This window comes from Lepidothrix coronata, unplaced genomic scaffold (assembly GCF_001604755.1).
Source record: "Lepidothrix coronata isolate B3197 unplaced genomic scaffold, Lepidothrix_coronata-1.0 Scaffold212, whole genome shotgun sequence".
Taxonomy (NCBI): Eukaryota; Metazoa; Chordata; class Aves; order Passeriformes; family Pipridae; genus Lepidothrix; species Lepidothrix coronata.
The window spans coordinates 627,206-696,088 of record NW_016690392.1 but is presented as its reverse complement, the minus strand read 5'-3'; the positions used below and the strand labels follow the sequence as shown (position 1 = coordinate 696,088).

The following is a 68,883-nucleotide window of genomic DNA, read 5'->3' as shown; positions in this document are numbered from 1 at the left end:
GGGCAGGATGAGTCCCTGGGCCTGGTGCCTGGGTGCAGGTGCTGTACCCTCCTGTGGTGCCCAGCGCTGCCTTGACTCGCTCACATGGACCAGCCTCACCTGTAGATGTGTTCATGCTGCTGGTTAATTAATCACCATAAAATTACCACTAGTGTGTGGCTGGTGCTGTGGTGTGTCTGACTGGATGAATGAGATGTTTCACAGGAAGAGATCTGTTATTAATTATAGCTAATAATTATTGTTAGGCCACACTGCACAGGTACCCTGAGCAGTGCAGCCAGGTGGGATGGACGTGACCTACACCCGCACCTGCTTCCTCATCCCAAAAGAGATGAGGATCCTTGGGGGGGCTGAGGGAAGTAGGGAATTTGGGGGGCTGTAGGGCTGTAGGGCTGCCCAAGCTGGTGGCTGCCCCAGTGCCCCAAGAGGTGCCCCCGTGCCAGTAGGTTCTGTGGGCTCCCCTGGGGCTGGGGCTGCTCCAGCCTTGCTGGAACAAAGGCTTCCCAAAGAAAGGCACTTCCTGGAGAGCAAAGGACTCCAGGCTGGGGCTGTGTGTGAGCCCTGCAGGGAGGCTGAAGTCATCCGCTGGGAAATGCTGTGTTCACTGGAGCCTCCCTTTCTCCAGGGCCCAGCTCAGCGCCTGGTTTCCTCGGGCACAAATAGTTCAGTGGGTCAGGCAGAGCTGGAAAGCACCGAGCGAGGCAGCCGGGGGCTGCTGGGCGCCAGCAGACACGGTTCAGCATCCGTGTGAGGAGCATCCTGGCTGCAGCCATGTTCCTGTGCAAGGGTGACATGTCCTCCCTGTCCCCAGACAGGGACCAGACTGTCACCAAGTGGGGTAGAGCGGGCGGTTGTGCCAGTCCCAGTCCAGGGAATATCTGGCTCAGCTGTTTTCTGCTCACTTGCTCTTTGTCTTGGCTTCCAGCTCCCTCTGACAAGTGAAGGGCACTGGGGACAGAGGGAAGGTGTCCTGGGCCACAGTGGCTTTCTGCTCAGGTGCTCACTGCTGCTCTGCCCTGCTGCCAACCATGCTGGCAGGTCCCCAACAGCCACGGGAGCTGAGCTGGGAGCGCGGTGAGGATTGTGCCGGCCAAGCCTGGCAATCAGACACCGCATCCGAGGAAGCGGAGAAAGTTGTCTTTATTTTCAGCTCTTTTCAATAACCAGAGGTCAGCCTTGTTTATACAGGATTATAACTGGAACGACAACAGCGATACCCATTGTGCAAGCAGCGAAACCCACAGCTAACCTGAAAAAGCTGTTTGCTCCACACAGGCACAGCCGCCACAGCCTCCTGGGCGATGGCCAGAGTCCTTGGTCCTCACCAGGGCTGTCCTGCCTCCCCTTCTCCTGCCTTTGCCCTGCCACAGCCCCTCCTGGCACAGCCCTGACTCTCTGGTGATGGTCCCACCAGCTCAGGGTGCCACACTTCCAGCCACATCACCCTGTGTTTGCTCTCCAACCTGCTCTCTGTGAAACCTGGGGTGAAGCACCCACACCCCAAGCACGAGCCAAGCTGTTGCAAATCCCACCCACGGTGCTTATGGCCTGACTAAATCCAGGGAAAGGCTTCAGCACAAGGGGATCTGAGCGTGCTGGAGCATGCAGTGCACACACGCTGCCTGGAGTCGCTTCCCTGGCAGCTGATTGCAGCAGCACTCGATGCTTTAATACCCGGTTCCCATCACAGAGAGAGCCCAGGCTTTTAGGAAGGAAAGTCTTACACTTCTACCAACTATTTCAAGACTCCCATAAACACATTTTTGGTTGAGCATTAATGAATTACCTCAATGCAGAGCTACTCATGCCAAATACATGAATACAGAGTGTAGAAAAGCCGCCGAGAAGCAGATTTGGCTGCCATTCAGCTGCTCCGATCGGCACAATTTCTTTTCTTGATTACAGTAAGAAAATGCTCTCTGCCTATGGCACTGCATCCTCCCAGGAACAGGCAGCTGGCTGACAGTTGGGCTGTGCAGAGCCTGGGCATGCCAGGGTTATTCGCTGCTTCCATCGCTTGAGTTGGAAGAAAATCCTGCTCGCTGGTGTCTGTGCAGGAGATGCAGCCAAGAACCGGGATCCTGCTCCCTCTGCATGCTCAGGCTGGCTGCTCCGGTCTGCCTGACCTCCTTTTGGGTGCTGGGGAAAGGAAAACTGCAATTAGGAGGGTTTCTGAGCCTGGATTTTTGAGGAGGTGGGTCAGGGCTGCCCATCTGTGGCCCTGCAGCCACATGTGCCCACAAGCACCACGGCCGGTTGCTGCTCCACCGTGGCCTCTCTCCGTGGAGTGGTGAACCCTCACCTGCAGCCTCGGGGACTGGCAGGAGACAATGTGACCCCCAGGAAAAGTGCAGCCTCCACTTTGCAGATGCTTTTCTCACCAGGGATGTGCTCTGTGGGTTCCCAACCTCCAGGCCTCACTGGGTGTCTGCTTAACCCTTGCTCCCTGAGCATCATTCAGCTGGAAGCACCATGGATAACCACTGTGGATGAGGATGCCACTTTCAAGCAGGGGAGAGGAGTGGAATGAAGGAAGGCAACAGAGCAATTACACCTCAGCTGTGTGTCTCAGACCTCAGGAGCTCACAGCAAGGGTTGAGTTGGTTATTGCCTTTCTGTTCCCTAAAATGAAGTTCCAGCAGCAGGGAAGCAGGAGTGAGGGAGTGGCTGGTTGCACCCCTGTGGGCATCAGGCCCCCCAGCTGGCAGTAGGAAGGTCAGTCATCTACTTTCTTGCTGGGAAGGCTGATGCAGCAGCACAGGACATCTCCATCTGGGAAAGGTTTGCTGTTCTCAGGAGCTGCTGTGGCTCCTGACATGGTTTAACTTAGCACGAGGCATTACCTCACCGGGCAGCTGCAGATGGCAGATGACTGCTGGCTGCACTGTGCTTCCCTCTCCCTTCTCCTCTCTCCTCTCTCTTCTCTCCCCTCTCCTTTCTTTGTCTGCAAGCCCCAACCCAGTGCTTTCTGCTCAGGTTTTCCACACATGGGCTGACTTGCTCACAGGATCCTGGGAAGGTGGTTCCCTGGTTTCTGAGCATCACCGGAGCAAGGCCTGGAGGAAGGGGTGTCCTTTGCAGCATCCCTAGAAGTGACAACCTTCACCAAAACTTGCAGCCCACCCCACTGCACACAGGATCTTGTGGCCACCTCTGTGCTTCACCAAGGCTTTTACCATCCAGCAGAAAGGATGAGGATGTTGCTGAGAGAAACTCACCTTCACGTAGACAAGGAAACACCAGTGGAAGAGAGTAGTTTTGGCTCAGAGAAGGGTAGATGCTGTGATGGCTTTGTGCCTCAGTTTCCTCATGTGTTGTGCAGGGCATGGGGCTTCTCCTCAGGCCCAGCCTCTCCTTGGGCCCTTTAGAGACAATAATCTCCCCATCAAAGGCAGGATGTATCCCGGTAATTTTGATAGAGTGCTTCTATCCTGTGAGAGAATGATAATAACAATTACAATAATAATACTAAGAATAGATCATAATTACAATAATAATGCTAAGAATAAAAAGAAGGACCTGAGAGTTTTCCCTCCCTGCCAGCAGAGGAACAACTTTTGCTTTTTCAATGCTGCATTAACAGAAGGGAAATGGAACATGTAGCATTTGCAGTTCAAAACTCCAAGAACTGTGACATCCCTCCCATAAATTGGACTAAAAATGAGATTTAAAACATTGCCAGAGGCAGCACTGTTTTCTTTACTTTCTGATTTCAGAGCATCCTTTGTGCTGCAGCTCAGAAAGCAGCAGTGAAATCTCCCAGCAGCAGAGCTCAGGGATGCTGAGAGCAGCCAGGGAGGGGTTCGGCACAGGGATGCAGGGTGGGATGAGGAGGATGGTGTGGACCCCCAAGGCTGTGCCGGTGCCGGGGATCCCGCGGTTGGCGGAGCGCAGGGGGCCGGGGTAGGAGGGAGGCTGCAGGGAAGGGCTCCAAGGGAAAGGCTTTGTTCGCGGGCCAGCCGGGAGCGTGCGAGGGCCTCCGGGCTCCAGCGTTTCTCCTCCACTTTGCTCCTGCTGTGCGCGGGAGCCGGGCCAAGGTGGAGCACGGCGGGGTGGAGCGGGTCCCTGAGGAAGGCAGGGGACAGGGGACGGCCGTGCATTTGGCCCTTAAATTGCCTGGGAAAGCAGCTCTGTCTTTCCATCTCCCCCCAGGGCTCTTCTCTCACCCAGGCTGAAGCCGTTTCCCAGGCTGCTTGCCCTGAACACCTCCACCTCTGCCCTTTGCCAGCGACCCCTCTTCTTGGCCCGTGGAGTCTCACTCTGATCTGCAAGTGCTCGGGGAGGATAAGGAAAAGCTCACGACAGAATGGCCCTTCGTGGAGCGCTCAAGCTGGAGAAATAAGGTTAAAGGCTCTTATCTGATGGAGCTGCAGCCTTGCCAAAGCCTGTTGCTATCAGCTCGGGACACATGTGCTATTGGCAAAGCTTCGGGGACACAATAATACAAACAGTTTTCATTGTCGAGTCAACAATGATGGGAGAAGGAGCCTGGTGCTATTACTGGTATAAAAGGCACTGTAGGAAAGCTCAGGACAGGAGGATGCAGTCAGGATCAACAGCAGGGTTTAGCAGATTACAGTTATATTTGTATTCGGGAAGGAGAAACCTTCCATCCCCAGTGGGCTGGAGCCAGAAGGATGGAGCCAGCGGTGGGGGTTTAGGCTGCAAGGAAAAACTCTTAGAGCAGCACTGGAAGCAGCTGCAGCAAAATGCTGATGGCAGCAGGTTTGGACAAGGGCAGGTTTGCAGTGCATCAGCCCAAGGTTATGCTCTGCTCATGAGGAGTCACCCAGGGAAAAAAACTCATGGCTGCAAGGCAAGGGAGGCTGTGCAGCAACAGCCTGAGATTTGCTGGATCCTCCACATTTTCACAACAAAGTCTATGTATTTGGAAAAACGCACACCAGGGGTGCAGGATGGATGGGTGAGGCAGCACATGCTGCACCCAGACCCTGTTATCACTTGGGCACATACAAGGATGGTGGGAAGGTCAGTGCCTCCACAGGACCGGTGCATGGTGCATTCCTGTGCTTCACAGGAGGAATCATCCTTCCAACATCTGTGTTGTTTCCCCCCACATTCCACCTCCTCAGCCTTCCTGGACCCTGTCATTATAAACAGGGGATTTCTGGAGAACACATACTCCTGGTCTGGACTGAATCTGTAGGTGGATGAGTGGGATGGGAGGATGAGAGGGATGGAGCTCGTGGGGCTGTCACATGCCAGCAGCTCAGCCTGCCCCAGCCCCAGTGTTGTGCTGTGTCCCTGGGATCAAGGCAAGGTCCTGATCCTTGATGCCACACACTGGTGAGGGCACAGGGAGGGTGTTTAAGGAATATAGGACCCAAAGTGCAAGATGGAGGGTCTCCAGCCACCCCACAGAGGGGTGGAAAGCAGACGGAGCATGGGGATCAAGGCGCAGTGCCATCCTGTACCCTTGGATGTGGATGGTGAGGTGACAGGGAGCATCACCTCCCTTGTGCCCATGGTAGTGAGGAAGAAAATGCAGGTTTGCCAGCAGTCGTGCCATGGTGGCAGGAGTCAAGCATACATCTATATCTATATCTATATCTCTATATATTTATATACCTCAGATTCATTTTTCATCATTTTTCATGGCTAAGCTTTGCGAATGAAGATTTGGGAAGGGCTCTACCCACATTTGTTACAAGCGCGCTGGTGGCTAAAAAGGCCAACGCGAGATAGACAGGTCCGGTTGCAAAAGGCACAGCGATCTATGTACCTCAGATACATCAGGCATAAAAGCCTCCACACCATGGGGGGCTGTAGGAGGCTGAAAAGCCGGACAAGAGGTCAGGAAATTATTGGCTAATGTCAGGGACCGAGCGGGGCCAGGGTGGCCATTCCCACCAGGAGCAATGATGTCAGGCGGCGGCCGGGGCCAGGAGGCAGGAAGCCCGATGCAGCCAGCGAGTCTGTCCTCCTTGGACTTCCCCGTGTGTTTTCATGAACAATGCATCCCGTGCAAGGGACACCACGAGGCTGGTCCTCCTGCACTGGGGACACCATTGTGCCCTGACAGGTGCTGCTCCCCATCCATGAGTGCTGGTGTTGCACCTTCTGTGTGGAGATTTGGCATATCTGCTGTATCCCTGTGAGGTCTGAGGCTGCAGGTCTGTTGCTGTGCCCCTGCCTGTGCAGGCAGGGCCGCTATTGCCCCTCCCTGGATGGCACATCTGGCCTTGTGTATGGGTAGACTGGTTGATGAGTTCCAGAGGAAGCCCTTGGAGAAAGAATGGCTGTGCCAGCTTAAGGGGCCCTCTCCCACTCCCAGCTCAGCTGTGGCAAGGTAAATACCTGCCTTGAGCATCCAGCCATGCCTTCCTGAGTGTCCAGATATTTAATCTGGAAGAGGCAATAGCAATTACTCAGCTGTGACGAGGAAAGGCTCTGGCAGACTGAGTCACTTAGGGATACTGGGAGATGCAGAAAAGCCTCTCCAGGATGGAGTTCCCCGCTGGGGTGAGGAGTACCCAGAGACCTGTCTCTACCCTCCCAGCTCAGGCAATCGGGCTTGGTTTTTCCCCCTGGCCCCTTTGTGAACCCAGCAGGCATCAGGAGTGAGCAGGGTGACAGCACTCAAGCCAGGGGCTGCAAACAGGGTGGTTGGGAAGGGGCAACACACCTGGCCATGAACACCCAGAGGGAGAGGTACTTCCTGAGGACGGCCAGCTCCTGGGTGGCCCCAAGGACTCCAATTTGGCCTCTCCCTCCACCACACCCAGCACACCCTTGTTTTTGCAGAGGTACCTCCTTGCCGGGGACGCAGCAGGCTGCGTTTGCCAGCGGCTGGCAGTGATGTCCGTGCTGGTGCCGACAGGCCGGCTGGCATGCTTTCCCCCAGGGAGGCTTTAGCAGGAGGCTGTGCATTTCTGGGAATTGTGTCGGGTAGGGAAGGAGGTTATTGTTCGAGCTGCAAGTGTGCGGTGCGCTGATGAGATCAGGGCTCGGTGCTCGGCGGTGGGGCAGCGGAGCCGCTGCAGCGCCGCTGATGGGGCGATAAGCGGGAGAGCGGCTCTTATCTGTGCTCCCATCGCTGCCGGGAGCAGCGGGCGCAACCCCGGAGACCTGGCTCTGCTGGGCCTTGCTGTCCTGATGGCACAGGGCAAAGGGGTGTCCAGGGGGCTTCAAAGGGAGTGATGGAGGCAGTGAGGCAGGGAGCACGCTGCCTTCGCCCTCTGGCACACCACCAGACCACAGCTGATGCACCAAGGGCCTCTCGTCCCTTGGCAAAGAAGCTCGAGGGGAGTATTACAGAGAAAAGGTCTCAGCCCTCTTTGCTGATCCTCTCCTTCCTCCTCTCTGCCAGTCAAACCCAGTTTCCAGCCCCTCTTAGGTCTTGACCCCAGTCCCGTCTGCTGCCACGTGCTTGCTTCTTTGCAGATAGGACACAGATCCCTTTGATCCCAAACTCTGTGGGAGAGTGTTTCAGAGCTCTGCTTGCAAAAGTGCCAAGAGGAAGGGGCCGGGGGGTTCAAGCCCTTTGCAATCCTTTGCTGCAGGTGAGTTGAGAGGTGCTGTGTCAGCCCATGAGAAGCCAATCAAACATCCTCCTCCTCAGGAGAAGGCCTCCTTCCACATGCCATGGCTTTTGACACAGAGCAAGTCACGGGATCCTGAAGGGGACAGACCTGCTGGCAGGGAGGGGCACCGCCATCCGGAGAGACTGCCCGGGTCTGGAGATGGCGCGGGGGAGCAGGGACAGCATAGGAAACGCTACATGGGAAAGCCCTGTGTGGGAGCCCAGGAGCCCCTGCCTTCCCACAGCAGACTTATCAAGGCACCAGTTCAGAGTGGCGCTTTCCATGGGCCAAAAGGGAAGTGCATACACACCAGACTTCTCGGGGTCAAGGATGCTGGGCAAGCAGCGAGCTGAGAGGCTGCAGGGGGCAAGGGAGGGAACCGGGGCGTGGGGAGGGAGACACAAATAGAAAAATGAATGGCTTGAACTTCCTATGTTTTATGGAGGCAAATAAAAGACAGAGAGGGGGAGAGAAAGGAGACCCGAGTGCCTGCACACGCTCTCACGCTCACACAGAGGCCAGCCCAGACCCCAAAGCCCACTGGTGGCTGGTTCCGTGTGGCAGCCGGCACCCACTTTGCTGGCACAACTCTGGGCTGGCTGCTTGTCTGGCCCAGTGTCCCCTGAGGGCACCTCATGAAGCGTGACAGGCTGCTGCTTAGCATTGACTCCTCTCCCTGTCATTATTATTTTGAACAGCAGCCAGTATAATTAAAATTGTTAGGAGGAAGAGGTTTAGGGAATATCCAAAGTGTCTCAGAAGAGCATCTGCAAAGCTGGAGGTCCAAACTCCACCCTGGCACTCATGATGAGCAGGGCCCAGGGGAACCATCATCTCCTCTATGTCCTCCCTTCTATGCTCCCTGTTTTGCAGGGTGGCAGAGGCTGGGCTACCACACAGGGTGGTCCTGGCCACGTTCCCCTCCGCAGCTGCTGCCCACTGTAGCCAAATCCTGCAGCCTTTCCTGGTGCAGGACTTGTCCCAGGAGGTCCAGATGGCAGTGTCCCCAGGCACAGGCTGCTCACCAGCAGATCCCAGACAGATGCAGTGGGAGGTTGTGGGGAGTGGAGGACACAGAGCCTCTGTGGGCTGCTCTTTCAGAGTGGCATGGATGAATCCTGCAATATCTTCTGGGAACCAGGATGCTTTCCGTTGTCTTAGGAGGGCTGGTGCCACAAGGCAAGGTATGGAGAGGTCCCTTGGCTCCTCAAAGGAGAAAGCAGGATGGTCTGCAAATCAGAAATGCAAGACATCACTCGTGCCAAATTAGCCAGGTTTCCTAAGTGTTTGTGTGGAGGATTTTGGCCTCCAGGGTCAAATGTCCCCAGTGCCAGGGCTAGGAGACTAAGGACATCAGACAGCTGCAAGGAGGAGGGAAAAAGGCAGATCCCTTCCTCCACAAGCTCATGGTTAGAGGATTAGAGCTAGGAGTGCTCCGCTGCTGCCAAGGCAGGCTCACAAGGGTGAAAAGGAGGGAAGATGCATCAAAACCCCTTCCCAAAATACGTGCTGCTCCGGCAAAGCCTACAGCAGCTGCTCCCATCTCCTAGCTTGGGTTCTACCAGCTACTGGCTGTCATTGTTCCCTGGATGGGGTCACTCACTACCAGCTCAGAGCCCAGTGTGTCACCCAGGGACAGCCAGTCCTTTAAGTGGTGACCCCAAGGCTGAGGACCTGGAGATATGGGCATCCCTGAAGTTAGGGGGTGTCTCAGGGCAGAGCTTCCCTGGGGGTTTCTTGGTTGGTGGGTGGGTGGACAAGGCTGAGTCCAGGAGGGCCTCTCATCTCTGCCTTACCAAAAGTGGACCAGATCAAGCCTCCAGTGGTTGGAAGCAGGGAAAGGGTGGAGTTTGGGTGGCTGATTTCAAAATGAATAATGGTGACTTGAACTTACTGGGGATATTGGAAGCAAGAAAAGCTCATCTGACTTGATCCAGCCCCTCTACTGCAAACAAATCTTCTGAGAGTCACTTGGGAAATACTGTAGCCCAGTGGGAAAACCAGGTGAGACTTTGTGGGGTTTTATTTTGCAGGAAACTTTTCCTGGCTCCCCAGCTCTGCCTGCTGAGGGCAGCTGCCAGCAAGGCACTACATACAGAGACCTTCAGGGTGCCTCTTGGTGCGCAGGGGTCAGCTAAAGCCCCCTCCCAGCCTCTCCCCAGAGCTCCACTCCAGCCATGGGCTCACCCCTGCTGTTTTTAGCACATTCAAGTAGCTGCTTTCACAAGAGGTAAAAGAAAGTTCATGGATCCGTTGACAGATCAGCCCATGCGGGAATTTCTTTGGGAATTCCTGCAATAGCAGGTTGGCTCCCGCGGAGGTGGAGTTTCCTCTGGATCTACCTCCACCCAGGCTCGAGGAGCTGGAGCCACCAGCTCCACGCTCGGGGGGCCGGGCTGAGCGACGCCACCGCTGAGTCCCAGCCAAGGTCAGCCAGAAACCCTCCCCGCTCTGCAGAACGCCTGTCCTGTTAACCCTTGGGAAGAGCAGAGCTGGCAGGGTTGGGCTGCAGAGCCGGCCTGTGCCCGTGGGCGGGCAGGGACAGGGGATGTGCCTGGCAGGCAGATGGGGCTGCAGGCGTGAGGGTTTCATGCCATCCTGCTCCTTGGGGACCCACTGTCAGCCAGGTAGTGGTGAGGCCTGGGCGAGGCCGGTGGCCGTGGTGGGGGGCCAGTGCTGGCGGGGTGACGGGTTCCCGCTCGCAGGCCGGGAGCGATGGGGTGACGGCGCTCGGCATCGGTGACTGTGCGCTCTGGAATCTGAGACACGTCCCCGGCCATACTTGTGGTCAGGAACCATCTTCGCGTTGCAGTGTTACAAACCACAGGCACAGTGGCAGCAGTGCCGCTCGAGCGTGTCTCTGACGCCAAGGACCGGCGTGACCCGACCCCACACACGGGACAGGCAGCTGCCCGCTTCCAAGGACCTCCAGAAGGTCCCCTTGTTGGGACTTGTTTCCTCCTCCCTCACAGAGGTGGGCCTCTCCAAAATGGCACCCCCTCGCTCCACAGCCAGACCCTGCCAAGGGTTGGAGGTTTTCCAGATGCTGCAGAGGCTCCAGACAGTGGGTTGGAGGGAACTTGCATTCACAAACATGGGGACAAGCCAAGAAGTTTCAAGGTAGCTCAAAGTGTCATGTCAGGGAGAGGGTCTGGAGCTCAGATTTGGTCTGGAGACACTCTGCTGTTCTGGGGATGGACCGAACTGTCTCACATATTCAGGGAGCAGTTCTTGCTCAAGGGGATCCCAGAGGTCTGTCCAGCTCCATGTGAGCTACCATAAAGAACAGCAAGCTGGCAGCTACCTAATGGGCAGATTTGGGGGACAGCCACCTAGCAGAGCTTTAGCACCGATCTGTTCAATCCTTCCCTCTCTGGAGATATTCAAAACCCACCTGGATATGTTCCTGTGTCACTTGCCCTAGGTGACACTGCCTTTGGCAGGTTGGACTGGATGATCTCCAGAGGTCCCTTCCAATGCTAATGATTCTGTGATTCTATGATTCTGCCTCAGTGACTCCGCTGCCCCAGGACAGAGCATGGGTTGAAGCGGAGAACTGTGAATTCTGGTTCCCAAGACCTAATTGTGCAGCCCGAGGCCACAGGTAGCACATCCCCGTGCTTTCATATGATCTGCAGCCCCGCCGGGGCAGGACACGGCTGCTCTTTACCAGCACAGTCAGGGCTCTCTCCGAAACATCGGTGCTTGGTGAGGGCTGTGAAGGCGCCTGTGCAGGAGGAGGCATGGGAGTTTTCCCTCTGCCAGGCGCCAGCTGGAGGGAGCGAGAGCGCTCAACAGCAGCTCCCGGGGGATGCGCTGCCCTCGCACAGTGTACGAGTGCCATCTACAGGGGGGTCCAGCCTGGGCCCCCCCAAACCATCCGGCCCCTTGTCACCCCGCCAGCCCCGCTGGTAACTGGTGGTCAGTCCCCGAGGTCGTGCGGGGGGCACAGCCCAGCGCCTCGGTTTACCCGGAAAGCGGGGCCAGCGCTGCTCCAGGGGCTCAGTGCAGCCAGGGATGACAGTCACAGCATGACCATCTCAGCATGGATTGAGTTGGAAGGGATCTTAAAGCTCACCCATTTCCACCCCCCTGACACGGGCAGGGACACCTTCCACTAGCCCAGGTTGCTCCAAGCCCTGTCCAACCTGGCCTTGAACACTTCCAGGGACGGGGCAGCCACAGCTTGTCTGGGCAACCTGTGCCAGGGCCTCAGCACCCTCACAGGGAAGAATAATTTCTCCCCAATATCCCATCTAACCCTGCTCTCCGTCAGTGTGAAGCCGTTCCCCTGTCACTCCCTGCCCTTGTCCAAAGTCCCTCTCCTGCTCTCCTGGAGCCCCTTTAGGCACTGGAAGCGGCTCTAACGTCTCCCTGGAGCCTCCTCTTCCCCAAGCTGAACAGCCCCAGCTCCCAGCCTGTCCCCAGAGCAGAAGTGCTCCAGCCCTCGGAGCATCTCTGTGGCCTCCTCTGGACTCGCCCCAGCAGTTTGGGACAGGCTGTTCCTGCTGTTTCCCGGGACAGGCTGTTCCTGCTGTTTCCCGGGACAGCCCCGCGGGCGGTGACCGAGGGTCGCTCAAGCCCGGCCCGGCTCGGAGCCCCCTCCGCGGGGCGAACCGCACCCCCACAGCGCCCCGCGGCGGCCGGGCGGGGCAGCGCGGCGCGGGCGCGGAGCGCGCTGGGAGCTGTAGTCCCGCCGCCAGGAGGCGCTCCGGCAGACAGAGGGCGGGGCGGGCGCCCCAGGACTACAACTCCCGTCGTGCCCCGCGCGCGCCCGCCCCGACTGCGGCACCGGGAGCTCGGGTGGGCACCGGGCAGCGGCCGCAGCTCCCCCCGCCCGGACCCCCGTCCGGCCCCGGCCCCGGCCCCGGGCAGCGGCGCGATGGGCGGGGAGGACGAGATCGTGCGCATCGCCAGGCGCCTGGACAAGATGGTGGCCAAGAAGAACGCGGTGAGTGGCGGCGGCCGGGCCCCCGCAGCCCGGTTGGGTTGAGGAGCCGCCCCCTGCACCGGGCTCTGTCTGGCGGTCGCGGCTCCCTCTTCTCCGCAGGGCTCCCTCCTCGCTGCCATGCTGTAGGGACCCCCAGCCTGTAAGGGTCCTCCCCTTCCCTAGCCCCCATTTGGGTGCCTCTCTCTCAGTGCCGCCCGCGTCGTTGTCGTGCTGGAGCAGAGGCTCACCCCCATCAGGGTGGGCATCCCTCCCCCAGACCTGCTCTCCTTCTCCCTTCCCCTTCCATTGCCGAGGCCTGGGGTCCACCCACTGTCCGTAACTGAGGGGGCAGCTCCTTGTTCCCCTTATGGTGCTCTGGGAACCCCCTGTCCCCACACTATGCCCCCCATCCCAGGCCTCACTCACTCCCTGCCCCACATCTCAGCACGCCGGGGCTCACCCTGTGCTGCCTGCAGGGTGTTCTCCTCCAGGGGAGCATCCTCAGCCCTCCTCTCCTGTTCCTTTGGGAGCCCTTGGGAAGGGGGATCCGCCCTGGGGGATCCTGAGGCTCCAGTGTGTCCTCAGGGAAAACCCCAGTGCTGACGGATTTGCCTCCTGCATCCCCATCCCATGCCAGCACTGCTTCTGCTCACTCGTGTGGCCGCTGGAGTGTGGGAGGGTGGCCAAGCTGCTCTCTGCACCCGGGGGTCTCACAGGGTGAGCTGTGACCGGTGTCACCGCCTGGGGGGACAGTAGCCAGTATTTCCCTGCTTAATGGGCTATGTCAGTGCTCGTGGGAGCACAAGCAGAATCGTGCAAGTGCTAAGGCAAGAAGATGACAAGGGTTTGTGACTGAGGTAGTCTGTACATCTGTGTTTGTGGGGTGGGGGAGAGGGATTCTGGGGCCAGGGAGGGCTGTGGTGGGTGGGAGGTGATGGGCGAGGAGCAGAAGGGATTAGAGGAATGTGGTATTCGTGTGGTGGGATACTCGGTGCTGATATCACATGAAGTTTTGGATGCTGGACTGGCCCCGCCAGCCGTGGGTCGAGTGAGCGCTGTCACTTGTGTCACTGCTGTAACAACTCAGGGAAGTGTGTTTGGGCTAAAGCACAGCCTGGGATGTCTGTTCTTGTTGGTGGCAGGCTTTCAGCGCCAGTGTTGAAATAGGAAAGGAGCAGCTTTACAGAATTTGCTTCCAGCTTCATTGGGGAAGAGGCAGCTTCTTACACGAGGGCTATGCAGCGTTTCCTCCTGGCTGGCGTTTGAGATGGTGCTGAACCCTCAGCGTGTTCGTTGTGTGTGGGCTAATCTGAGAACTCTTCCTGCAGGACGGTTTCCTGGAGTACCCGTTTGTTGCCCTAGTTTTTGCGTGGATCCTCATTTGCTGCCGTTGTGCCAAGCGGCCCCATTTCTGATAACGGAGACAGCAATCACTCGGTTGCTTTGTGTGTTCAGGGCTGGATGTAATGGAGTCTGTTGGAGGAACGGAAAGGTGTGAGACTGCCTGAGGGGGAAGTCGGTCGTTCTGGGTACAGTAACGTGTGGTTTGTGCTGGTGTGAGTTGCTTGTGTGCACGCTGAAAGCTTTGACTCCGCTTTGGTTTTGGCATCTGTTCTGTAGGGTGGATTGCAGCTGGATTACTTCCTGGGGTGAGTGGGAAATGGCCCTTCTGCATAGGGAGGATGGGATCTGAGGACAGGGCTGTCAGTGCAGGCGGCTTCGCTTCCCTTCAGTCGTGGGCTGTGCAGGCCTTGTGCTGCAACTGAGCTTGGAGTGGTCTGTGTTGTAAATGAGCTCCTAAATGTGAACACTGGAAGCCTTGTTTGAGGGAAGGGGGTTGGGAGGAAAGAGCCAGCTGAATGGAGACAGGCTGGGATCTGCTGGAGAGAGACTAGTGACTACCACTAGTGACTCTGAGTGACTGCCAATTTTAGGTATCTACAGATTCCTAGTGAGATTTTTTTTTTCTGGACTTGGGTTCTGGGGTGCAGAGATGATATAAGGAAACTTCATAGAACAATTTTCAAGTGGCCAGCTCTTCAGCATCACAGCTTGATGGCTTTGCTCCTGGTATCAGCTCCTGTCCTGAGCAGAGTGGGGTATTAAGATGAAAACTGGGAAACGGCTACATGGAATTTCATGCTGTAGAAAGAGCTTGGGCTCTGAGCTTTATTTAGGTGGGTGACTGAAGTTCTTGCAACTATGCTAAATTGTTATTGTGAGTTATTATCTTTTCTCAGGGCCTCAAAAATAGTGAGTTTGAGAGTAGGATTACTCCTGCCAGCCAAGTGGTTGTGCTGAGGGGACAGTGTTGCTTCAGAGTGTATTTCCCAGGTGTTAAAAATGTTCAGCTTGCCAGGTACAGGTAATAAACTAATGCTGCAGTTGTACCATGCACCAGCAAAGACCAGTAGCAGTCCAGTCCTCTTCTCTTTTGCCCATTCCAATAATTCAGGTGCTTTCAGGCTGTAGGATGTACTGTCTGTCCAGAACAGCAATCCCAGCAGGAAGCTTTCTGATGTTCCAGGGAACGCTTGTTGGTGTTTTTCCCTTTGAATCCAGCTTTCTGGGTCTGTTCCCAAGCTATTGCATTTGTTTACTAAAAGCTGAGACACTCATTCTGTTTCTGTTTTTCTCTCCAGGAAGGTGCAATGGATTTACTGAAAGAACTGAAGAGTATGCCCATGACTTTGGATTTGCTGCAGGTGAGTCGCACAGGTAGGGTGAAAAGCTGAAGTCTGCATCTGGATGAGTTCAACATGTTGTCTGAATAATAGATTTCCTCACACTTCTTGCCTCATGCAAAGCATCAAAATAAACATCAAATCCAATAAAATAGTGCTGAACTTGGGTTTTGGACTGGTGGTTAAATGGCTCTGGGTCACCATGTGCTGCCTGAAACTTGTGCAAAGGTAATGAGACAAATGTGGGTAACTGCTCAAATCTTGGTTTTAGGCTGCAAAAAGAGGAGATACTGGATAAAAGTAGCAAACAAAGGGCAGTCCTGGGAGAAGTTCAGATCTTTGTAATGGTAATATTCAGGAGACACTGGGGAGGTATGAAAAGAATTACAATTTGGAGGTTAAGATGCATCTTGGAGTTTTTCACTCTAAGCTTGAATGTCACTTATAGGTGTGTAGGGGAGCGATTTGCAGGTGATTGGATGTTTCTTCTGATAGGTTTGGAGAGTGTCATCCTGCTCTTCCAAAGTTGTAAGGATTGTAGAATCATTCTGCAAGTCCTTGCATACTCGTATCTTGGTCATCACTTTGACTTTGGTCGTGGGTATTTCAGATTTCAGTTAGAAACAAACAACGAATCTGTTCTGGAGTGATTGATTCGAGTGTTCTCTTGCAGTCCACCCGCATTGGGATGTCTGTAAATGCCCTGAGGAAGCAGAGCACAGATGAAGAAGTGATATCGCTTGCCAAATCCCTCATCAAATCTTGGAAGAAACTTCTAGGTAAGGAAATTAGGGTGTTTCTATCAGATTGAGCTTGTGAAGGAGCTTGCTTCAGTGGGAGGCTGGGTTTCTTGGAAGAACTTATCTACTGATCTGAATAAAACATTCTAGCAAATCAGCCTTTTTTAAATTCCACCCTCGTGTCTTTCAAGTTTTGTGTCCTACCATGCATCCCTCTGGATTTATCTCCTGTTTAGCCAGCTCATCCTTGGAAGACAATTGAAAGCTTCAGGACTATTAACATGCACCTGTCCATATAATAATTAGCAGCATTATTTGTAGAAACAATATCTGTGCTCCGAACCCTCCGACCCCACTTAACGCAGTGTGCACTGTCAGCCTTGTGCAACAGTTTGGAAAGGGGAATGCTGGAATGCATTTTGGCTGACAAGTTGGAGAAGGACCTTAGTTTACCACCTTGCAGATAAATTCACATGGACTGTTTCCAGCTGTGGAGGCTTTCCCAGTGATGGGCTCCCTGTTTCGTGCTAGGCTGGATGAGCTTCACAGGCACTGCTTTCCTGTCCTGGCTGGACTGTCACCTCCACATTAGGCTGGGTGTTTATTAGGCTCAGACAGTTTACCTTTGGGTCAAACTTGTTCTACAGTGCCATGACAGTCCTCTGCAGGGTTGTGCTGTTGGCTTTCAGCAGCACTTGGGAATCAGGAGAAACTGTACTCCCAGAAGGACCAGCCTGAACTGGCCCTTCAGGAGGTGCTGGCTGGAAATGCTGCTTTTAATGATGCTTGAGAGAACTTGATCTGATCCCTGCTCAGCAGCCTGTGTGTCTCTGAAAGAAACTTTTGTGATGAGGCATGTCTTGTGAGGAGGCTTATCTCCCAGGCAGGGAAGGTGATGGCTCTCTAGTTTGGTGAGGAAAGTTTTTGTTTGAATTAGGTTCTACTTAGAGGCAAGAAAAGGATCTGTTGTAAAGCGGGGAAGGCCATAAAGGCATTCTTTCTCCTGATTCTTTTTGGAGAACAATAACTTGCCTTAGGCCAACATGAGGCAGTGTGAGAACACTGATGAGTGTATGCTATGCAGGGCTGTAGCACAAAAGCCAGTTCTGAACCCATTACTCTTCTTTTGAATGTAGATGCTTCTGAGGAAAAAGGTGAGGAGAAAAAGAAAAACCTGTCCTTGCCAACATCTTCCTCCAAGGAGACTGGTAACTCAAGAGACCAGAGGTAATGCTTCCCCTTAACCAAAGATGACACTGTTACAGAATTTAAATTTTCTCAAGGCACCTTACTTTAATTTTTATTTTTAAGTGTCTGAGTTGGGAGTTTTGGGTAGTGAAATTCCTGATGAGAGACACCGGAAGTGTTTCTTTTTCAGGGTTGATCTGTGTGATGTTATCAATAAACTGTAATGCAGAAATATATATCTACAAAATACAGTGGCTTTAGTGAGTTTTTAAATTTTATTCACATCTTATTTTTTTTTTTTACTCTTGATTATGTGTTGTTTTTCTCTATTAGTAAAGCATTCCTCTGTTCTTTTTTCATGTTGCATTTTTATATATTTTTGCTTATTTCTAACTTTGAACTCCTTAGAATGAAGATTATTTTTGACCTTTGCAGTCTCAAGTGATGGATGGGATTGACTGATATGTTACTATAGTAAAACTGCCATTTCTTTGTCCTTGACAAATCCCAGCAGAAATCTCCTTTTCCCTGTAGGCTGATGTCCCCCCAGCTGGCAGTTCTGCTGCAGGCTTTTGCTCCTTGCCATGCCTTGAATGCTGCATCCTATTTCCACTGCCTGTGACTGCAGTCACTGAGTGGAGACAGTGATCAAAGGGGAGGGGGAAAATGGGATTTAAAACTTTATTCCAGAGACTTCTCTCAGCCTCAGATCCTAGAAGGGTGTGTGCTTCGTAGGTTTGGCCCCTAAGTGATTTAGCCAATTTCCCAAGTTTGACAGAAGATTTAGAATATTCAGGCTATAGTCCTGCTGTTTTGTTTTGCAGGATGTTCTGTGTTTGCAGCCCTTGTTGTCACTTTCTTGTGACTTTTTTCTCTTTTGCTGAGCTCTCTCAGGGCTTGGCACTTTGGATGAGCCTTTGCAGCTCAACACAGAGCTGTTGATGGAGGAGGCTGCTGATGCTGAGCTCCATGACTTTAATTGACTGGTATCTTTTGTTATCTCGCTTCCGTAAAATGGGAAAAAGGAGTTGCTGAGTATTGCAGTGAAAGCACTGAGGAGACTCCGTGGCCAGAATGGAGTTTAGTGATGCAGTGCAGCATGGGAGTGAGGGCTGTCCAGATCTGTGTGGATCTGTGTGTGATTTCACTCAGAAATCCTGGCTATAGCAGAGAGGCAAAACCCCAGTGCCTCCTTGCTTTGTCATGTATCATGGGGTGTGTGGAGTGGAGTTTTCTGGCTTGTGCTGCTGATATTCCCCTGTGCCTTGATGTGCTGCAGATACTGCAGTTTTCTGGTTTTTTTTTTTTTAATCCTTGATGCTTTTTACATGTATTCAGCCTCCATCTTCTGAATGGCAAAGCCCCCCCTTGGCTGTGAAGGATGAACAGAAGCCAATGGATTAGCGTAGCACAGACCAGGAGCAGCGGCCAACTCCTGGTGTCAGTCTGTTGAGCCAGGCTCAATTTCCAGAGGCAGGAATGCTTATTCTCCAGTCCTACAAAATAAACTACTAGTCTGCCTTAAAAAAATAGTAATTTATTAGCAGCAAAGAGTCTTTGTTCTTTGAAGCACAGGCTGTGATGGAGTCTGACTGGTTGCTCAGTGTGTGATGGCTGGTTCAGATGAGGCTGCAGTCAAGACACCAAAGAGATCAGCTTGTATTCAGATATTTCAGCCATTTATTCTGATAGATTTTGGCCAGGCCTTTCTCTTCTGTCAGGGAGAAATACTTGAGCAGCTCTTGGCCTGAAACTTGCTTTCTGGAGCACAGATGTAGAAATCCCTCTGTAGTGACTGGAGCTATCACTACAAGACCTGAAGGCTCTAAGCCAGCCAGCGTGGAGCTGGCACCTGTGAATTTAGATGCTGCCTTGCTCTAATCCAAAGCATATTCTGTTGTGCTGTAGAATTTCAGACCCTTGGAGTAGTCCATGCTAATGGGCTGTGTCTAGTGTTTCTGTCTCTGGCAGCAGGAGCTTTTTCTTTTCCAGGATTCTGTAAACTGCCTTTATTGGGAGGTTTTGGAACTGTGGCCTGAATTTAGCTTTTCTGTGGGATTTTCTTCCAGTGCAGCCCTGAGTTCCACTTGCAGTCCCTGGCTGCTGCTTTGCCACCATTTTGTTCCAGCATAGCCTTTTTTTTTATGCATAAACTTTTGTTGCCTGGATAGATTTACAAGCTCTTTCTCCTGTTCAACAGGAACAGTGTGAACCACAAGGATTTCCTGAAATAAGTCTTCTAGGTGTGTTTGAGCTCTACTTCCCAACTATTCTATTTATAAACTAACCTCTAAACCTTAATAAATAATTTTATGTCTTTGGAATGGCTGAGAAATCTGTTTCATCTAATTTGTGAGGGCTCAGCTCTTCTCTCAGGGCATGTATGACATGTCTGTATGTAGGCAAATGTGTCTCTCCTCGTCAACTAACAGGAGTGGGATTGCCATGCATCTTTACTAGCTTTTTTCTACCTCCAGGAAATAAAAATCTAAATATTTAAGTCAATGGCATTTGCAGATAGAACCTTCCTGAAAATCAAGTATTACCTCTGCAAGTATTAGTTTGGAGACCTGGCTTTAAGGACTGAATGTGGTGAAGGTCAGTGTTCCGAGTTCACACTGAGTTCACTCACAGTGTTTTGCTCTGGGAGTTCTTAGTCTGTTGACAAACAGACAAAATTTAAATCTGGAAGAGCTCTCAGGGAAGCTTCTCCTGCTGCCCCTCCCCAGCACAGCACAGCCTCTGTCCAAGCTTTTTTCTAAGCTCTTCTTTGACAACCCTAAAAAACCTCAGAGCATTTCCACAGCTGCCCTTGGCAGTATTTCCAATTCATAACTCACCTTTACAGATTGAAACTCAGTCTCAATCCAAACCTGTCTGCTAAGACCATTTTTATGTTCTTTTGTCTTTAGCTAGTATGGAGGCTTTTTTTCCTACCATCTTATTTTGTAAGGAATTTCAGGACTTGTCTCCTTTAAATTTTCCCTGCCAAAAACCACCTCAATTCCTTCAGTCCTTCCTTTTATTGTAGGTAGGTTTTCTAGGCTTTTTTCCCTTTGTCCTTTGGGAAGTCTCAGTTTTCCAAACTATTTTATGCAACATGAGCAGCTGTGATTTTCAGATGGGTTATTCCTGAGTTGTGTATGCTAAGTGTATACACCCCCATGGGTGCTGCCTGTGATCTGTGTGTAGCTTCTTAAGCACAAAAGTACCTGATGGCAATTTTTACATCCCAAATGGGAGAAAATCATCATCATCTAATTGATTATTTACAGGCTAAGTTGTTTCTTCTTTTTCTAACATTTGCAGTGTAAATACTGTTGAATGTTTTGAGCTGCTTGGACACAAATCTGTTCTTTAATAGGCTCCTGCAGTGCTGACCAGTAAAACTAGCTGGTAAAAAATGGTTTTATTCAGCTACTGGTCAATAAGCTCACAGTATAATCTTCCTCTTAGGAATGCATCTCCTTCATCTGAGCAAGAAATTAATCCTCTGCTTTGGTGACCTGAACAATTTGCTGAAGGTTCACTGGTGGATGCTTCTGGAAAGGGCCTGGCCAGGTTCTGAACTGCGGAAATCCAGTAGCCCCAGTGATGATCTGTGGGATTTTAGCCAGACTGGATATGACCTTAGCTGCAGAAACTCCCAGGATAAGTCTCTGAAGTTGTCTGGCTCAGTTTGTGCGGCAGCAACATCGGAAGGTTTCCAGCTTAGCACTGTTTTTCTGTGGGCTGACTAATCCCTTCCAGGACAGCGTAGTGGAAGTGCTTGTTCATAACAGATTTATTTTTGATGGCAACAAACTGGCAGTAGTGACCCAGCTTAACAAAAATTGTCAAGCCACTTGGATCTTCAAGGAGATATTGCCAGCCTGGCATGGCTGAAATATCAGGGTTTCTCTTTTTTCCCCTTTTGTCTCTTTAGTGTATTAATGTTCCCAGGCATCGGCCGTAAATACAGTGCATTTTACAGCCCAGTCACCAAAGCCAGGGCAATCTCCACTGAAGAAAAATTGCTCTTCTGCTGCTTAGATTTAAGGGGGAGAACAAAGCTCTAGAAAATCATCTGTGAATCATAATAGCCCAAATCTTTTACCAGCAATATTTGCAGGGCTGACTAACTCCCTGTGCAGATGTTAGGCTTTATGGGTGCACACCCAGCTGAGCTGCTCAGTGAAGCTCCTTCTCTGCAGGCAGACCCAGCAGCAGTGACTCAGCCTGCCCACATCATGTGCTAATTGTGCAGGCAGGTCTCCATCCAGCTCCCCTGGCAGGTGACCCGACTGAATCAGCCCCAGCAGGCAGGTGTTTGCATTCCCTTGCCTGTGCCCATGATTGCTTGCAGGTGGAAATGAAGTTATTTTTGAGAGCAAAGCAGTATTTCTTAGTTCTGTGCTAGCCCAGCACCTGTGTGAGCCGTGTGTGGCTGTGTAGGGGTGCTGTTCTGTGAGATGAGTAATCAGTCTTGCTCAGCTTACAGGAAAAAGGAAGGTCCTTTTATGTGTTATGCTTTGTTGTTTGTTTTTTTTAAATATCAGAGCTGAAGAAGGCATTTTCTTTTTTTTTTTTCTTTCTTTTCCTTAGCACAGCAGCTCCTTCTTCTGGAGGGGCTGGTGTTGGCTTCTGATTTCTGCCTCATAAGGCAGCATGCTGCACTCCTTATTGGCTGCAGAGAGCTGGAGTGCATTTTCATTTAGCTGTTCTCTTTCCTGCTGCTGAAATCTTGGTGCTAAAGAATGAGATTAACTTTAGTGGTGCTTTCTGCTCGATTTCTGCTGAGAGCATTTGTGTACCTCTGCAAAGTCAGAGGAAAGAAGTACCCTGGGTCTGCACTACACTGCCAGACTGAGAGAGCACTGATGGTCTCAGATGTCTGAGTGTATTTGAGTTACTGGTGGTGTCCAACACTAATATTTTTGCTTGATGGCCAGTGGTGCAGCAGCTGATACATGTTGAATAACACAAGATGGTTGGCAGGACTGTTCATGCACTAAACCTCTGCTGGTAGCCAGCAGTGTCCACAGGAGAGCTTGTGCCTGGGCTGCTGGTGTTGGCTGCTGTGTTGTGCTCTGTGCTGATTTGGGGCAAAGCTCTTTGCACCGTGTTCCTTTGACTGGTTCTGTATTATGATCAACAGGATGCTTGGCCACAAAGCTGCTGCTCCCCTCTCTGCTCTCAGTGGCTTGAACTGAGACATTCTGACAGGTGAAGTTTTTCTTTTAGCTCCAACAAAAGGCAGGAGCCTCCGAAGACTCCGACTACTCCCAAAATCACCACCTTCCCTCCGGCACCGATCACGTGCGACGCCGTCCGCAACAAATGCAGAGAGATGCTGACAGCAGCTCTGCAGGCTGATGGTAAGTGCTGTGGGGAGCCCTGCACTGCCTGAAGTGCTTCACAGCTCCTGCAGCATTCTGACAGACTTCTGCATGTAAGTCAGTGCCAGCTCATCTAAAATGTGCCATTCTGGAGCAGCCTTGTCAAAGGATTATTGCCAGCAGCTCAGTCTAGCCACTGGTCACCTCTTTGAACTGGCTGCTTTTTCAGACACTTGCACAGGGATCTGGCTTGAGCTGGAGGCACGACAGCATGTCAGGCAGTGGGTGTTAAGAACATGGGTTACCTGGGGTCTTCTGCTCTGCAGCAGGGGGTGGTCTGGCTATAAGTTTAATCTTCAGGTGTGCAGGGATTTGCTTCACTTTCTAGTTCTTGTCTGATTGCTGTAAAGTGAAGCTCCTGTTTCTCCTGTCTTACAGATGACTATGTCGCCATCGGCGCTGACTGCGAGCACATAGCAGCCCAGATTGAAGAGTATATCCTTACTGTACAGCCCTTCCTCGAGGGCCTGCATGCCTCCAGGAGTGAAATCTGTGTGCTCAAAGGAAAAAGAATCTGTGTAAATGTTCTGCTGCAACTTGTCAGGGTTCTGGGTCTGGTTCCAGCTCTGCTTGGCTGAGTCCTGGGTCACTGGGTCACCACACTGGGTCACCAGTGTGGTGCTGGGAGCTCAGGGACTGTAATCCCTAGTTTGACCTTCCCATCAGTGATCTCTCTCCTGTTTCCAAATACATGCAACTTCCCTGTGCTCTTTGTTAAGGAGAGTGTGCTGATTTAGACAAAAGCAGTGGAAAAGATGGAGCAATAAGGATCAAGTTCCATGTCCTTGTGAGATAAGCCAGGAGTTTGCTCCCTTTGGGGGCTGTAGGGTAGGAGGTGCAGCTGGGCTCTCTCAGTGAAGGGGTTTGTGGCTGCCTTGCTTGAGAGAAAGAGCAGGTTGAAGAACCTAAGCATAACTATTTCCAGCACAGTGAAAAAGCCCAAACTGGAAGCCCCTGGACTCTGGCATAAAACAGCTCAACTCCAGCACTGACCTCCCAGAGCAGATGGAGCTGTTGGGTCCCAGCACCTTCATCTGTGTCCTGCCAGTGGGTAACACCCCCTGCTCTTCATGGGTGGCTGGGAAGTGCTTGAGGCCTCTGGGTTGATTGCAGACTCCTTGACTGCCCTGTACGCATTTACCAAGATGTCAAGAACACCGACATGAAATACAAGAACCGGGTGAGGAGCCGCATCTCCAACCTAAAGGACTCCAAAAATCCTGAGCTGAAAAAGAACGTGCTGTGTGGGGCCATTACCCCCGAGCAGATCGCGGTGATGACCTCGGAGGTGAGGAAGCCCGAGGAGCAGGGTTTGCTTCTTGGAGGGAAAATTTCCTGAGGTTTGGCTGGAGGCAAAGGGCTGGGCTGCTTCCAGGGTTGCAGATTTCTCAGTAGCTGCTGCCAGAGTGCATGGAGCGAGCTAGCAGTGGGGTTTGGAGTGTGAAGAGTAGTCTGTTGAGCCTTCAGGTCACCACTGGGGCCTGGGTGTGAACCAGAAACCAGGAATGAAGGCTTTGTGTCTTAATGCCCTTCTGTCAGGCCACCCTGTCCTGTTGGCTGCTTCCACTGTAGTGGGTGTGGTAGTAAAACTGGACAGATGTGATTTTTTTTATTGCCTTTTTTTTTTTTTTTAAAGGAAATGGCCAGTAATGAGCTGAAAGAGATCAGGAAAGCCATGACAAAAGAAGCAATCCGGGAACATCAGATGGCCAAGACAGGAGGGACGCAGACTGACCTCTTCACCTGTGGGAAGTGCAAGAAGAAGAACTGCACCTACACCCAGGTTAGTCTTCCTGCTCCTACAGCCTGCACACCACTGACCTCTGCACAGGACACGATCTGTCACGGTCACGAGCTCGTCTGATCTCATGCTGCTCTGTGACAGGCCCTGCAGGCACAAATGTTGCCACTGGTGGACAGGGCCCTTTTGTACACTTGAGGTTCTCTCAAATGTGCTTTTGCACATGTTTCCTTGGAGCTTGTGTAAGTCTTTTTGGCTCATCTTTACAAGAGCAGGAGTTGTGCAGCCATAAGGAAGCTTTTCAAAAGTACAGCAGTGCTCTATATAGAAAGCAGGTGCTGGGAATGCTGGGATTCAGACGAGAAAGGAATGGGGAGTGTAGACTGCAGAAACCAAGGCAGACATGTTGATGGTATTGAAAGTGCAAATTAAGAATGTAGACAACCTGCTGCTGGACAAATCCCAACTTCATTAAAATCAAGCAGCATGAAACAGGTGAAACAAGGAATACATAAAGCAGAGGATGTTTCTTCTCTACAGCCAGCTGCTGGAAGCCTTGTGCATTACCAGTGCTTCTTAGTTCCCACGTTTGTGCCAGGGATCAGGAGATAAATGTGCCTTTGCTGCAAGTCAGTGGCTTAGAATGTGCAGATACCCAAAAATGCACCAGCAGCCACGAGATTGCTACTGAGTGGGTGTGCATGAACTGTGTGTGCAAGTGCCGAGTGAAACTCCTACATATGCTTGGACTTGACATGCAAACACAGAGGAGATCCAGGGAGCTGACCTGGGAGTTTCCCTTGGCTCAGCAGCAGCCTTGCATCCCATGGGCTGTCTCAGGCAAGAGGCCTCACTCTGCCAGTGCTCCCAGTAAGTCAGCTGGAAGCACTCTGGGTTGTGCCAGCACACAGGACTGTCTCCACCTGTAGTGGACTGGAGTCCAGCTGCCTGGGATTGGGGCAGGAGACAACAGTTATCTTCTAAATAGAAATATCTGGAGGGTTTCTCTATTTTTATCGGTTTTCCAGTGAAATCACCAGTGGGTGATGAGATGCTGTAAGTCCCAAGTAGATGAACTGGTGTTTATGAGCACGTTGGAAGGCAGGTGGTAATGTTGAGGGGGAATTACAGAATTTAGCTTTTCAGCATGCTTGCAAGAATGCTTAATTTGCATCATGCAAATACTGTGACTCTTGCATATTGGGTAAGTACACACAAAGATCACCATAATTACCCCTTGGCACAGTTCTGCTGCTTGACTTGTGCAGGAATGCCAGTGTTTTCAGTGTAGATCTGCCTTGTGGTTTTCAAATGCCATGAAAATCTGATTTTTAGTAAAGTATGTGTTTCTGGCAAGAGCCAGTCAGAGGCAGCAATCACATCTGGGTTAAATATCGGAGTTCCTTAGTGGCTCAAATACAAACCAGACTGGAAATGTGCAGAACCTGGTAACCCAGAGTGTGTTCCTGTGAGGCCAGGATGTAGGACTGGTCTGAAAATGGGAATGGCTTGAGTGCTTTTTTATGTGTGACTGTGGAGCACATGCTTGGGGCTGAGGGTTTTGTCATCTCGCTGCTGGCCATGTCCCTTCCTGGGGGACAGTTTGGGAAGGGATTGGCTGTGGGTACCTCCATCTCCGGATCCACCCACGAGGAATGGGCAGCAGAGAGAGTGAAAGGGAAATCTGCTGCCCCAAAACACATCACTCAGGTAGTGTCAGGTTGGAGCGGGGTCATGATGTATGTACAGGTGTATCTGTATAACACAACAACCAGACTTGTTTTACAGGAAAGTTCCTTTTGCCCTTCCAAGCCTTGGTCTCTCATGGAATTTGTGACCCCAGCAGGAATCCCTGGAGGCCAGAGGGAGGGGGGGAGCTCCCTGTGCCCTCCAGGGCCCTGTGTGATGCTGGGCTCTCACCTCTCTCCTGTCCTCCCCAGGTGCAGACCCGCAGCTCCGATGAGCCCATGACCACCTTCGTCGTGTGCAACGAGTGTGGGAATCGCTGGAAGGTAGCGCACCAAGGCTATTACTGGCACTGAGGGGTGTTGGGGGGCTGCATCCACCCTGCTGCAGGCACTTGGCTGCTGCTCAGGGGTGTTTGCCAAACTCTCGCTGGCTCTAGCGAGTGATCTTCCCTCCCAGCACAGAGGCAAGAGCTCCTGGGCTCATCCCACCTCTGCAGACCAGCTGGGGTCAAGTCTCACTTCCACATTCCCTGCTCCCTCATCACATCCCTTCTTCCATGATCAGCTTCACAGTGCTTTCCACGCTCCCTCTGAGAGATGGTGGTGATGACATTCAGGATTTCAAAACTGCCGTTCCATGCTGTGCACAGAGCTCAGGGGTGAGCAGGAATCTCCTGGTCAGTGGTGAGCAGAAATGGTGCCACTACAAAGTGCCAAAGAGCCACAGCCGAGAGATTCAAACGGGAGCTCCCTTTGGCCCCTGCTTCTGAGAACCCCCGAGCCCTTGCCAGCTTCTGAGACAAGCCCATCACCTGGATCCTTACCTTCTTTTAGGCAGCACGACCCACAGCTCCCCTCGGCAGCGAGGTTTCTAATCGGGGTTTAAACTCCCTTCTCTTGCAGTTCTGCTGACATGTGCCATGGCCCGAGAGCGGCAGCCAAGCGCAGACCCGCGCGCAGCCTCCACGCGCCAGCTCCCACGGCAATTGTGTTTTGTGTCCCAGTGAGTTTGCATTGTCACGTGCTGAGAGAGCAGCAGCGGGGAGGCCTGGGGGCCTCATGGAGAGCCACAGCCCTGGGCTGACAGGTTGGCAGGAGAGCTCACTAAACACACCCAGTCGTTATTTTCTCATCTAAGCGAGTACGGTCACTTCCTCTTCAAAACTAATATTAAACATTTTTGTCAGTTTCTGACTTTTTATTTCAACCACGTGTGCAGCACTTTGCTTTTGTGGTGTGGAACTGCATGGGAGCTTGACAGATGGTCCGTGTCCAGGTGGATGAGGACTGACTGGAGCACCAGAAAGTGAGATGTGACTTGTAGGTACATCCTCAGCGCATGAAGGCTTGTTCCTGTCAGCTCATCAAATCTCAACCACTGGGCCAAGCCCTGGCATGGCTGGGTGGGCAGTACTGTTGACAGAACACAGCTCAGATGCTGCTTTCCATCTTGGCAGCATTCTCTTGATTTTGCACTGATTCCTTGGCATCTCAAGCCTTTAAAGGCCAACAGCATTGGCTGCGGCAAAGATGAGAATGTGCTGCCTGAAGAGACTGAACGCAGGGTGACACCAGCCCCAAAGAACCACCCCAAACTGTTGATTTATGGAAGCAGGACAGGGAGGAAGCTGTTGCTGGGATTCCATCTGTCTGTAGAAGGAGACCCTTGTAGCCAAGAGCTCCCTCAGCTCAGGCTTGGAGCAGGGAAGGCCAGGGCAGTTACAGGGAGCGTCCAGCAGCCTGTTGATGTTCCTGCTGCCTCCCAGAAGGCTGGTCCCAAGGCTGCCTGCTCCCCATAGCCCTCATGCTGGGATCCTGGGAACAGTTAATCTTGATGGAGGGAGAAGCCATTAGTAAAGAAGGTGGAGGGGATCCATGGGCCATGGGAGTGATCAAAGGGAGTCCCATATTTGTGCTCTGCTCTTTGCTTGATGACAGAAAGGCATCCTGGATTTTCAGAGGGGCTTGCTGGAGAGGCTCAGGAGGAGTAAAAGTACTGCAAATACAGATTTTCCAGAGGCTTGGATCTGGAGGAGGTAGAGATTAGCTGTTAGCACTTGTCTGTAGAAACAGAGGAGGTTTGAAGTGAACTCAGAACTGGTGCTTGGAAGGGGTGAGATAAGTAAAGGATCCAGTAGCAAAGCCAGCCCCAGGTGCCACATCTGCAGATGTGAACCCTGTGAAGGGGATTTACTGAAGGGAATCAGGCTCCTTCTGGGAGGTAACTAGAACCTGGTGGGAAATTCCATGTGAGCTCACAAGAGCTTTCAGAGAGACTTAAAATCCTTCCTCTCTCCTTTTCATAGCCTTTAACTGGGGTGATGCAGCATTTGGGGGACCCCAGCAAGGCCTCTGAGTCTGAGCTGCTCGGGAGCAGTGCTGGGCACCGCAGCTCTTGGCCAGCAGGGCAGGAGCATTTGCAGTCACATCTCATGGCACTGCTTCCCTCTTCCAGAATGGAAAACAAGTATTTCCACTGGCTTCCCAGCATGCCAGACAGCAGACATTGAGCAGAGGCCTCAGAGATGTTTGGAGAGGAGTAAGTAGCCACATGAAAGCAGCGGAAAACGTGCTCACAGCCCCTTTGAGGGCTGTGCTGCTCCGGAGGCAGGGATCCCACCAGCATCCTTCGCTCAGGGCTTTCACTTTACAGGGTGCAGCCAAGTCTCCCAAGAAGGAAAAAGATTCAAAGATGCTGACAACTCCTTTAAGCCTCACGAGTCTTGTGGTGAATGGGATTATTCAAGCCAGGCTTGGGGGGGAGCAGTGTCCTCACAGTGATGCTGAAAAAAAGCTTCAGGATCCTAAACCCACACTGGTCACGGACTGGTTTGTGTGCTGGGAGCAGGAGCCAGCCCTTTACCAGTGGCTGTTGCCTTTCTTCTCGTGTTCCTGTGAGGAGCTGGGTTGAGTTTGGGTACAGCTGGTTGACAATCCTGAATTAGGTATGGAGAGTCCCAAGCAGGAGTGAGGGAAAAGTACCTGTGTCATTTTACAGTGTCATTTTCTGGGATAACACAGAGGAGGGCCAGGGGGGTGAGGCCACTGGATAAAGAGGTGTTTCAGAAGTAAAGATTTGCTTACAAGGTGATTAATAGTGCTGGGATTGGGAGCAAGAGAAAAACTAGATTATCTGGTGGCAGCAGGGTCTTCCCTGGGCCAAGACCACCACAGTGTGTGGAGGGACTGACCTCCCTGCCATGCTCTTGAACAGCTTCAGGGATGTTCAGCCTTTGACCCTTAAGCTGGGGCCACATTTTGAGACTATTTTCCTTACTCATAGAACAAACCAGGCACTCAGAACTAAAGCCTCCCCTATGCAGGGTGGGGATGCTGTAGGGGTGCAGACTGGGCACTGGTGGGGGAAAACCTGCCAATAATAACAACAATACCGACATTCCTAACAAACCATTGCTGGTCTCTCTCAAAAATACATTTTCTTGAACTGTATTTCCAGCTTGGCAAAAAAACCTAAATTTACTGACATGAATTTCCACACAGTCATGCCATGAGGAAGGAAGGAAACAAAAAAAAAAAGCCTCAACAAAACAACCACCCCACAAAAAAAAAATAAGCTAAAAGAATTTGTTTGTTTAAAGAATATCTTCAGTAAAAAGAACCAGTACTCTTTTCTGTGGAAGGGCCAAAGAGAGAAGGAGGGGAATGGGTGGAAAATAGGAAACTGCTGCAGTGGGTCAGGAAAAGCAAAGACCAGCATCAAAACCCCTGCATTGGCTTCATTTCAGTGTGGAGGGCAGGGACAGACGTGTTTTAAGCCTGTATGCTGGGGCTCCAGTAAACCATTCCTTGTGCTGTACAAAAACACATGGATATTCTGTATCTTCCCTGTGACATTTCCCATCCTGGGTGGAGCCCAGGTCACAAGCAGCTTCCAAAGGACCAGGGCAGATCCTTGGGCTTCTCCCCACTGGTGGGGCAGGTGTGGGCCAGCCATTCAGGGCTCCTGGTGCCTGTGGGTTCTGCAGGAGGGCAAACCACACCTGCACAGGTGTTTTCCCCATTTCTGAGGTCCCTGAACCAAGGGTGCAGGATGCTCTGGGTTTGGGGTGACAGCACGTGATGTCCTGGGGCTGGAGCAGTGCTGATGTGTGACAGGGACTGGTGGGGGAGGCAGCTGTAGGATACCCCCTGCCCACCTGCTGAGCATATCCCCACGGTCTTTTCTGGCCCCTCAGAGCCCTCTGCTCCATCCATATTCCTAAGGAATACAGACAGGCTGCAGCACTGCCCCCCACCCCTTGGGCCACTTAAAACAGACCGAGTGATGTAAACCTGACAAGTTTTTATATGTACAGAGACACTTGTCAAACCCCCCTCCCGCCCCTCGAGTCCCCCAGTAAAAGCCAACCAAAAGAGCATTTAAAATTAAAAGTAAAAAAAAACCAAACCAAACCAAACAACAATTGACCTCCCCCCCACCTCAAAAAAACCCCCAACTCAGTCCCCAGCTGGGTCTCAGGTGGGAAATGGGGATGTGCCGTGTCCCCGGGTGTGGTGGAGATGGGATAAAGTGACCTCTTCAAAACAGGGTGTGGGGGAAACCGGGTCCCGGGCGCTCTCCCGTGAGCTCCCCCAGCTCGCTCCGGCCAGCGGCGGGGACGGGGCAAGGGTTCAGTAGTATGAGCTGGCCCGGGCTGTGCCTCGGGGACAGTCCTGGAGCGTGGCCCGGACACCAGGGTGACAGTTCATAGGTAAAAAGCTAAAAACTTCGTGGGGGCCAGCAGGGAAGGTGGCGGAGGTGAGGAGGCACCAAGCCCCTCCAGCCACTGTGTCCCCACCAGTGTCCCCGTGGCCGGTGGGCGCCCTTAGGACTCCGAGGAGGAGTGGGAGACGCTCTGGAGCAGCGATTTGTATATGGCAGAGTTCAGGAAGCGGGGGTAGGAGTCTCTGTGCATCAGCGTGTAGATCTGGAGCTGTGCGTCGTCGAAGGTGTGCGAGGACGGCTCCTGCATCTTCCGGTTGATGACCTCCCGCACCCGCGAGTCCAGGCTCACCTGGGCGGCAGGGAGAGAAACTGGGGGCTGGAGGAAACCCAAGGACAAGCCCCCAGCCCCAGCACCCACCCCTGCACCAGCTCTCGTGGGAAACTGAGTATCAATACAGCACTGTGGCCAGACGTGGGAAGACCACGGTGTGCTCCATCCTGGATGATATTGGGGTGGTTTAGGGAGGGTTGCAGGGAGTAGCGGGGAGCTCTCTGGGTCTCCTGCCGTGTCCCCCAGCTGGGCACAAGGAGGCGGGTGTGGGTGCTCCTGCCCTGGGTGCTCCCACTCCGGCGATGCTGCAGGCTGGGATGCAGCATCTCCATCGGCCCGATGGTGCCCTCGTGAGGTCTCGGACCCGCAGCACAACCTGGCCCGTGATCCCACGGCCGGCTGCGTCCTGAGGATTTTGCGGGGCCAGGGCTCCTCTCCCTATCGCGGTTACCCTGCCAAACTCACTCCCAAACTGTCACAGGGCTGTGGTGAGAGCTGGGACAGAGCCCTCTCCATAAGAATCCTCCCCAGCCTCATTTTAGCCCGAGCCACCCCCTCAGGGGCTCTGCCTCATACCTCCTTGGGAGAGAGGATGGAGATGTAGTCCTCGTAGATCATCCTGGCCTTCTCGTCGATGGTGTGCTTGTTGCACTCGGTTTTGAGCTCCTCACAGGCCAGCCAGAAGAGCATGTTCTCCTCGCTGTACTCAGTCCGCAAAAACTCCCGGAAGACGTTGCGCCCCGCCGGGCTCTTCATCAGCTTGTCGAAGGACTGTGCCCAGCCCTGCACCTCCTCTGGCGTGGGTTTGGCACTGACAGATCCAGGGGAAGGCAAGGACACAGCGTTACAGCCGGCCAGGGAGGGCTGCAAGCTCCCCACTGTGTCCCTCCTGCTCATCCCTGGCCCCATCCCCAAGGGACTGTGCCCAAACACGTCCCCCGTGCTCATGCAGAGGCCATTCCTGCTCAGGCTCTGGTATTACAGAGCTTTCAGAGGTCTCTCCTGGGGTCTCTCCCGGCTCTGCTCTGCTGGGCTGGACTGTAGCCTTGCCTTTGGCTGGATTTCCCAAACTGAGACATATTGTGGTGCTGGCTTTGCACAAATCCCAAAGGTAGCAAAAGCCCTTCCTTAGCAGCGGCAGCTCTGAGCCAAGAGGGACTGACATAGGTCCATCAGCTCTCTCAGCTGAAGAAGGAGGGAGGCTGCTCCCCAGCAAATACTCATCATCTGCTCAAGCAGGGCAGGTGCAATCATTATCCATGGATAATTACCAAGTCTGACTCTAAGATGGCTGTGCCAGGCAGTGCACAGAGCACCCATGGCTAGGCTGGGTGAGAGGGAGGCACACTTGTCCCTCAGGGAGTGCTGAGCATTCCTGGAGTGGGGGGCTGGCCCATCCTGCTCCTCCCTGAGTGTAAATCCACTGTGTCCCACAGTACACAGACACTGCTGCTGCCTCCGCTTCAGTGCTGAACACACCAGGAATGGCCTGTCCCCTCCTCTCCCCATGGCTGCAAGATGCTCTTGGCAGCAGGTCTAAAGGGCAGGATGAGACCTGAAACCTGCTGAGGTTTTCCTGTGCCTCAGTTTTCCTTTGCAAGGGGCCCAAGGGCAGAACTGCAGCAGGCTGCAGCCTGTGGCTTCGGGCTCCCCGTTTCTTGGTGGGAACTGGGGACACATCATCAGGAACCCCTGACCCTCCTCCTCATGCATACCCCAGGGTTGGGTGCCACGGAGGGTGGCAGAAGGGATGGTGCCATGCTGTACCATGCCATGCTGCTCCCCCCCACGGCACTGCCCCTGCACTCACCACGCTTCACAGTTAGGGATGGGCTCCAGTTTGGTCTCCCGGGATGCCCTCCACGCTCGCTCCCGGTCCTCGTTCCTAACAGGGAGACAGAAAGGTAGTCAGGGGCATTGGGGACACTCACAGACCCCCACCTTGACCCCTGTGGGGTCCTCTGTGGGCACAAGCATCCCCCACCCATCCCCTCCCCTCACCCGCTGCCCCGGTGCCACCCTGGCTCCCTCGTGCAGTTTTGCTGTCACCATGAGAGGGTGTCCCTGTGCTCCGGCACTGCCGCGGTCCCGCTCTAGCGCCCGGGCCATGTGCCAGGGCTGTGTGCCAGGGATGTGTGCCAGGACCAAGCCGAGCCGGAGTGGCCGCAGCAGCCAGCAGAGGTCAGTGCTGGATCAGCCCACGGCAAAGGTGTCGTGAACTGTCACACCAATAAATAAACAAGGGTTTATTGGTGACACCCCAGCACCGGTTCAGCCTGGAGGCAGATCGTGGGATGGAGGTGCTGGGGCTGGGGGATGCCAGTGTCCCCTGTCCCCCATGGGGGGCTGGTGGCACAAGCAGAGAGCGGCCATCAGCCAACTTCCCTTGGGCCCTTGAATTTTGGCGCCCGGCGCTGACCACAGCCCTTCCTGCTTGCGACACCGTCCCTCGCTGCTCGCACAGGACTGACTGTGCAAACCTCTGCCCCAGCGTGGGCGGCTGGGGTGGGTGAAGCTGCAGGCATGTCCCTGCCTGTGCCACCCCCAGGGCTCCTGCCTGCTGTGCCTGAGCCCCAGCGTGGCTGCCACCCGGCACCGCTTGCTCTGGAAATGGGATACAGGAGGGATATCTGCCACCTCCCTGGGATTCTGTCCCACCTCTGCTCACGGGCTCTTGCAGAGATGGAGGAGAGACACAGGGAAGGGACACTCTGCCCATGGCCGAATGCCACTGAGCCCAGGGCAGCGTCCAGGAAGGAGATGCACAGTGCTCAGCTCCAGGGTTTGTTGCTCACAGCTCTCAATGGCCATAAAGCCCAAAGGTGCTGCAAAGCCCAGAAACATCAGCAATCTCTAAGCAAGCAGATGCTGAGGATGAAGAGCAGATGGGCTCTCCAAAATCTGGGCTATCCAGAGAAAAAGGAGCTGTGGATCCTCAGTGAGGACAGGAGATGCAGCTGGAGGCAAGCAGCTGGTTACATCCTTGGCTTTGGGTAGTGCTGGAAGGGCAGGGCCAGACGCTGCACCTGCTGCTCCAAGGCAGAGCTTCCCAGAGGGCTCACATGGACTAGGGCCATCCCTCCCTGGAGACCACCAGTGCAGCACCATGGGGTCCCACTGCTGCTTTCTGCTCTATGTATTCTAAAAGATTTGGCTGATGGACAGGAGTCATGGTGCACTCAGGCTCAGCTCAGGCCCACCGGGCTCTGTGCCGGCGAGAGCCCCACGCCACGGTTCCACTGATGCCCATCTGCATCAGGGCACCTGGAGTTTATACCTGTCTAACCACATGCCTGTTCTGCTCTCGACTCCCAACCTAATGGGCACACAAGTGGTCTGGAGGCTCAGCTCAGTGAGTGGGGATGGCTCTGTCCCAGCTACCCTCCTGCACCCACTGCCCGTGGCGTGGGTGCTACAGCTGCACCACAGGGCTGCAGAAATCCCAGTGGTGGGGGCTGCTGTGGGACCCCATCTCCCTCAGACCTGGCTGCCTGCTTGGGCAGCAGCCACGTCCAAGCACTTGTTGCTGCACAAAGCACAGAGAAGCAGCAACACAGGTGCAACCCCTGCATCCTTGGAAATGTTCAAGGCCAGGTTGGACAGGGACTGGAGCAACCTGGTCTAGTGGAAGGTGTCCCTGCTCATGGAACAGGGTTGGAACTGGATGATCTTTAAGATCCCCTCCAACCCAAGCCTTGCTGTGGTTCTGTGATCACCCCTGCCTATGGGACCCTTGAATTAAGGATGATGTGGCGGGTGGGTGATGCTCACTGGCCCTGCAGGAGCCTGGGCTGGGGCGGGCGGTGGGACGTACCATGAGCAGCTGCAGCAGCAGCACCAGCAGAAGCAGCAGGCATTGGGGCGGTGGTTGCTGGCGGGTTGCACCGTTGTCGGAGAAGTCTCATGTCGGGACATCGGAAGGGGTGTCTCTGCGGACGCGGGTCCTGCGTACTGGAAGGCAGGAGGGCAGGGAGCAGGTGAGTGAGCTGTCCACAATCAGCCCCCACCACGTGCAAGCACACAGAGGTACATGGGGCACCCCTGTGCAGTGACTTGCTTTGATTCAGTTTTGGCTCCCGTCGCCACCCCGGCCCCGGGTCAGTCACCCCTCACCTGCGTCCCAGCCTCATACACGGTGGACGGGGTTGGGTCGTGCTCCAGGGGCTGTTGTGCCTCTCTCTGCTCCTCCCAGCCTGTGGGTGAGCCGTGCCAAGACCCCCCGGCTAACGTCCCTGCCGCCTCCTGGATGGAGCCTGTGGGGAGAGGAACCACGTTACTTCAGTGGAACCCCCCAGCTTCGAGTGCTCAGGGGGCTGCTCTGTGCCAAGGAAAGCCCTGGGAAGGTGGCGAGCTAGGGCAGGGCAGCAGACAAAGCACAAGAAAAGGAAGTGAGAAGGAAAGTAGAAGAGGAAACACATCAGGAGATGCTTTGCAAGACCCCTGCCCTGCCTGGGATCCCCTCCCATGCCATGCTTTAGGGATGCTGTGGGGCTTGCTGCAGGCAGGAGAGGGGCTGGGCAGGGTGTGCAGCTCAGTGCTGGCCTTGCACATCCCTGGCCATACCCTGTGCTGCAGGGAAGCGTGGCTGGACCCCCTGGAGCCTTCAGGCATGGGATGGGGAAGTCGGAGCTGCTCCACGGCATCATGTGAGTGGAAGGAAATGGGGTGGTGGGGGGGAGTTTTCACAGCTCCCAGTGCTAAACCAAACCTTATCCTATGACCCCTGCCTGCACCACTGGCTCAGCCTGGAGCAGGGATGTTCCTGGGCAGGAGCAATGCTGAGTGCTGGGCTCAGCACCCACCTCTGTGTGGGCAGGGGTGAGGACACAGACACAGCTGGCTCTGCCTCCCTGTGCCCTGCCAAGGGTGATGGGCAGCAATCACAGTCCTTCCCCTGTCAGAAGGAAGGAATGGGAGCAGTGGCAGCAGGCAGGCAGAGCCCCCGGACATCTCAGCCTCAGCATCCCCACTTTGAGCTGCCCCAGGTCTCATCACCTCAGGTCTGAGTCCTGCTGTGGACTCAGCAAGGGAACAGAGCCAGGGTGTGGGTCCCAGATGGGACCCAGAACAGAGCTGTCCCCACTGAGCCCTGGCAGTGTAGCCCCCGCTGTCCCAGCATGGCCATCATCCAGCAACACTCTCCCGGGTCCTCACAAACCCTCCCGCTGTCCCAGTGCTCCTGCAGGAACGAAAAAGGAGAGAGTCTGTGTTTCACTCCCAACTGTCCCTATTTATAGCCCTGAGTGCGGGCAGGATGGCTGTGACCTTGTTGCCCAGTTCAGCAGCAGCTCTGCTCCCTCTCACACTCTGCTGCCCTCAGGTCCATTTAACTCCCCACTTTTCCCCTTTCCCTTGTTCCCCCCGGCCTAACCATCTTGCACTCCTGGCACCCCTCTTCCTGCTGCTCACCCACATCCCACTGCTCACCCCATGACAGCTGGCACCAATGACAGCAACTGGTGTCGAGACTGTGGGAATGGGGAGAGCAGGAGGAAACCCTGAAGGCTGGGGAAACCCTGCTCCTTCCCAGCCCACCCTGGCTCTGCCACGGCCCTTGGGTGTGGAATGGGTGGACTGGGGGTGACTGAGGGACAGGCATGTGAGGACAGCGTGTGGCTTTGCTCTGGGGGGACTCCCAGGTTCTTCGCTTCACTCCTTGGCCGGAGCTGACCTGCAGGGGGCTGAGCCAACACACCCTGGAGAGGTAGCAGGATGGGGTGGCATTCCTCCATATGGAGTCTCCCCTCCCCATGCTGTAGGGTGCACTCAGCACCCGTCCAGGAGCAGGATAAGTCCATCCTGGAGCCGTGGCACACACCCAGGGCCATCTCGACTGCGTGGGCTGTGCCACAGGGAACAGGGAGAAGGGAGCTGTGGGGCTTCAAAGGAACTCTGGCCCATGGCACCGAGAGGCAATGTTGTTGTGATCCTTGTTGGCACCGAAAGGCAACACCAGCACATCTGGATTGGTGCCAAAGGGCAATGCCAGCACATTCTGACTGGCACTGAAGGGCACTTGCATTATGCTCCAGATTTGCAGGAATGGTCTCCCAGCACTGTCTGTGCCCCCCTTGACAGTCCCAACACACCCCACCTCACCATGCTGGCAAGAGCCGTATGCCAGGGGGTTGTTACCAGCTGCCCCAGTGCCAGGCACCACCGTGGGGCTGCTGAGGCCAGCAGATAGGGAAGTCCTGGCGGGTGGTGGAGCCTGTGAATGCTGGAGGGAAGGTGAGGGCATGCGCACGAGGCTGTAAAAAGAGGAAGGATGACAACAAGAGGACTGTTTCCCCACAGGGAGAAGAAGGGACGCCCCAAAAGCCGCCCTCGCTGAGCTCCCCCATGAGCCTGGGAGTCCTGGTTTCCCTGGGCTGTGCCAGCTCATGTGCCTGGGACATGCCCATGAGTCTGGCACCACACCGTCCTCTCGCCAAATGCAGATGGGACCCCACCACACAATCAGACAAGATGAACGCTCCCCAAAATCGCTATTAAAGGGAAACCTCTCCTTCCACCTGGCCTTGCCAAGGTGCTGGGACACCTCTGTCCCGTGCACTTACACACAAAGTGCCCTGTGCCCTGCTCACCCCAGGCAAAGCAGATGCCAAAATCACCCTGTGCCAGCTGCAGTGGGAGCCATGGCATCGTGGTGCCCAGGCAGGTCACATCAAAGTGATGGCAAATACTGGCCTCGGGGATGATACTTCATGCACCCCACATTCCCCAAGCACCCCGGCCAGGGATGAAGCCTTCAGCAGTGTTTCATCCTCCTCCAGCCACCCCCACCTCTGCAGTGCAAAGCACAAACCAGTGCCCACCCAGGTGCAGAGGGACCCCCAGCACAGCCTGCACTGACCCCCGTGCACCCCCCAACCCTGTGCTGGGAGGGCAGGCAGTGTGGGGGGACCTGCTGTGCCGTGTCCGTACCTGCAGCCTGGCCATCACGTGGTGGTGGCGGGTGCCAGCCGGGGTGACCCCGGCCAGCTCAGGGGGTGTGTGGCATCGCCAGGAGCGCCGGGTCTGCGGGCAGGGAGGGGGGGAGAAAAGAAGAGAGAAAGAGAAAAGAAAAGCGGCCGAACACATCCTCTCACAGGAAAGGGAGTGGTAAGGGAAGTGGCAAACTCAACTGTAGAGTTCAGGCCTTTTTTGGGAAAGCCCCAGCCCAGCCCGGCTGCTCTCCTTGCTGCTCCATCACAGGGCCAGCTGCCCTGACAGGGCAGGAGTGGGGCACAGCAGGTCCCACCAGTGGCTGAGCCGGCTCAGCCTCTTGCTTCCAGGTCAGCCTCCTGCTTCCCAGCCCTTGGATGGATCTGGCAGCTGCCACAGGCACAAGGGCATGAGAGCTCCCCAGTCAGGACTGGCACTGACAGTGGCATCTCAGAGATAACCTGGGCATGCTGGTGCTGGAACAACCCCATGACCAAGGAAGCAGCTCTGCCAAGGAGTGACAGGCAGGATATGTCCCCAGGGTGGACATGGGCTGGTTCTTGGTGACCAGCTGAGGCCACTTCAAAGTGATGGCACTTCCCACCTGTGTCCCTGGTGTCTCTGGCGCTGCCCATGGGGCACAGACACGGGCAGCAAGGTGGGCAGTGAGGGAAAGGGCCTGTGCCTGAGGGTGGGCTGAGTCAGAGTGGCCGGGGGTGCCTCCTCACAGCATTGTCCATGTGAGGTGGGATGTGCCAGCCTGCCGCACAGAGTGCAGCCCTCCGCCAAGAGTGACTCACAAACAAAGTTGTTTGGTTTTTTTCCTCTTCAGGAAAAAAAAGAAACAGGAGAGAAATCAGATGCCCAACCTCCGTTTTCTTGATGAAATTCACCCTCAGCATTGCTGTGGGCAGAGGAGGCTCCAGCCCCAGCACACACCATCGACCAACATGCCTTGTGGTCTCTGCTGGCGGCTGCCCCTCACTCGCTGAGGTCTCACCAGAGGAAGGGGTATGATGGCACCTCCCACATACTCCCCTGGGGCTGTGGCATGTGCCCATTATCAGCTCTCCCAGTGCTCTGTTAGGCTCAGCTGCTTCCCTCACCTTCCCCGGGACTCGGGCTGTTATTACCTCTCTTCCTAGGTCTGCGAGCACTGGCACCCAAAACCCAAGGTGGCTGTGCTGCCGTTGTCCCCATCTGGATGTTTCCATCCAGATGGGATGGAAAAAAAGTCACCCTCTGCTTTGGCAGCTCCTTCCTCTGCCACCACCTCTCACCCTTGCTGCTGCCCACCTGGTGCTCCGGGGGCTCATCTGGGCTTTGTTTCTCAGGGCACCTGAACCTCATTTATTTCCCAGACGGTTTTCCAGGATTCTGTTTGCTGCTGCCAGGCAGGGCCAGCTCGGAAAGCTGGGGGCTGCCAGAATGCAGCCACGCTCCCATGGGGAAGCCCCTGGCACCCCCAGCTCACTGGTACCAAGGGTATTTTTGTTCTTTGGCTGCCTCTGGCCATTCCCCACCCCAGGAGGGGACTTTCCCCTCATATTTTATGGGTCAAAACTGGGATGGCAGCTTTGCTGCTCATCACAGACCTCCACAGGGATCATTTGGGTGGGGGTGATGTACAAACCCCTGGTGCCAGAAGAGACACCATCCCAGGCCAAGTCCCTGTCACAGGCCAGTGATGCCTCAGTGGGAAGCAATGCCAGATCCAGCCCCTCTCCATGCCTCAGAGGAGCTGCAAACACCCATCACCTGCGAGACCGGCCACGCTGGATCAGCGCGAGGAGAGCTTGGCCTCCCCAGCCGCCTGCGCGCCGCTGGATTCTCCAGTGTCTAATAAGGGCTCAGCCCAGCCTGCAGCTTCCCCACCCCCTCCCTGGCATTCTCCCAGGAGGTCCCAGCACCTCTGATCTCTGCCAAATTTGGCTGAAACCGGCCACCGAGTAACAAGTAGAGGCGAGGCAGCCCAGCAGGCAGCCAGGCTGGGTGACAGGGGGCTGGGACCTCCCAGGACCCTTCTGCTGGGGTTACCCCTGGGGTAACCACTGAAGCACCACTGCCGAGCCCCACAGCTGCCTCCCGCCCCCGCAGCCTGTCCCAGCCACCTGCCAGCAGCACAGGAAGTTTTAGGAGTTATTTTTAGATCTAGTTTTCAACCCCCCCCCTTTAGCAATCTACTAGAAAAAGATTAAAGAGGTTGAGGGCCTGAGCCCCCTGGCTCTGCAGGATGGGGCTGGGCTGACCCCAATACTACCAGTATGGAAGTGCCAGCTATCCCAACAGCGGCTGGGTGGGCTCCCCGGGTCCCACTGGGATGAGGGGGTGGGTGATGCTCATGTGGCTGCACCCTGCCATGTCCTCACTGCCCTGTGAGCGCGTGGCACTGATAACACCGCAGATGTGCCCGCGCACGGGGTGGAGGCGGCGGCAGCCAGGGGATGCCTTCAGAGAGATCATCTGCCCTGCAGTGATTTTTCTGCCATTCTCAGAGACTGGGGAGGCAAGTCCTGCCAATTGGAACCGCGAGATGCTGCAGTGTGTCCCAACACTGGTCCTTTGCACCCTGAGGTCTGACTGCTCCATGGGCACCTCTCCTGCCAGGATGAGGGCGATGCCGGGGTCCTTCTCCAGACCAGCCATCTCCTCTGCTCCCAGTGTATTTCTGCTCAAGCATCCTCCAAGACAAATCCCACCACGAACCCTCCAAAAAGGACCACATGAGCCTCTCCAGCACCTGCTGGGAAGAGGAGAACAGACCCGTGGCTCTGTCCTGGCACAGCAGTTGCTGGGTGGCACAATGAGCACAGTGCTGCCAGCACCCGCCCCCCGACCCCAACTTTGGCACTGAAACAGAGTTGATTATTTTATAGCATAAAAATAGCACCCGTCCCAATCAGCTGGATGGTTTAATAAGGCAAGCCTGCAAGCCCTGACAACTATGTTTCTATTAGTAGAGATATTGTGGCGTTAAGGCAGATGCCTGTTCTACCTTTGGAAATGATCCATGGGAAAGGAGAAGAGAAATCAGTGATCAATACTCAGCAGGGGCTAAACAGTCTGGATGAAGCCTGGTGGCTGATGGGAGGGAAGAGGAGAGGAGAGGGAGCGATATAGCATTGGCACAGCTGGGGTGAGAGCCGAGCCGGGTGGGTAAGTGGGGTGTTCTCTGTCCATGGGGTGCTGCCAGACCAGGACCTGCCTGTTCCTCTTCCAGCACATGCCAGTGTGGGCAGCATCACGACCCCCTGGGACCATGGGACAGCAATAATCTGGGGGATGAGGGTGCTAGGAGGGGTGCTAGGATGACTGAGGATAAGATGAGGAATTGCACCTTTCGAGGAAACGAGGAACCACATGGAGAATCAAGGTGGGATTGGGATGAAAAAGAGGGACACGGAAATGCTGAATCAAAGGGCTCACTTACCATGGCTCCCAGACCTCTCAATGCAACTGATTTTCCCCCCAAGCCCCGGCACGAGACCAAACTCTGCCGGCTGCATCCGGAGCCCTGCATGGGAGGCACCATCTGGGCACGAGGTGGCTTGGGAGTGTGTGCTGGCACAGGCAGGAGGTGGGTCTGACCACGCCAAGGACAGGTCTGGCCCTGCTCTCCAGCCATGCTCCCTGCCCAAAGCGTGGCCCTGCGTGGCATTGATGTGGTCAGGGCAGGGCTGAGCCCAGCAGCTGGCTCAACCAGCAGTGGGACCGGCCAGGCCGGGGCCACACCAGCAGGACAGCTGAGGACAAGGGGGAGCATCTCCCAAATGCTGCACCCCAGGGCATTTGCCCACCATAGTTTATTCACCTGGGCAGCTGTGGGTGCTGCTGCCTTCTGAGGTCTGGCTTCAGGCAGATGTCACTCCTCGCTGGTGAGTGCCAAGGCCCAGCCCCAGGGCCACCACAGGTCCCTGGACCAGAGCTGGCAGAGCTGAGCTTTCACTTGCACCAGTAAAACTTCCTCCCACATCAGACTTTGGTCCTATGTTAAAACAGTGAGGGACTGCAGAATGAGACCATCCTGCAGGCAAATACCCAGGGCAATGGGGATCTGGTGACCTGACACCCTGTCCAAGTTCTGGAGTATCCCAAGGGTCACAAGTGACCCCTGTGCTGTGGTCACAGTGCCAGGACAGCAGCTGAGCTCTGCCCTTCCCTGGCTGTGAGAAGGAACAGGAAGCACTGTGAGCAATTTGTGCCCTCTGAGACCGGCTGCCCCGGTTCTTTAAACCCCAACCAAAGGGGAAGAATGATGGCAGGGCTCAGCTCCGTCAGCCTGGGGAGGAGCTGGCAGAGTGGGGAGGAAGGAAGCACTGTCACCCTGTGTGGCCCCATGTCACAGAGGTGGCCCCTTGCCCTGGGGCAGTGCCAGGCAGTGCAGCTGTTGCATCCCACTGCTGGCAGACAGAGCTGCAGAAAATGGCTGGGGTGTAAGACCCTGGCCATGGTGGATGCCCATCGCAGGCATTCTGGGCTCAGATGGAAGGAATGGGCCTTGCAGGGGATGCCAGTGAGAGATGCCCTTCCCTAAGCCCTGGGGATGCTGCAGGGCTCGAGTACAGTCAGAGGACATGCACTTCTATCACAGCAATACATTTCCCTGGCCCCAAATCCCCTTTGCCAGCTCTCTCCTCGTGGGGAAACCCACACTAGGTGCTCAGGCATCATCTTTCCTTGTTTTTTGTCATCTTTTCCAGACTGGTGTGAAGCTTTCCTTTCCTTTTCCGGGACTCCTGCCTGCTAATGCCAATATGTACCTGTTTGCTCTCCTTCTGCCCTTTGCCCTGAAACGCTGCTTGGGCATTCACCTTCTGCCAGAGGAAACTACAGCCCCGGCTGGGTTCAAGCCTGCAGGAGTGGGGGGGGAACTGGCAAACCCAAGAGCTCGCCCCAAACCCCTTTGCTGACCCTTTCTAGACAGAACCAGCAGTACCTCCAGCTTTGGGAGTGGGCTGCCAGTGCACCCACAGCCTGTCCCCTGCACCCAGAGCCACAGCCATGCACAGGGATGCCGGGGGCTCTGCTCTGCCTGTGCCCATCCTGTTGTTGCCTGAGCCTCCACAGTGTTTCTGCCTTCAGAGAGGCAAGTGCTGACAAGCTAGTCTGGAGTGTGGCAAACCTGGGCCCCCAAACCCAGCAGGTCTCCACAGCTGGAGTTAAGAGCCCTCAAAAGGTCAACCGAGGCTGTTTCCAAGTGGTTGGAGAACTGGAAGGGTGGCTTGTTCTAAAACTCGACCATACATTTTCCTGCTGTCAGGAAACCCCCTTTTTTCCATGTCTAAGATGAATGGTAAAGCTGAACCCCAAAGGACTTTGTTGTTGTTTTCATTGCTGCTCCACCCTCCCCCTGGTTAAATCTTTGCTTCCACGAAATGGCCATGGGCAGGAGGTTTTGCAGGATGGGTGAGTGGCAGAGTTGCTCTCCACCTCTCCTGGTACGCTCACCCAGGATGGCCGAGGTCCCACAGACCCAGAGGAGCTGATGGGGTGGGCTGGGACATCACCCTCCATGCCCACTACAGTGGCAGGGGAGGGGGAAAAATCACAGGCGGGAGGTTTTGTTACTGTTCCCCCTTGAAGAAGGAACCCAGTGGATTTCCAGCCAAAAATAACAGAAATAACATAATTCTCCATGCTCCCAGGGAGTGCTTTCGCAGAAGGGTGAAAGGTCGATCAGAACTCCAGGGTTGCTGCCTTGTTTTACACGGCACTCAGGATTCAGATGGAGCCAGGATTCTGCCTTCACTACAGTTTTACCCCAAAGCTACCAGTTCCTGTGTCCCCAGGTCCCAGCAGCTCCCAGGCAGGCTGGGGAGCACCACAGGGAACTCACCCCATGGCTCGTGGACCAGCACAGCCAACGGCTCCTACAGAGCATGCACAGCTGGATTCGAGATGTTCTATCCCAGTGAAAAGTTATGGATGTCCTCAAACCTGTGGGTGCAGAGGGGAGAGCCAGCCGGCGGAGCTTTTGGAGTTACCATCATGCTGTTGGATGGCCAGTGAGGATTTGGGACTTTCTGCAGGTCACCCTCTCTGTGCTACATGGGGCAGGCAGCTGGGGAAGTAAATGGGCTGGCTGAGCCCAGCACTGATGGAATGAGCTGAAGGAGGCTCGTGTGGGGCTGGAGCAGGACGGTGTGAATAGGGAGATGACTGTGGGGCTGGGTGCCTGTTCCCTGAGCCGCCGGAGCAGGGGCAGTGACAGCACTGCAGAGCTGCTTCCCAGTCTGTGACAGGGTGGTTGGAGTCCCTGCAAGTTCAGTTCCTTCCCTTCTCACACCACAGAAAATGTCAGACACTCTTCCCCTATCCTGTACTCCCCACAGGCAAAACCCATGTTGTAACATGTTGGGGGATGTAAATGACAACTGATAAGGTCCAAGATCTTTTCCTCTCCCCTGAATAGGAGATAGCTATGAAATCATGCGTATAAACAACTGGCTTTGGATCTCCTCCTCTCTGAACAGCTTCTGTAAAGGAAATGCAGAGAGATGCACAGATGAATAAGGGACTGAGCAATAGGAAGTCTCAGTGAAGGCCGTGGGCACTGGATCACCCAGAATCTGCTGTTATTCCAGACAAGAGCCCAGCATGCCGAACCCTGAGAGCGTGTGGCATGCCAGCAGTGATGCCTGCTGGCCTTGCTCTGCCCTGGCCACTCTGTTTTTTTTGGGGGTACTCAGGCATGATCAGGGAGGTGATGCAGGAACCGATCCAAGGAGCAGAAGGAGCTGGAGGGGAAAAGCAGGGTGGCCTGTAGGATGGCTCAAGAGCAGCACCAGCACCAAGCGTGGCTCTTATCTCCCGTTCAGCTGACTTTCCAAAATTATTTTATCCAGAGGATAAACATTTGGAAAAAAAAGAGGAAAAGCCACGCCAGCTCTAGCTGACACTCTGCAGAGGTTGAGGAGTGGTGGTTGCTTTGCCACTCTGGACCTGTTGCTCACAAGGAAGAGCCCTGAGCACTGAGCTCACCCACCCCCCTCATACCAGCCCAGCTGAAACTTGATGCTGGAGCCCAAGTCCAGCCTAAAAGTGAGACTAGAACCAAAGCTCAGCAAAGATGAGAAAGGACGCACTTCCAGAGGTGGCTGAGATGTGCTGCTCCAGCACCTTGGGCAGACTCAGCACTAACTACCCTACCAAGGTATTTTTCTCCCTTACCCTCTCTGGGTTTGAGTTGAATTATCCAATTATCTGCCTTCGGTTCCTTCTTTTTTTTAATAATAATATCAAGATGGGCCCGCACCCTGATTGAGTTATATTCCTGTCACCAAACTCCTGCTTCTCCACTATAATCCTACGAGGTGGAGTTTGTTTAATTGCTGAAGAACACGACTGTATTTTGATTAGTGGCTTGAGTCATTTGTGGGGAAGGGCTGACGCGGAGCAGCTAAAATCCTTGTAGGGAAATCTGATGTGGCGCTCTCCCTTGGGAGATACTCTGAAATATGTGCCCACTGGGGCGACCCGTTTTCCCAAAGAAAACCACATCCAACAGGCCAGCAAGTGCCACGGCTTTGCTCATCCAGCGTGACACAGGATGAGTGTCTCTATTGACGGGGATGGAGACGCATCCAGAGGGGAACGAACTCCCCTCGCAGCAGGGGAATCCCTCCCACTCGCTTAACACTTTTTGTTTAGTTTCTTAAATAAGGCCATGGATCTGTGCCAGAGCAGCCTCATGGAAGCAGCGGGGAGAGGGAGCTTCCCGAGGGAACCTCTCTGTGCCCAGGGATGCACGCACAGTGATCCACAGGCAGAGCAGCTCCGGTGGCCGCGCCTGGACCTCTCCATCCCTCGGCCCCGGGAACACGACGCCAAGTCGTGGCATCCCGCGATGCTGCCCACGTGATGGGCTCGTGTTGGGCGATGGTTGCATGTCACACCCCTGTGGGGGACAGCTGTGTCCCGGGAACCACCGAGGCGGGTCCCTCTGGCCAACTCTTGGCTGTGCTGCTGCTGGAGGACACTGTGGGGACCAGAGCTCACGGCTGCCCTGACCTCAGCCAACCTCTCCGAGCCCCGGTGCTCCCAGAGCCCTGGACGGCCAGGTCAGGGCTCCCCATCGCCCTCACGAGGCTCAGCACCCCCTGCATGGGCGCACAGGGAGCTGCACGGGCAGAGAGCCTGCCTGGCCATCCCTGCGTGGATGCTCCGGCGCCGCCCCGGCACCCACCTGTGGGTGCAGGAGAGCCGGGGAGGCCCCCGGCGGGGGATCCTCCCTGCAACCTCCGCCCCCGGGCTGGGCAAACCCCGGTGCAGCCGGCCCTGCGGCTGCAGGGTGCCCCCCTCCTTCCCCCTCTCCATCCTCCTCCTCCTCCTGGCAGGAGCCCTGCCCTCCCCTGGGGGGATGCGGCGGGGAGTGCCCGCTCCCTGCTCGGTGCTCGGGGTCCCCCCGCCCCGCCGGCCGGTCCCCACGGAGCATCCCCCCGCCCCAGCGCTCGCACATGGGGCCGGTGACAGGCAGCAGCCGGACACACGGACGCGCGGACAGACAGACACACACACACAGACAGGCAGATCTCTCCATCCTCCGCGGGGCTCGGTGCGTGTTGAGGCGGAAAGCCGTGCAGGAGGGAGGATGCCCGGGGCGGGGGGAGCGTGCAAAGAGGGAGGGGATGGGCAAAGCGGGGTCCGCCGGGGGAGCGAGGCTGGGCTGGGCACCGGGCGAGGGAGGGGGCGATGGGCGCGCGTGTGTGTCCCCCCCCACTCCCCGCCCCATCCGCGGCATCCCCGGTCCGGGGCGCGGGGTACTCACGGGCCGGGCATCCGCGCCGCCGCCGCCGCCGCCCCCGGGCGCCGCCGCTGCGCTGCCGCCGGGCTGGGCACCGGAGGGAGAGGGAGCGGCAGCGGGAGCGGAGCGGCGGCGGCGCCGGCACTGCGCAGGCTCCGGCCCGGCCCCGCCGGCCACTTCCGAAAGCGATTGCAGCCCTGGCACTTCCTCACGGCACACACAGCGCACACACACGAGAGAGAGAGAGAGAGAGAGAGAGAGAGAGAGAGAAAGAGACAAACACACCACACACACCCTCCCGCACCCACACCGCGCACAGCCCCGGTGCCCACTATGGGCACCCAGCACCAGCATCAGGCACCCACTGCTGTCACCCATCGTGTATACTGGTACCCAGTACCAGCGCCGTGTACCCAGTACTCGCACCCTGCACCAGCACCCAGTGTCAAATACTGGAACGCAGGACCGGCACCATGCACCCAGTACTGTCACCCAGCACCAGCATCATATACCCAGCACTAGTACCCATACCAGCACCATGCACCCATACTGGCACCCAGTAACAGCACCACGCACTCAGTGCTTGCACCTGGCACCAGCAACAGGCACCAGCATCATGCAGCCAATACTGACACCCTGCACCAGCACTGGGGGTCCCCTTTGCCCCTGTGGGGTGCTCGCCCATCCCCAGGATGTGGGGAAGGGCTGCCTGTGGAGCTGCTGCCAAACCGCTTCCCACCTAAGGATCCCCGCCCAGGGATCCTTATATATCAATGGTTTCTACTGATTGTTTCTATCAATTGATCCCTATATCAATGGTTTCTCAGGTTTTTTTGTTTGGTTTTGGTTTTTTCCCCCTCCAAAGGGGCGATTACACATCACTAAAAATAGAGTGTGATAAAACTTTGGGAGAGAAAGGAGGCATAAAAATTTCATGATCTTGCCAGCCAGGGAAATTATCCCACTTTATTATTTAAAACTTCATTAAAAACCATTTCCCTGGGAGAGGCAATGTTCAAACCACTGCCTATTTCAATCCTCGGGACATGCACTCTGCGACGTGGGGGACCAATGGGGGACCAAATGTGACTGCTCTGCTGAAAACACCACCCCAACCCTCACCCATGCAATCAGTGTGTCTGAGCTGAGCCCTGCTACCTCTGCACAGTGGGCTTGGACAGACCTGATGTGCCTCCCAGATTTTCAACCTGCCCAGTCCAATTCTGCAGATTTTCCTCTTTTCACCCATCCAGCTCGCTGCAGTGGGATCTACACAGCTTTCACCCAGGGAGGACCTGCCCAAGGACCTCTATGGACAAAGCAGGGTCCTTCCCCTGATTGCAACTTTTTGAAATCTTCAGAGCAGCTCCAGTGTGCAGTTGTGACTGCCAGTCTGCCCCCTCCTGCTGTGTGACCGGGCCACCAGCTCTCCTGATTTTCTTTAGCGATTCATTTAACTGGAAGCTCACAAATGCCCATAAAGGCTCCCACGCCTTCAGGAACTGCTTTGTAATGTGTGTTTGGGATTTTTAGGAATCCCCATGAACATTTGCCCCAACCCTGGAAGTGTTCAAGGCCAGGTTGGGCAGGGCTTGCAGCAACCTGGTCTAGTGGAAGGTGTCCCTACCATGACAGGGGGTTGGAAAGAGATGAGCTTCAAGGTGCCTTCCAACCCAAACCATTCTGGGGTTCCAGGATTTTATGATTAGGGCTTGTGATTCCTTGTGATTCTCCATCCAATCTGTTCCTTCAGATGATGAAAGGAAACCACCTTTTTTTTTTTTTTAAAAAAAAAAAGTGTGGATTGGGAACAAATGCTTGGTGCTCCCAAACCACCTGCACAGTGCAGCTGTCAGTGAACAGCCAGACTCGCGGCATTGGGTGCTCAGGGTGCGGCAGCTCGGCCTGTCGTCTTTTCTAGCAGTTGCAAATGCTCTGATCAATAGCGAGAACACTTCTCCGGGTCTGGAAAGCTGCTTTCCCCCCGCGCCAGCCCGAGGTGGGAGCAGGAGCTCCCGGGAAGAACGGGCAGCATCCTGCTGTGCCGGCAGAGAGAGCGGCAGCCTGGGTCGAGCCGTGTCTGTGCTGAGAGGCGGCAGTCGGGGGCGGAGGGCTGCTCGGAGCCCCCCTTCCCCATCTCTCCCCCCCGCGTCGTTACCGCACCCCCTCCCCGCCGGACCCGTTCCGCCGGTCCCAGCCCCGCGCCCGCCGCTGCAGTAGCGGGACCTGCCCGCAGGTGCCGCCCGACTCCGCCGGGAGCGCGGCCGACGGCTCGGGGGGAGCCCACGGTTCGGGGATCCCGGGCGGTTCGGGGGGTCTCCGGCGCGTCCCGGCCCCCGCCGGTCCCGGGGAGCGGACCCACTGCGGAGCGGAGCAGCTCCGGCTCAGGAGCGCGGGGCAGCCGCGCACCGTCCCGGGAGCTGCTGCCGCGTTTCTCGGGTACCCGACGGGTGCATCCGAAGGGAGATTGCCGGTCTTGACACCAGGAGTTGGGCTCTCTGTTGAAGTTTTCCCTGCTTTACTGATGGTGTTGCTGGGTGGGCTCAGACCTGGCCGGCAGGACCAGGACAGTGACTGACCCCCTGTGCTGGGCATCGCTGGGGCCACACCTCAAATCCTGTGTTCAGTTTTGAGCCCCCGATGAAAAGAATACCTTTGAGGTGCTGGAGTGTGTCCAGAGAAGGAAACGGAGCTGGGGAAGGGGCTGGAGCACAAGTCTAATGAGGAGCAGTTGAGGGAGCTGGGGGGGCTCAGCCTGGAGAAAAGGAGGCTCAGAAAGGAGCTCCTCACTCTCTGCCAGGCTCTGAAAGGAGACTGGACCCAGGTGGTGTTGATCTCTTCTCCCAGGCGACAAGGCACAGGACCAGAGGAAATAACCTCCAGTTGCACTAGGGGAGGTTTAGGTTGGATATTAGGGAAAATTTCTTCACAGAAAGGATTGTCCAGCCCTGGCACAGGCTGCCCAGGGCAGTGGAGTCACCGTCCCTGGAGGGATTTAAAAGACATGTAGATGTGGCACTGGGGGACATGGTTTAGAGGTGGTCTTCACTGTCCTGGGGTGAGGGTTGGACTCGATGATCTTAGAGGACGTTTTCAATCCAAGCAATTCTGTTGCCTTCTGATTCCATGATTCTAAGAAGGTGCTGGGTGAGCAGAGGTGAAGTCTGCCACGAGCAGCAGGGAGCTGTGAGTACAGCACAGCGCAAGCACCTGCTGAGCTTGTTTTTCTCTTCAAAGAGAAGAAGTTCAGTAATTCCAGGCAGGATGCTCAGAAGCAGGAAGCCTCTTTTGATGAATATCTGAAAGGAGTCAGCCTGTGTCAGGACTGAGATACACCAAGGCTCCCAACAGATCTGCAAGGCGCTATTTGATGGAGAAATCCTGTCAACAGTTGCTCAATCCCATCTCCAAAGTGTTCTGCAGTATCAGGCTGGCTGCAACAGCAGAATGGGCTGATCCTTCCCAAGGTGTTTCCAGCTTGTGTGCTCCTTGAGAGGCCGGCAGGTGATGAAGCTGGATGGATGAAGGCTGCAGAGATACTTTGCTTTAGGAAAGACTCTTTCTCCCATCAGCTATCTGGGCTTTTTGAAGCTTTCTAAGCAGCAGAGCGTATTTGGACTGGAGTAACCAAAAGAGATGTACCTGGGACTGAGCTCTGAGGAATCAACAGCATGAAAGCTGCTACGGCCCAAGTGGGAGGTCAAGGAGAAGCAACTCTGTGCCATCAGCCCACAGCTGAGATTGTAAAGGTTGTGTTCATCCTGTCCCTGAATATGCATCTCCTGTCTGCTGAGGGCACATGAGGACACGGAGAGGTGATGCTCTTGCATGTGAACAGGAGCTGGCACGTGTGGGTGCAGGAAGCAGAGCTGCTCTGGAGACCAGCCCTGCTCCGGGTCATAAATCCGCCCTGTGCACCACAGTCGTGGAGCTGTCTTTGCAGAATACTTTGTTTGAGCTGTGCAGTCCCATCACAGCTAATTTATTCCCTTTTGAGAAATATCTATTTAGGTACCCTTTAGAGCCTTTACTTACTCTTTTAAAGACTCAAAGCTTCCTGGAGAATGTCAGAGCTGCATTTCCCATCCTGATCTCTACCTTAGTTATCAGGTGTGCTACAAACCTGCATATCTCTCTGGCTCCTGTGGCTGCTCACATGCTGACTCAAGAGTCATTCTGGTTGGGGTCATGTTTTTTTCCACAGGGGTCTGAAGTACAAAGATTGTATCTCCTGTACTCGAGCTTGAAGATAAGGCAAAAACTTGACATTCTGGAGTGTTGCTTTCCACAGGTCACAGAGCAAAATTTAAAAGGAGATTTTGCACTAGCAGGAACAGCACAGCTCCAAATTCTATCACATTTTGAAGGAAGAGGGTCAATTAATTTGATTTCCTAATGTACCAGAGCTTATGCAATCACACTGTATATCAGCCCACTCATGTTCTTCCAAATTCTTCTCTTTAAAAAATTTTTTTAACCCTTTGGCCAGTTTTATCAAAAAACGATGCTAGTTAGAGCTCAGTTATTGCCATTACAAACAGCTGGGCAAAGAATGACCTTACCAGCGCTGCAACTGTGAGAAAAACCAACACATGCTGTCAGACCTTATTAGACAGCAGAGAATCCACATGGAGCTGACATTTGATCGATGCCCAAACCGTGGGAAAAGCTTCAGTCAGTTTGTGCCCTCTCAGACACCCAGGTCGGTCCCCCAAGAGACGCCAGCCTGCTGAAAGCCAGACTCTGCAAATTCTGCAGCTCCCAGAGCTGTTTGTTTGCTTTGCAGTGCCAAGCTGGGAGGGAGAAGGAGCTTAGCAGAAGTCTTGGCAAAAAGGGCTAATGCTGGTGTTCCAGGATGGGTCTAAAGGCCCCCAAACCTGCCTGTGGTTTGGGGGTCTAAAGGCCCCCAAACCTGCCTGCATACTCCTGTAGAGATGCCCTCCTTGAAGGAATCACTGCAAATTATCAGCCCTGCTGCTGGGTGGCACAAGCTGGTAGCGTCTTGGAGGGCACTAAAATCCATATTACCATCATGGTTCTCACCTGAGCCTCTCAGTGAGCTACAGACTTTCTCTCAAACTCTCATCGGTGTTTGAGAGGTGGCTGAACACTTGTTATGAATTATGTCAGAAAAAAATTGGAAGTGGTGACAATAAGGGCAAAACTGAGGTGGCTGGTCTCCTCTGGTTACTTTTGGCTGAAATTAAGGCAGGCAGAGGAGATCTGGTCAGCTGTGCCCTTTCCCTGACCACAGCATGGACAAGGGAAAAAGCTGGACCAAGTCCAGCGTGTTCCAATCTATGTCTGCTGCTCCTGCAGGTGTGTGGAGAGCTAGTGGAAAGTCTTCACTCTTTGGCTGCAGGGGGAAGGTGATGCCGATGATTGGAGATGGGAAGAGCATATTTGAGGGGGAGGTTTGAGAAGTCAAGTGTCTTAAATGAAAAGAAAATAATTTACATAAGAGGGAAGGTACTCTCAGCTGTATAATCTACCCCAAGAACTACATTATCCTGTTTTTATTCTACTGGCATGAAGAACATTTCTCTGTTGCTTCCTCCTCTCCAAATCGGTTGGTACACAGAGTTCATTAGAAATCTGGTCTGTTGAATAGCAAAGTAATGAATCTTAGTGATTTCCATTTCCTCTGTCTGAACTGGAAAGTGTTTTTCTCACACCATCTCAGTCTGGAGCAGTAATAACAAAACCACAACTTCTGTTGCAGTTCTTTGTTTGCAGGTGGATTCCTCTGTGGACACATGTAAACACAGGTGTACCTGACCTGCTGACTACAAGACAGAAGACAAAGAAAACAATGGTTATGAGTGTGTGAACAAATATCATCCTGATATTTCCGTTTTAACACAGCAAGGTCCAGGACTCGTTGTCAGGAAAAGCTGCTCATGACTTTGAGGTTTCTCAGTTACACGCTAAGCTGAGAACAACTTCGACACGTAGAGCAGTGATTTTTGTATGTGGTTTTTAGTTTAACACCATACAGTCCTTATTCCTTGTTGATCGGGTGACACTGAAATGGGTAAAGCTTTGGTTACAGCCCAATGGACATGCAGGCAGTTCCAGAACAAACACAACTAAGTTGCAGGATTTATATTTTCATCCTACATCAGTAAGATCCTGCGAGATGATGGAGTAAAGGAGAGCTGGGTGCTGTGCCCTGAGGAAGTGTTAGCTCAGATGAGAGTTCCCAAATTGTATCAGTTGGGAGATTTATTTCAATCGAGGGGAATAAAGACAAGAAGGAAGAATATAGATGTTTTCTCACTTTGCCCTTGTCTTTCTGTAATGGATGTAGGGCAGAGTCATCCCTGCACTCTTAAGATGTTTTCATTAGAGAATTAAAAGAGTCAAAAATAAGAGCCTTCCCTCTGCTGTACAATGCCTGGTCCAGTGTGGGAAGAGCCGTTTCTGAAGGGAAAGGGTTTATTTTTCTCAGTCTTGAATCAATCGCGGCTTTCCCTGCTGTGAGAGCTGGAGGGGGAGGGGAGGGCTGTCGGGCTTGTGTGTGAGGATTCATTTCCTCCGGGTCACTAAGAACCATCAGATAAGGTAGCACTGGGGTTCAGCTGCCATAAGCCCAAACTAAAATTGAAACAGAGGCCCCACATGAAGTGCCCTGAGTGTTTTGGGGAGGCATCCCTGCTCTGCTGCTTGTAACCAACCCCTCATTTGCTTCTGCTGCTGGAAATGGGTGTCAGGAGAGGTCTGAGCCTGTCTGATCTGAACCCTGTTAGAGATCCTCTTGCTGTTGTCCAAGACCTGTCCCGGAGATAGACTTAAAAATATCCCTAAAAATTGACTGAGGCATCTCTTTCTGACACGCTCCTGGATAAGATGAAAGGAGCTGTTTTCTCCTTCCCTGCCCTTTTTCTTGGTGATACAGATACAAGCCACGCAGCTCTTCCTTTCCTTTGGCGAAGGGAGGGGCAGCTTCCTGTTTTTATACAGAAATTAGATTGATCCAGGATGTCTTTGTGCTGCTGCTGGTCCTGATGCACGCAGAGGGGCTAACAGTGCACGTGGGCTCTGGGAATTTTGCTTTGGCTTTCCTGCTCGTGCATTTGGCTCTCCTGGCTCTGCCCCATGGATAGAGCTTTGGGGTTGAGATGTATGGAAGGACACCCCTCTGACTGCCCAGTGTGGGAGACTCCCAAGCACCACTAAAAAGCCTTTCTTGCAAGAGCAGGGTCTGGGTTTCCGGTGGCCCATTCCAGGGCGTTTGGAGGTTCCAGGCGCGGGAGCACAGCTCCATCCTGCTCCGACTGTGGGACTGCCCATCCCAGAGCAGGGCTGTATCTGGCATTAACATCCCAGGAATCTGCTCCAGGCGGGCAGGAACAAAGTGGAGAGACATGTTTACAACTGCTGGGGGGGAAGCACAGGCGGGGGAGCAGAAACAGCCCAGCGTAACAGTCTCACGGTCGAGCTGTCAAGGAATTGGTCTTGGATAAGGAGAAATGGAGAGCAAGCAGCAAATTGGCTTTGCTCAGTGCTTTGGCCACAATTAATAAGGAGGGAACTGGGCAAAGGTACTGTATAATTAAGTTGGCTGATAGCAGAGTTCTGTCCAGAGCAGGAATGTGTTGTAGGCTGTCGTGCTATAATTAGCAACATTTTGTTATAGTGCTTTTCCTTCACAAAATGCACTCGGTTAAAGTTGCCAGCTGCCCTCAGGGAGAGAGGCACCACGGCTTGATCCTGCGTGGTGGAAGGGTCTGGGTCTGGCAGAGGCCATAGGATGAGGCTTTTCCTCCAAAAAACACCCATCTGGGAGACACAGAATGCCTCTGCCTGGGATGACCTGTGACATGGGTAATTTTCCCTGTGAGAAAGCTGGAGCACGGAGAGGTGAAGTGGCTTTCTAAGGTCACCAACTGAGTCATGGGTAAAGCCAGGAATAGAAGGCAGCAGCCAGGCTCCCAGCTGCTGTACCTATGGTTATTTCTGTTTATGCTCTTCACTTCTCTTGCCCATGGTTTACTGAGTGCATTCCAAGAGTGCATTGACTGCCAAACTTCCTCCCCTTTAAAACCAGAAATGGACAGATAAGATAGTAAAAGAAATCACTTTAACTGCTGGTATGTGCACAAACATACCTGAACCCCATCCAAGTTATCAGCCAGTCTTTTTTTAATGCTCTTTTGGGGCAGGAGAAATGCCTCCAATCTCAAAGTGCCTATGGCAGTTTGCTGGCAGGATGTCAGATGATTTATTTCCTTTGCCTGTGGTCATAAGGAGAAAAAATTTAAAAAGGAAAAAATAAAGAAACATGTTAGACATATCGAAACCCGGTCAAGTGGCTCCACTATAAATCCCATGAAGGCAATGGGAGAATTGTGGCTCTGGGAATTGGAAGTTTAGACTGTAAACCAAAATAAAACTGAAACTCCAAATAAATGCTACATTTTCACCCAATAAATTTTCCCAGAATGCCTTATCTACTTCTCAGTGAAGGCCTTAAGACTTTCTTCCAAGGGCCCAAGGCCAGAGTATCTGGAAAGCCCTAAACTGGGGGGTAATGATTTGGCTCCTCCTTATTCTTGGCATAAGCAGAATTAGACTGCTCTGTCAACTGGTGTTCTGAGGCAGTAAAAAAAGGCTAATTCGGGTGGCAGATCTGACATGCATCAAATGGAAGCATGGCAGCAGCATGAGTGTCCAGAAATGCTGTGCTGTATCTGTACCTCAGTCTGCTGTCCGAGAGCAGGCACTGAGGATGGGGACTTGCCTACATTGTGACCTGAGCTGAATTCACTCACACTGCCTTTAGTCGTGGATCAGTGGATGGGCTGCCCTTGCATCCCAGAGCAGGATCCCATCACCTCTTAATAATTCTTGGCTCTGTCTCTTCTTTCTCCTCTGTTTTATTTTTTTTTTCATTTTTTTTTTCATTTTGCCCTTTAAGTTTCTATTTCAATGCTTTTATTGCAGTCTTGTTTTATGGTTTTCTTCATTCCCTGACTGAGAGGAGATGTACTGTGTAAGGCATGCAGAAGCTCCTACTGCTGGCATGAGTCCCCTCCTAGGGCAGAGAGGTGTCTGGGTCCCCAGACTGTCATCTGAGCCTCAGGATGTGGCCATGAGTGTTCCTGACAGTGATCTGTGCCATGGAAGCAGGGGGCTGCCTGATCTTTGACCAGAAGGGATTTAGCATTGTGTGGTTTTTCTCTGTTTCCTCTGTTCTACTTTGCTGGATTCTTCCCAACCTTTCCTGGGACCTTTGCAGAGGGATCAGAATTGGAATAATATTGGTTTGGTCCCCAGATATGTTGTATACACAAGGTATCCATTTTGATGAGGTGACTTTCAGAGTGTCCCAGGCATAAAAGCTGACCTCTCCTCTTTGCCCTCGTGGTGATTCCCCAGTGTTAGAGCTGTTGAACAGTGTACAAGCTCTCCCTCCTCCTGCCAGCCCTGGCTCTGTGCACTGGGGTTCCAGGTCCTTTCACGGAAATTAACATTTACTTTAAGAACTAAAACAAACAAAACCCAAATAAATCTCCTCACAAAATAAGATCAATAAAAACATAGCCAAGTGCTTTGTTTTGCTTAGAAGACGCATCTTTGTGCATATCCACTTGTGTGTTGCCAAGTTTTGGAAATCAGCAAAGGCTGACATTGTTTACAGCAAATTAAAGACCCTCTGGAGACACTCTGTCTTGCTTTCCAGTGTAGCCTCGGGCTGGGGGAGGGAGGTAGTTGGACAGTAGCATAGAAGAAACCCTGTTCCAGTGTTGCTAACTATAGCATTAATTTCAGAGTCATAAATAACTTCAGTACCATGGTTACAGCACTAGCCAAGTATGATATCATTTAGTTTAGGATTAGGGGAAAATATCTTCCTTGAGGCTGTGGGTTCTAAAATAAGCAACTTTTCCAGTGTGAGTTTTCTCCCAAAGACTACACAAACTCCAGCCTGTGGCCGTAAATTAGGAGGATTACTTTGGTAGAACTGACTGGATGAGAAGTGTCAGCAGGTAAAACAGCTCAGAGAGTAGATTCTTCCAAGTTTCTCAGGGAATGACAGCCTGGCTCTCCATCAGCTTTCTTAGAAAACAGCACCTTCTGGGAATGAGAGCAAGCATGGTCTTTCCAACCCAAGTTCTGCAGTATGGAGCCATGGAGAAGAAGGTCCTTTCAGAAATCAGATACCACTGATGAACACTATAAAGATGGATTGAGAGGTCAGCACTGACAGTTCCCATGGCTGCAGGGGTAACAGTAGAGCAAATGACAGCTTGTGTGCATCCATTGGCCCAGTCGAGCAAACAGCTGGGATGTTTGTATTACAAAATTTACACACAATTACACAAAATGTACACACAAAATTTACATACAAATCTGCAGAACCTTGGGAGCAACTGTGAAAGGCTGTGAAATACAAATATGTATTACATACAGTACAGCACTACCACGGATTACAACAAGGACTCAAATGGGATAAAGGTCTCTCATAATAAGTGAAAATTTTATGGAGGAACACTTTAAGCACAGCAAATATGATACAGGAAACCCGGCTCTAGGGCTCCTGGGTACAAAATACTAGACTGCACAACCCAAAGCACTGATCCCATTCAAAATTGTTCAAGAAGTTATGACATGAAGTCTGTATTGGTAGGATTTATGCCAGATTAGATATTGTCTTTCTTCCTGCTGCCGGCATAGAGCCAGCACAAACGCCGTGTTATGTACTCTGGCTAATTCAACAGAAACGTCTTTGTGTGCCCAGGCATGATCTGGATTGAATTTGTCCTGCTAAGTGATCCAGGAGTGCTCAAACCTGGTATAAGGGACCAAAGAATTATGGCACGACCTCCCATTTCAAATTTCAGTTCTTCTCTAAGGTAAGGAAAGAGAATTTTGCCCTAAACAAACACTTATGACAATTGTAGAAATGTTTTCCCTTCGTTTAATGCCATTTCACGACATGGATTAGAGGGTGTCCCCCCATGAAAAGCAGTGGATAAACTTAAGCACACAGTGAAAAATGAAATGTACTTTTTATTTCTGCTCTCCCTGGTTCTAATCACGCAGACAACATCTGAAAAGTGACATTTTGGGATAGGCTGAACGAGTCTGATTGATACACTGCATTCATTAGCCCTGCCTCTCACTGCTAACAGCCTGATCCCTGCTGAGAGATCCTCTGATGGTTAACTTAGTCCCAGCTCCCGAGAGCAAAGTCTCAGGTTTCAAGGTGATTTTGGGCTTCTGCAGCTCTGAGCAGGCTGACGACCCAGGCCTCTTTCTTTTGCTCTTTGTCTGTGCTCAGCTTGGCTTCTGAAGTAACTGTTATCCATCATGAAGATGTGGGAGGCCAGCATGGTTTTCATTTTCTCAGCAGTGGGCTCGGCGAATACCACATACCTTGCCCTCTCTTGGGCTGTGTTGAACAGAGGGATGCTTTTGGTTTAGGAATAGTCCTTCTCTGTGTGTGTGAGCCTCTCTGTTTTGAAGTCATCTTTATTGCAGCTGTGAGTAGCAAAGCAGCCTAAAGCAGAAAAAAGGAGGAAGATTACAGAACTATGTTTGTGTATGAGGACAGAGGTTTTTTGAGTGGCTAGAAGAGGCCAACTGACATTAGTACTAATTTAGGGTGCTAATAGCTTCTTTACTTTGGCCAGTGAATAAAAATATTGCTGTCAGGCTCAGAAGATGCTTGTGGCTTTGATGCTGACCTGTCCTTTAACCCTTGCAAACTCAAATCTTTGTAATTTCTTGTACTATGCCCGTTTTCTCTGCCTGAACTGCGGGACATCTATTCACTGCTGAATAATATGGGCCTCTCATCTACACTGAGATTTCTACCACCACATAGGGTGTCACTTTTAAAATGACCTAGTCTTATTTCATCAGGGTTATTTAGAGCTTCACTGTTCTGTTCAAATCCTCTGCTGCCAAGCAAAAGGATCAGGTCTGGTCCACTTGAGCTATTTTACAGGTAGTTGAGCTGCAATATGCTAAACAGCCTACTCCATGTTTGGCATGGGGCCTGGCTAGTCCAAGAAGCCCTCTCTCCTGCAAGGAGAAACCATCTGCCAGAGCTGTGTGTGCATCTCTACTTGGAAGTTCCTGGAAGCCGTTCTCAAGTGTAGTTTACAAGTATGCAGGCAATTATGTACCACTGCTGTTGTATTAAGACTGCCAGCTGTGGGGTCAGGTTGTCCCCTTTGTTTCCCAGTAATTACTATTTTTAGTTCAGGTTTCATGAGCCCAAAGGTCTTCTGGCTGTGCTCTGTAACAGCTTCAGAGAAGACAGATGGGGCATTACAGACACAGTGTACTTAGTCCCTGCCACTCATGAGATTCAAAGTCCAATTCAGCTGATTAATGAACATTGTTTTCAAGTTCTGAGAAAAGCTGTCTCTGGGTGCAACCAGAATATCTGCAGCAGAAACATAACTCAACAGGGAATAATTTTGCCTACACAGTAAAACAGGAAAGATTGTAAACGTTCAGGGATCACAGGGAAAGTCTGCCACGGCTGGTGTTTTGTTTCAGTAGCTCGGATCGTGTCAGCTTGTCAAGGGCATCCTGAGAGATTCATAGCCCTCCTCAATTCTAAGACAGGCTGAGACCTAAACCAAACTGAAATCTAAGGAAGGAATTGGGCAGGCAGACGGTGGCAGGGGTTAGTCAGCACAGCTCCCCAGTTCAGAGCAGTGGGGAAGCCGGGCCAGGCAGCATTCCTGGAACTGTGGTTCAAGCTCAGTCCAAATGCTGAGGGGCTGTCCCAGCTGCAGTGTGAGCTGAGGGCATGAGTCAAAGCCACGAGGGCTGCCATGACCTTGCCAAGTATAAAAAGCACGAAGATGCTCGGCCCTGCCTTGCGTGTGCTGATCGCTTCTGGCTGAGAGCAACGGAGAAGGTACAAGCCACTGGATATCAATTGCTCAGGAGACCAAGACATCCCCATACATCTGTTGCTCAAAAAGCATTATATATATTCTAACCTTTCACATACATTAACCAGCTGATCCTTGTAAGAGGCCTGGGAAGATCCCGAGTAGCGCAGTTCTCATTTTACTGAGGCCACAAATGGTAATTAGCTCACTTAAGGTTGCAAGCTCAGCATCCATATTAAAACTGGGAGTCAGGGAGTTCTTCCACTCATCCCTTGCTGTTGCTGCCATGTACCTGCAGCATTCATGGCAGCTGGGGAGCACTGGCCGGAATCCCAACACTGGGAAACCACAGCTCTTGAATAAAGCCCTATCACACAAACACAGGGGTCTCACATTTAGGATGTCATCACAACAGAGAAGCCCAGACAGGCAGGGTTAGGTCAACAACTTCTGAAAACAGTCTGTGTAAAACAGAAACTACAGTTGAATTTAGCTTGTTGCCACCGAAACAGGTTCCTTGGAGTCTCTCCCGTGTTCTAGAATAAACCCTGCAGTCTAGCTCCTGGTTTCAACCCTCAGTGTAAAACACAGCTGACTGCAGATTAACACAAGGTGACCAATGACTGCAGATCAAAATTGTACTCAAGGTAGATTAAACACAGATATTATGGCTCAAATGTGATGAGGTGGCTGCCAGAACTGAAGGACACAGGGAGAATTAATACAAACCCATGGGGGAACTCTGAGAGCTAAAATTGTTTTCACCAAGCCATGTGAACCAAACCTGTCAAGTTTCACATGAAGCACAGCCCGAGGCATAATCGTTTAATTCTTAGAAACTGGAATTTGTAATAAATACGTGACAGCCTGTGGTAACCAGAAACTATTATTATCACAGGAAATGCTACTGGTCGGGAGGAACAAATGTGTTTGATCCCTACGGCACAAACAAGCCTTTGAATTTGTCTGTCCTGCACAGATCCTCGGGTTTATTACATGGGCAATGTTCTTAATAACAAGAGAGAGTGGGTAAATTGGTTTGACTCTAAGCAGACAAGCTGACAAGTCATGGAGAATAACATGTTCAGAGCAGAGGGATATTGTGGAGTGTAAGCAGTCTGCCTTTGCCTCAGCTGGGTTCTCCTTAGAGTGATCTGTACCCTGATGAACGTGACTAGCAGGAAGGTAAATTGATTTAATTTACATATTTATAGAAAAGAAGAGAGTTTGGAGGGTTTATAACACAACAACAGAAGGCAGGTGGCAGTTTGAGACTAAAAGAATCTGACTGAGTGTTTAGGAGGTTAAATGTCTGCCAAAACTCAGTTTCAGGAGCTGCCAGAAGATGCCAACTTAACTTAGGATCCATCAAAGCAGTATTAGAGTTGGGTCTTAAGCACTGAGTCAGCAGTTTACATGCCCGTGGGAGGGAGTGATATACCAACAACAGTGGGAGTGGTGCATGGTGCATGCAAATTACTCTGAACACATTAGCTCTGCACGGTGGATTTTGGATGAAGATGGAAAGAAAATCCATTTCTTTTTGAAATAAAGCTCAAGACATCTGTGGTTATTAAGATCAGTGAGTGATTTCAGTGAACAATTAGTTCCTGTGCACAAAATAAAAATGTTGCCGGGCTGTATCTCAGAAAATATATTTTGTGACAGAAATAGTGAATTTGGGGGCTTCTGCGTTCAAAATAATTGTATTTTTTTTAAAAAAAATGAAACAAAACAACAAGAAGTGAGGGAAAGAATTTTGACTGTAGAGAAAAATACTCCGAATTCTAGGGAAAAAAAAGAAGAAAAAGAAAAAAAGAAAAAAAGAAAACATGTTAGAAAAATGCTTTAAAGAGGGGCTTTGTATGTAGATTTGAAAGAAAAGCTGCTAAAGACAGAAAAAGCCCTTCTATAAAGCAGAAATCCTTTCATTTGTACTGGTCTTACAAAACAGCGCAGGAAATCACACAGGATGTGCTGACGAGAGGGAGGAAGCGGTTTTAAGGATGACATTGGAGGCTGCAAGTGGGATGCCAGGCATGTCAAATTCACATGAAGAATCGGTATTTTCTCCAATTAGTATGCCATGAACTGTTCCTGCCTCCTGTGCCCCAGAGGAGCAGCACATGCTGGGAGGAAAGACTCAGGGAGCTCCCTGAGCTCGTCGAGCCTCTGCGGCTCGTGACTGAGCACGGCCGGACTGTCTCGTCACCTCTTGCTTCAGGGCGCCGTTGTTACAAAACCTGTTCAGGAACTGAAACTTTTGAAGTCTTCCTGAGCTCTGCCTGGGGAAGGCCCCACCTTCTCTGAGCCCTGTTGAACTCGGGACACATCATGTGGGAAGCAGGCAGTGCATGAGAAGTCCTTATTATAGAAACAGGGCAAAGTACTTGACTCCTGGAGAAGTCAGGGCTGCCTTGGCCATTTTTAAGTGGTTACAGTAAACAAGATAATCCATGTTTATTGAGGTCCTCGGCCTGTTATTTTCCTTTCACTCTTGATGTGGAGTAGAGGTTCAAAGGCAGCAGCACAATACCTCTGCCTCCACAGAAGGTGCAGGAGGTGGTTTCTCAGCAGACAGCCTTGCGTGACTGCTGCGATGGTGTGTGGGTCAGTGTAACTGCAAATGAAAACAGTTTCAGTTCTAGCGAGTCATTTGCTACAGATTTGAACACCCTTCGAAATAACTGTGCACACAAATAATGAGTAGGGATGCACCTACAGAATTTGTGTACACATTTGTGTATATATATATATATGTATATATACACACACACACATATTAACAAATGTGGGTAGAGCCCTTCCCAAATCTTCGTTCGTGAAGCCTAGCCATGAATGAACTACATTTGGCATATTTTCAGTGAAGATGCCTGTGTATTTCTGCATAGAGTCTGTCTGTGCTTCTTTTCCTGTACAGTTAATGTAGCTCAGATTCTTTTCAGCTAATCTATACAGCTTTTAAACAGCTAAGTTCACGTCAGTAGCTACATGAAGCTGAAAAATCTTAAATTTTCTATCAGAGCCCTCAAATAAATCCAAACTTAGAGTAAAACATCTATTCATAAGGCTTGCTCATAAATGGTTCATTGTAATGTTATATTGATGAGTCTATAACAAAATGCAGGCTCCCACCTCCACGTTGTTTGTTACTTGTGAACAGAAATTCAGGACACTGACTCCACAGTATTTAGTTTAATCAGAGATAGTGCAGATCCAGTTGCCTGTTCATGTGCTTTAAGTCTCCAAATGCAGTAATGCATCCATTCTGTCAACTCCTGCTGCAAAACTGATATATATTTTCCTGCTGTCACCTAAGCATCAGAGGGATGAATATCAGAAGGGGAAAAACCCCCACCACTCAGCTCTGTGGCTCAAAGGGTCCCTGCTTCAGTGGCACCTGCCCTATTTGCCCTCAAGCACATGAAATGTGCTGTGTGCCTTTGCCTTCCAGGACAAATGTGGCTTCACTTCCTGACTTCTGTAGCAAAGCAAGAAACAGCTTTTTCATCAGTGAGAAAATATTCTGGACAAGACAAGTAGGAATAAATGTAATCACATTTTAAATTTTCAATTCATGAAGTACAACTGAATTCCAAGTATGTTGAAGAAAGAAGTGCCCTTGCCTAATAAACAAGGTCCACCTGCTGCTTGGCTTTTTAGTTTCAAGGTTTCTCTTTGCTGCTGGAAAGAGTGTAACCCTTTGTGAGGGTTACACTTTATAAGTGGTTGCACAGAGAGGTTCAGCATTTATCCAGTTTCCCAAGTGGAGGTCAGCCCCTGATATTTGTATGGTCCAAGGTAAAACAACATGATGGTAGAAATGAGATAAGTGAGGTCCCTGGACTACGCCACTCTAATAAAAGAGTCCTGGGGCCAAGACTATCCTCACAGATGCCTTTTCTGAGCTATATCCATTCCCCGGGCAGAGGAGGAGAGAGCAGGAATTGCTTCGGTGCACTGTGCTCCCAGATGGAAAACACTTTTGCAAATGAAGGAAAGATGCATTTCCTGCCAAACACTGTTTCCTAGGCTAGTGCAAAATACTTCCCAGGACATCCTGGATTGCTGCTGCTTCAGTGTGGATGCAGCCACACGTGTTCAAGCTGAACACAGGAAAGTCTCAGGCTGGAAACTTCTTGCAGGCAGCCTGAGAGGCTCTGGATACTGCCCGGGTGTGTGGAAGCCCCGTGGCCTCACAGCCTGGCCGTGCAAGAGGATCAGTGTTCAGAGGAGCTCAGCTGCCGTCTGCATGCTCGCCTGAACAGCCAGGCTTTGAGAACAGCTCAGCTCTTTAGAGACTGAACTGTCGAAAATCTGGTCAGTTGTGTAACAAAAGGAGCTGCCACATTCTAATTCATAGTCATTCAGTCTCTAAGAAAAACCACTTAGCAGATCTGGACAAGGGCTGAAGCTGATAAGGAAAGAACTCATTAAACTGATAGAACTGGAGATCTCTTTTAGCCTTCCTCCATCTGTCTTTTGCCACCTGTCACTCACTGTTGTTTCTCTAACTCAGAACAGTGAGTTTGAGGAGCAGAGATTGTGTCTTCCTACATCTTCTGCTTAAGGTTCTTTTAACATTACATAATTACCAATAGCACAAAGAGAATAAGGTATGAGAACTGCAGAAATCCAATTTTTGTGATGTTGCTCTTGGCAGCAAAAAGACCCTTCTAGTTCACAAATCCTTTATAGTAAGTACATCTCCTAAATAAAACATGATAAGACTAAAAAAAAAATCAAAACCCAGGAAAGCTCTCTGGAAAACCTCTGTAACTAACACACTGATGGAGCCAACCACAGGGACCCTCACAGGCCCAGCTGTTGACTCAGACAGTGCTAACTCTGCCTGAGAACAATTCCAAGAGCAGATGTTTGGGTTCAAACACCACATTTCTCATGGACCCTGATGAAATAGACCTTAAATATATTTATATAGGTAAAGATGTTTTGAATTATCTTTTTTTTTTTTTCCAAAGAAGGCCTGGAAGAAATTGTAGATTGAGGAACACGGCCTTGTTCCAAATCTTTGGGGAATTACCTTTTGAACTCTGATACCCCACAGTTCAGTCTCCTGGGAAAAGGCATCACAGGAACCTCTCCCTGCTGCTGTGTAACTGCAGGGGCTGTTGCCCACAGTTATCTAGATGACACATGCAATCATAGAATCCCAGACTGGTTTGGGTTAGAAGGGACTTTAAAGTGCATCTCATTCCAACCCCCTGCCATGGGCAGGGACACCTTCCACTAGACCAGATTGTTCCAAGCCCCATCCAGCCTGGCCTTGGACACTGGAACAACAGGGATGGGTCACACATTTATGTAAAATGAGACAAAACCCAGCTCCTTTTTGGGGCAAGGACTTGTTGCCCATTTACAGTGTAACCAGGCTGGGCAGCACCAATCCTCACCACAGCGTGTCCTGTGGGGCTTCCCACACCCTGCCCTCCCCACACACAGATTTGGGGGTTCCTTTGAGGTCTAGACACAATAACAGCAGCAGCACCTTCCTGACCAGCTCATCGTGGCACGGGGTGGAGCAGAGCCCGAGCTGCCCCAGCCCCAGAGGGGTGTTTTCCATCAGGGTTATCCCTCCACTCCCCTCCTCACTCCCCCACTCTCCTCCACTGCTTCAGGGCAGTGCAAGGAGCCCTCAGGTGTCAGCTGAACAGTTCACAGGCATCTTGTTTTCCCTTTTCATGTTACAGCTGGAAGCAAATGGCTTGTCTAGCAGAATCATTACATTTTTTATGTTGTTTAAATGCTTTTTCATGTGAGGAAAAGGTGTATGGTAAACAGATACTGAAGCATGCTGCTTCATACATATTTTTTTTTTTAATATGTTATGAAGACAAATACTTTCAGGAACTCCATTTTTATTTCCCAGCATCTTTCATTTCTTTTGGCTGGGCATCATCAGCCAAATAGGTATAATAAAACCACGGAAGAAAGCAAATGTACAACAAGGCGCTTTACCTGAACAGATGTAAAATTGCACTCGTTAAAGAAGCACATTTAGGCATAAAATGCAGCTCAAAAATCTCCATTAAGAGCTTCCACCAGAGAAAAAGATTGCTTTGACCTTCAGAGATTGACGCAATGTGCAATGTTTATTAATAGTTTTAGCAAGAAAGTATCTGTATGGGGGGTTGTCTTGCCTTTTATTTGGCTGATTTTGAGTGCCCTTGCCGTTTCTTGACTTGCCTACTGAATAGGGTTGATGAAAAACTCTCAGGTTAACATCTATCAAAAGATTTCTCTGCTCCTCTGATGACGAAAGTAGCACTGTGAATGCTGCAGGACCCTGGGTTTGATCCCATTCACTGCCTCTACAGAAAGGGAAGGTGGCTCCAAGGCTCTTGATAGCAGTTCTGTGTATGACAAACACTCTCTGAAGCATGAGGGGCTTGGGAAGGCGCCTCGCTGAAGCATCCCCTTGTTTCTTCTTTGGCACTACTTCCTGCCCTCCAGGAGATTTTCTATAATCAAGATTGTCAAGATCTGCTTTCATGTTTTTGCTCAAGATTTGTGATGGATGTAATTACTCCTGCTGAGGGTCTTTGAACACCATGGCTCTAAACCATCAGCAGCACAAGGCTATCGCTTTGCTGACGTGACTTCCAAGTGTAAGAGTTTCTCTTACAAAGATCAGCTGAATTTTAGCAAACCACACATTTGTCTTTGTTGACAAGACTCAGCATTACCAGGCTATGAGGAGTAAATCTGGCACAAGAATGCCATTCTCAGGTCTTTTCACTCACATTTGGTGAGCCAGGGCCTGGGAAGGGTTTGTGGTGTGACTTTTCACAGGCAAATGGAGCAGGGATTTGTTTTACTCCTTTCCCACCCCTGGAAGTGTTCAAGGCCATGTTGGATGGGGCTTGGAGAAACCTGGTCTAGTGGAAGGTGGGGGGACTGGAACGAGATGAGCTTTAAGATCCCTTCCAACCCAAACCATTCTGTGATTCTATGATTCCATGAGTGCTTCCCCAGAGCCTCTCCCCCAGCCCAAGAGAGCCTGCCAGCAGAGGGAGCGTAGCACATGAACTCACAAAAATAGGAGCTTGCTAAAAAAAAACCCACCCCAAACAAACCCAAACAATTACCAGAATGATTATGGTCTTTAGCAGAATAAACAGAATAGTCAGGGAAGTCAGAAGCTTTTCCCCAGGCGATGAGATCCAGCTGCAGGCTGGATGGGGAACAGGCACTGCATCTGGCAGCGATCGGGGAAGTCCCCACAGAGAGGATGTCCCCGTGTATCACACAGGGCACTGCCACTGCTGGGGTGGACCCCTGTCTCTTTTTTTCACCCTCCTTGATAGAGCCACCTCTTTAATTCCACATCAGAACACCACAGTTTTAGATGAACCAGAACGGAGCTTCCTCTGCCGCGGTGCAGCAAACGGAGGGCACGAGTGCGGGAGGTGGGCAGGGTGACGGTGTCACAGCTGCTGTGCTGTCCTGCCTGCTCGTGCTCTGGCCATGCTTCAGTTTTTGGCTTGAAGCAGGGAAGTTTGGGGCTTGCCTGCGAGCAGTTCTGCAGACAGCAGGCTCTGCTCAGCATGGGAAGGTGGAAGTTAACCAGTCTGTCTTAAAGAGGATGATAAATAAAGACTATTGGGGAACTGGAGGTCTTCCCTGGGACTTCATCATCTGTGGTTTATGCTACGAAAGGACTTCTCCAAAGGTTTGGACAAGTGATGACCTTGGGAACCTGCCTTACTTGCCATGTGCTCCTCGTGTCTGGTTATGGGGTAGCAGAGCTTATAGGATCTATGGCTGGTTTGCTGGGGGGGGCAGCAGCAGGTGGTGCTGCTGAAAGCACTTAGCTCTGGCACTTGTTGCTCTCTCCCCACACTCACTGGGGTCAGAGGCAGCTAAATGATTTCTCCCAGATCCCAGCTGGCATCTAGGGCCTTGACATCACAGTTATTGATTGTGAGGTGTCCCAAAACAGGACAAGTTGCACATTTATATTCTGATCCCTCAGTCAGAAGGAAGAGGAAGTTATGGTGGAGTCATTTCAGCATAGCTGTCAGATTTGAATCTGACACCAAACCATTTCTATAGCAGCTTGATCATTAGGAGGGCCTGAGTGTTTGCAGGGTATTTCCATGAGAGCTCTGCAGCCCTTCAAATCCAGCACACTGCTTTCATTGTGGATTAAAAGTGTAGCATCCAGCCAAGCTTTGTTAGCTTAGTTTTTAACAGGGATTTAAGCATTTTAAATTCTTTCAAAGCTGTAAGTGAGGATCATAATTTAAACTCCTGCAGACAGATGTCATGGGAAAAATATGGAGACTATTTAAAGGCAGCCTGCCTGCCTGTCCATCTATCTGTCACCTTCTAATCTGCCTGACATGTGCCATCACTTTTGTCTTTCCAAACACAACAAGGCCGAGTCTGCACTGCACAGCTGTGTGTGGAGTGACCTGAGCTTCCCAAGGGTCCTGCACACTCCCTGCCAGCTGCAGCCCAGCAACGGGAACGGGCTGACGCTGATCACAGAATCACAGAATCACAGAATCACAGACTGGTTCGGGTCGGAAAGGACCTTAAAGCTTGTCTCATTCCAACCCCCTGCCATGGGCAGGGACACCTTCCACTAGACTAGGTTGCTCCAAGCCCTGTCCAACCTGGCCTTGAACGCTCCAAAGGATGAGGCAGACACAGCTTCTCTGGGCAGATGCTGATGCTCAGCCCTGCTGCAGAGCAGCCTATGCCTGCCTAGATCTGGAGATTCAGGCTTGCTACATGGGGAAGGTACCTCCAGACTTGACGGAGGAGCTAACTTATCCAAGGCACTCTCTGAAGTCGATGGGAGGAGGGAAGACATTTAACTTACCACCACATAAAGTTTCTTCTCTACTTGTTTGGGAACGAGCACGACATTCGCAGAAACTAAATCACTCTTTGGAAACAAGTGACACAGGATGAGATTTCACTTTGTTAGGTGACCCAATTGTATTTTGCCCTCCTACACTCCCCTGTGGAGAATGAAATGATGCTCAGCCAAGTAAATCTCTTACTTGGTCAGGCCTTTCCAGCTGTCCTTCGTTGGCTGGGGAGCAGTTGCCTTGTATGGGAGCCACAGCTTCCAAAGAAGCAGCTCACAGCCCTGCAGATGTTTTCTGGGGAGTTAGGAGGGATCAGCAGCTTGGGCTGACACACACACACACACACACACATCTAATTCTGGCAGTACAGAGGAGGGCAAAGGGGATGAATGTCTCAAGGATGGCACATCTCACTTCTGAGGCTGCATTTAAAGGAGTGGAAAAAATGTGGCCTGGTTACTTAACTGAAAAAGTTTGGGAAAATTATTTTTACAGTATTTTTGTAGATAAAAGAACTGAGCCTAATTCTGTCTTAAGAAAACCATCTCAGGGATGACTGCTGAAACGCCCCTTGTTGTCAATGGTGGTTGGAAAGAGAACCTGAGTTTATTTGGTGAATT

The 68,883-nt window shown here is 52.4% G+C and overlaps 2 protein-coding genes and 1 long non-coding RNA gene across 6 annotated transcripts; 1 reads left to right on the top strand and 2 right to left on the bottom strand.

Moving 5' to 3' along the window:
- Positions 1-2,053: 2,053 nt before the first annotated feature.
- On the bottom strand, positions 2,054-4,238 carry LOC108506356. Of its 2 annotated transcripts, none has more exons than XR_001877751.1 (3): positions 4,167-4,238; positions 3,219-3,431; positions 2,054-2,139 (listed from the first exon to the last, which is right to left on the bottom strand). It is a non-coding gene; the product is annotated as an uncharacterized LOC108506356 (long non-coding RNA). The 2 variants fall into 2 exon arrangements; XR_001877750.1 differs by lacking the exon at positions 2,054-2,139 and adding an exon at positions 2,391-2,461.
- Positions 4,239-12,307: 8,069 nt separating this feature from the next.
- TCEA2 (transcription elongation factor A2) lies at positions 12,308-27,100 on the top strand. 3 transcript variants are annotated; one of them, XM_017833246.1, is made up of 10 exons: positions 12,308-12,495; positions 15,117-15,179; positions 15,832-15,937; positions 17,035-17,125; positions 22,310-22,443; positions 22,843-22,899; positions 23,598-23,752; positions 24,101-24,247; positions 26,146-26,217; positions 26,797-27,100. In XM_017833246.1, the coding sequence occupies exons 1-10, from the start codon at positions 12,427-12,429 to the stop codon at positions 26,803-26,805; spliced, it is 903 nt and encodes a 300-aa protein (XP_017688735.1). In that variant the 5' UTR covers positions 12,308-12,426; the 3' UTR covers positions 26,806-27,100. The 3 variants fall into 3 exon arrangements, with proteins under 3 accessions (XP_017688735.1, XP_017688734.1, XP_017688736.1); XM_017833247.1 differs by lacking the exon at positions 12,308-12,495 and adding an exon at positions 13,819-13,968; XM_017833245.1 differs by lacking the exon at positions 26,797-27,100 and having other exon boundaries at positions 26,146-26,262.
- A 2,368-nt stretch (positions 27,101-29,468) lies between these two features.
- RGS19 (regulator of G-protein signaling 19) lies at positions 29,469-37,929 on the bottom strand. Its single transcript, XM_017833248.1, has 6 exons — positions 37,818-37,929; positions 35,004-35,143; positions 34,705-34,841; positions 32,701-32,775; positions 31,467-31,701; positions 29,469-30,908 (listed from the first exon to the last, which is right to left on the bottom strand). Exons 3-6 carry the CDS (start codon positions 34,803-34,805, stop codon positions 30,720-30,722), a joined length of 600 nt encoding a protein of 199 aa, XP_017688737.1. The 5' UTR covers positions 34,806-34,841; positions 35,004-35,143; positions 37,818-37,929; the 3' UTR covers positions 29,469-30,719.
- Positions 37,930-68,883: the final 30,954 nt, after the last annotated feature.

What these genes read in the sequence shown, in the direction of transcription:
- TCEA2 (XM_017833245.1), top strand. Translation starts at nt 12,427, where the DNA reads ATGGGCGGGGAGGACGAGATCGTGCGCATCGCCAGGCGCCTGGACAAG. An exon ending in ATCTTGGAAGAAACTTCTAG is followed by an intron (nt 15,938 to 17,034) that starts GTAAGGAAATTA and finishes TTTTGAATGTAG; the next exon opens with ATGCTTCTGAGGAAAAAGGT. An exon ending in GGTAACTCAAGAGACCAGAG is followed by an intron (nt 17,126 to 22,309) that starts GTAATGCTTCCC and finishes TTTTTCTTTTAG; the next exon opens with CTCCAACAAAAGGCAGGAGC.
- RGS19 (XM_017833248.1), bottom strand. Translation starts at nt 34,805, where the DNA reads ATGTCCCGACATGAGACTTCTCCGACAACGGTGCAACCCGCCAGCAAC. An exon ending in ATCCCTAACTGTGAAGCGTG is followed by an intron (nt 31,702 to 32,700) that starts GTGAGTGCAGGG and finishes TGGATCTGTCAG; the next exon opens with TGCCAAACCCACGCCAGAGG. An exon ending in CCATCCTCTCTCCCAAGGAG is followed by an intron (nt 30,909 to 31,466) that starts GTATGAGGCAGA and finishes CCTGCCGCCCAG; the next exon opens with GTGAGCCTGGACTCGCGGGT.